The sequence below is a fragment of the Herpailurus yagouaroundi genome, unplaced genomic scaffold, assembly GCF_014898765.1.
Source record: "Herpailurus yagouaroundi ecotype Mexico unplaced genomic scaffold, PumYag 166, whole genome shotgun sequence".
Taxonomy (NCBI): Eukaryota; Metazoa; Chordata; class Mammalia; order Carnivora; family Felidae; genus Herpailurus; species Herpailurus yagouaroundi.
In genome coordinates this window covers 25,264,456-25,336,544 of record NW_024412407.1, presented here as the reverse complement: position 1 = coordinate 25,336,544, position 72,089 = coordinate 25,264,456, and positions in this window count along the sequence as shown.

Below are 72,089 nucleotides of genomic sequence, written 5' to 3'. Positions count from 1 at the left end.
TTAGAGGGACGCAGAAGGGAAGCAGGCATCAATGATGAGGCCAATTCAGTAGTCCAGGTGACTTGGACTAAGGTATTGTTTGAGTAGAGAGAGTGGACAGATTAAGGATATGCTTTGGAGGCAGATTAACACACTGTACCTGGGTGAGACAGGGAGGGAGATCGAGAATATGCTTTAGTTTATGACTTGGTCACCTGGACAAATGAGAATTCCCATTTGTTGAGATAGAGCAGATTGGTCATACTCACTTTGAGATACATATTACCTGTCTAAGTGGAAATGATAAACAGTTGGATATATAAGTCTATCACTCGGGACTAAAAATGTAATAATCAGTGTCACCTGAATATAGGTAGTATTCAAAACCATAGTCTGAATAAGATCACCTCAAAAGAATATGTAGATATAGAATAAAAAAAAAAGGACAAAGTAGTAAGCCTTAGGAAATCATAATATTTAGAGATCAAGCAGTATAGAGGTCAGCAAAGGGAAAAGAAGAGAAACAGCCAGTGAGATAGAAAGAAACCTGGAGAGGGATGTGTCACAGTATTAGAAAAGAGAATGCCTCAAGAGGGAGGAAGTTGAATACTGCTGAGAGTCCAAGTCAGGTTGGGGCATAACATTTATTTGGCAAGACTGAGCTCACTGGTGACTGGAACAAGAGGACTGTCATTGGAGTAGTGGGGATAGAAGTCTACTTGCAAATGTTTTTCTCATGTCTAAAATATTTCTGCCTAAAAAACCAGAGTGGATCAAGTAAATGTCAAGAGAATCTCCTTCCACTAAAAACAGAGGAAACATTCTTAATATCAAAGTATCCATTTTATTTGTCTTCCAAAGCAGTGTTCATTCACACCAAGGGTGTTATAAATTGTTATACGGATTGTGGCTTTCTTGACTTTAGAATTTAATTATGTCTTTGTGACATGGTCATCCTGATGAGTTATGGATGGTACTCTGGAACCTTAACAATTGGAAATGGGGAATTCCCTGTTCTCATCAACAATATATTCAAGATGAGTTACTTCTGCAGACGGCCAAGCTTATCCTTTTTTATGTTGATTCTTATTTGCCTCAATTTCAGATGGTGACATTTGCTGAATTTATTCCCGAATTCTGATGAGCCTTCTATTTGTAGCATGTAGCCTGATTACAATGAAAATAAAGAATTCTTGATTTTTTGGGGGGCCCTATTTTGGACAGAAAAGACATTGAGTATTTTTTGAAACTTGCTTGGTATCACCTCTACTCCTGTCACCTTTCTCTCACGCTGTCTTTATATATGAAACAACAACCATAAGTTACCTCCCTCTCTGCAGCCCACATGTTCCTCAAAGCTGTTCCAGTGAGCTGTGTGTTCTTTCTCTGCCAAGTTTTCTGTCCCTTCCCGTGCTCCTGACATAATTCCTTTCTTCAGGATATTTTTAAAAAGGCATTAGAGGAAACAATAAATACTAGGTATTATGAAGCAAGTCTTTAGCTATTGATGAAGACAACTTCTGGTTAAATTTTCCAGAAATAGTGACTGTCTTTAACAAAGGAATTTTAAAGAACATTCACTTTTTTAATTGACTAATTTGTGCTTCTAACTACTGCATGCCTTAAGTTTAAAGTATAAGCAGTTATCAGAAATTCAGATGTAAATATTCTTTATATACTTAGTTTTCAACTTCTACCAATTTCTCCTAAGAGGGAGTGAGGAACAAGAAAGGTGATAGGTTTAGATGTTAAAGAAAAGAATCTTTAGAAACATCGTATTATAATAATTGAGTTATTTTAGTCTTCATTCAATAATATTTTTAGATGATGCATACACAGTTTTACTCAATGTGCATATTTTAAAAATTTACTTTGCAATACTGTATGGGAGACAATAAAAATATTCAAAGCAAGCAATCCACATTTCTGTTTAAAACATAAATTTTGGAAAGCATTCTATATGCTGTGCTCAGTAATGGTAGATTCAATTAAAATCGTTTTGCAGAAATCCAGTGGCAAGATAAAATTGAGCTATGAGTATGCAAACTTGTTCGTCTGAATAAGTGTTTTCAATACTTATTTTAAATGAGAGAGGTAGGAGGTATATGACCTAAGTTATGCCACTTTGAAGCTTTTTGAGGCAGGGTCAGTTTATGTCTACATCATTATATACATTCCCTGACATAACAGCATATGTTATAAGCTCTTAATTTATAAGTACAGCAACGCTGTGTGAGTAGTAGACTGAGTCAGCATGAGATATATCAGAGCATCCTCCAGAGCCTTGCTATGAGCTGTTTCCTTCTGTCCTATGTTTACATTCCTTCAGTGTCAGAATTGTAGTGCCTTACTCACTGTGGAGGTCTCATTAATACATCCTGAATTAAATGATAGAGTGTATGTTTAAAGAAGGCTTGTATAATATTCAGTAAGTCATAGGGTATCTTTTATGCTTAGATAAATTGGGCAACCATTTAATTTTTCTTGTGTTTTTATATGATTAAGTCACACAGAGAGGTGGTGATTTCTTTCCCACTACTCTAAAAGACTAGACATTAGAAACTCTACAGCTCAGAAGCTGAGGGTATGAACTTTGCTGGGTCTAGTCCTACTTTTGTTCCTGTTTCCTCATTGATTAAATGAGGGTAAGAATTCTTTCCACATGGGCATTACAAAATAAATAAAGGCCCCTGTACAGCTGGGGTGAACAGGGCCTATAGGGTTGTTTCTGGTCATACAAGTGACTGTAGGCTCTCCTTCATGCCTAGAAGATTTTTCTCAACTTTAATCTTAGTTCCTCTAATAGATTGATGACACCCAGCCCAAAGTGTCGAGAAACTTTTAGTTTAGCTGGGTTTCAGAGCAGACTCCTGATTCATGGTGGAAACCATAACCTCATTACTGTTCTCACCAAGTTCATCTCTCTTTAAAATTTATTGTCACTGAGAAATAATAGAATCTTGTAGTTAAAATGCCAGCCTCAAGACTCAGGTTCACATCTTGCTCATTTTTCTGGGTGTTTGGCCTCTGACAAATCTCCAGACCTCTTTGAGCCTCTTTGAAATTGAGGGAAAAATTATATCCACTACAAAGACTTACTCTCAGGATTAAATGAGATAATGCACGTAGAGCACTTAGTGTGATTTTGAGCACATGAGCAATAGTCAGTGAATATTAGCCATTGGCATTATTGTGGATTTACTTGATAGTATGAAATAAACTCTTAGCAATTTTGGCCACCATATTTAAGTAGAAAAATAATAAGTCAGGTTCTTTCTTTGATACTACCTGCTTCTCAGTCTTTTAACAAGATTTACCACGGAGAATATCTGAGCCATGGTATCGAGGGCAGGAAGGTGGTGAGCTTTTTATAAAAAAAGAAAATAAGTGGAGGGACGCCTACGGCAACAACCACGAAGCTACAGTTTGTCCTGACCCTACAGTCCATGATGAAAGCATGGCAATATAGTTTGGGAAGATGCTGTGGGAAGTGGGATATAAGAGCTTGTAAGAAGTATATGATCTAATTTAAGGTAAAATGGAGATGAAATGCAGAGCCACAGAGAAGATTCAAAATGAAAGAGCATGAAGGGTGTGTGAGAGCCCAGAACCAGGGGCAGAACAACATCAAAATGAGGCAGTGTGATCAAAACATATTATTAAGTAAGCTTGACTGTATAGAGGTCACTCAGGAAAAAGCATTAAAAAATAATCCTATTCCCCTTACAGGTCCCATGCTCTGGACTTGTTTTTGTTTTTCCACCTTTTGTCAAAATCTTGGGCAGCCTCAGTAGCCTTTCTATCCTCTTTGAGTTGTAAAAACCCATTTCAGTAATTAAAAATTTCCATCCAGCGCACACCTCCATCTTTTATCCAAGTTAAATGTTCTTCCTCTCACAGTTCTTGCCTATCTCAGGCAAGAAGATCTGTAGTAAGGGGACATGGTAGGTTTCTTTCCTTCCTTTTCTTCTCAGTCTCTCCTTTACCCAGTGCTTATTGTTTAATTCCACTCAAAGTTGGAATGAAAAAGAGGTGAAGAAATGTCCCACTAGATAGATAGAGTTGTAATCTGGCTGTGTAACCTGAATGTACATAAACTGGTCCATTCTCTTTATCTCTCCAGACTTGCTCTGGGGAAGGATGTCTCTCTCAGAGTTCTTTCTGATGGTAGTTTGTGATTTTTTCCCTCTGCTTACTAGCTTCCCAGGGACCACTCCAGGCTGGATTCACCAGCCACCCCCCCCCACCCCCCCCGCCAAAGATACTTCTAGGAAGAGTTCCTTTCAAGACAGCACAATTCCAGTCTCTTTCCATAGAGTCTATATCTGGTCCCTGGGAGATTATCTTCCTTTCCCTGTCTTAAGTGGTAGAGCAGTCCATTCTCCAGGTCACTCTCCTTCTCTTTGATCTGCCACCAAAGAGGGACTGCTTCATCATAGCGTCTCATCTTCAGAATAAGCTGGCATGAGTGAGTCAGAGGCTACTTCCCAAGCCTTTCCTACTCTATGTGTCACATTTCAAGTGCCTCTCACCTGGCTTGAGGTGGGAGGGGGGGCACCACCTCTCCTCTTCCATGTTGTGGGAGTATGGGGTGGGATGTAACAGAACACTGAACAATTCTACAAAGAAATTCTCGCTCTCAATTATTTTACCTCTTCCAGTGAATTATTTTCATTCTCCTATTTAGTTTGAAAATGGCTGGGGGCTAGCTTTGGCAGAACTAATTTCATAATCCCTTACCATAGGCAAAGGTGGTCTAGCACCTTGCTTTGAAATGTAAGGCTATTTGGCTCCTGTTTTTTTGTTTGTTTGTTTGTTCTCAGCAGCACCACACACCTCTTATACACCTCACATCCTCTCAGCCTTACCCATTTCTATACCAGTGCATGGCAGCAACCAGGGCTGCAATAGTTCCAAGGACCTTCATGCATTAACAGGTTACCATTACCTCAGCACACACTGAAGCCAGGTTCTGGCTCATTGATGTAGAGGCATGAGAAACCAAGGGACCCCATTACCACTCATGCATGTGCAACCTAGAAGTGTAGGGGATTTGTTGCCCTACAAAGCAGAACTCAGTGGGAAATGGTAGATAAATTCTTTCTTTTTTTTAAGTTTACTTATTTATTTTGAGACAGAGAAAGAGAGCAGGGGAGAAACAGAGAGAGAAAGCAGGGGATAAGTGGGGGGGGGGGGGGCCGGAGAGAGAATTCCAAGCAGGCTCCATGCTCTCAGGACAGAGCCCAGTGCAGGGCTAGAACTCATGAAATGCGAGATTGTGACCTGAGCTAAAATCGAGTCTGACACTTAACCGACTGAGCCACCCAGGCGCCCTGATAGGAGATAAATTCTTTCCCCATTCTTCATTTTTTCCCACTTGAGACAGACTGCCCTGAGCTGCAGTTTATCTAACTTAGAGGACAATTTGGAAAGTAAAGCAATCAGTTGCATTTAGCAATGGCCAGCTCCATCACGCATCCTTGTAAGGGCTCTTTCTCCTTCCCTGCTTCACTTTTCCTCACTTCAGCACCCTAATAAAGAAATACCACCTAAGTCCTAAGTCTGTGGTTCTGCTTTCTGGGGAACCTGGACTTGGGCGTTGGCCTTCAAAACCTCTGCTGAAATCCTGAGAAGCGGAAGAATTGCATTTAACATCCAGTGCACATGCTTTCTGGGTTAGGTGGAGACATGACTATTTCTTAAAGAAGGATAGACACGTACCAATTGTAGGAGAAGATTTAAGTAAAAGTACAGGGGCTTACTTAGGATGAACAAGTTCTTCTCTGGTATTGGCTGAAGTGATGGGAAGTCCTGAGAGATGAGGTTGAAGAAATTAAAGGAAGGTAAATGGTATTTTGATGGTAAGTGTGGATTTGATCTTTGGTCAGATCTCATTTTCTCTGTAACTGTGATCCAAAAAGGTGCCAGAAACTTAGAGTTAGAAGGGACTTTGGCACTCAAGTTCAGCTCCAGGGAGCCTCAGGATGGGAAAGAAAGTTGTTGAGTTCATGCTATTTGTTAGTGACATCACTGCTATGTCCTTACACAGTCCAGGGTCCCTTTCATGGTCTGGTCATTACTGTACACTCTTAAATATTTCAGGAAATATATAATTAAATTATTATTATTTAAATGATTCCCAATATCCAGCCATACCTAGAAAGATTGCAACATTTGCAAAAGGCTTAATTTATGTTTGAAAGTTTTCATATTGTTCTTTCCGCATTCTTTTTTTTAAAAGCTCCTGACTTCTAAGTGACATGGGACAAGTACGAGATAAACATATAAACAAAACAGTGTGTTTAACAAAGTGAATGAAAAATTAAAGCCTAAATGCAGTACTTTAGAGATGACTGGCTCTATCAGGGAACTATATTTTTTTAACATCAACATTTAATTATTTGTATGTCTCAGTAGCAAATCTTAGGTAAACTGTTACCTATTCAGACTATTGAATTATTAGACTGTATTTTGCACTTAAACAATCTGGTTTTTTTTCTGGTAGATTTAAATATATTCTTACAAATACACACACTCTCACACACACGACTTACCATTTACTTCTTGGAAGTAAGATTGAGGCATATATGTTTTGTAAAGGCTTATGCTATTATTCAGGGTTGAGCCTGTGCTTCCCTTAAAATTAATTTTAGTTCTTTAATGAGATATTTCTGCCCAAACCTACTACTTAAAGTCTTGTTCTCCTTAGATTAGGAAGAATGGAAACACATTTTTACCTTCATATGGCCTTTAAATATGTGACTTTGATTTTCAAGACTGACGCAGCATTCCCTGAAAGGTGTTCAATTAGAAAATACTGATGTGAAAATAGCTGTTCTTAGGACAGGCAACAATTATAAGGAAGTACTATTGTATATCAGGAACTGTAGAGAATACTTTGCCAATTCAGGCTTTGAGGAAAACGATTATCACGTTTTACGAACAAAAATGCCTCAATTTACAGTGGGCATAATTTTTTATTTTCTAGCAAACATTCAGAAATTCGGCTGTTTTCAAAGAACCTATTTTCTCACTAAACATTTTTCTAATTTGTGAAAAAGAGTTACTAACTGAGAATTGCCTGACTATATAGTGGTAATCACAGACCACCCAAGTATAGTTTTTACAAGCCAAATTCACAAAAGAACGCTGTTGCCCAAGGTTATCAGAAGAAAAATAAGTGGCTATTTATTGAGTTATAATGATGACAAATAAAAGTGGCCAGTTGTTCTGGATTTCATTAGAATAACTACATTTATCTATGACTCATGATCTTTTTTTACCGAAATGTTTAACAAAACTCTCAGTGTTATAAATTAAGACCTAGATGGGTGAAAACAAACCAGCTCTGCCTTGACGACAACCCCATGTGCTATAGGCAGACAGAATTGTTCATTTCCACTGAAATGCACATAAGCTCAACTATAAATCTAACACACATTGCATGTCTTTATAGGTGCAAATTGCTAATCGGACATCAAAACAATGAAGTTATCCCATAACAGAGGTGCAAATTAGCAGTCAGATTACAGATGCGAACAAGGGACAAGACAAAGGGAAAGGAGCACATGATAGAAACTTCTATTGTTGCTGTGTGCCAAACAGCCTACATTTCAAAAAAGAGACACTGTAGGAAAAAACAGAAGACATTCTAAGGATTGCATTTTCTATGACTGCTCCTTATGGGAAGTATGTTTTTTGGGTTGTGTGTGTGTGTGTGTGTGTGTGTGTGTGTGTGTGTTTTGTCTTCACTGTATGAATTGAAACTATATCTCAACTTTCCATTTTAAATGACCCCAAATAACTACAAAAAATAAAAATGAAAAGGATAGTGTAATGATAATATTGCATAAGCTCTTCTACTAAACCCTTCACAATGAATGAGATTTAAGCATTAGCTTTGATAATTGCTGTGAGAATGGATGCCTGTTTTGGATGTAAGTTTTAAAAGTTGTGATGCCCTCATGCAGTGTTTTTACATTACAAGGATGCATTCAGCAAGAGTGCTTTGGTAGCTGCAGACTGATGTGCTAAAAATTCCACCAGAGGCTTAGAAGACTTGTGGTCCAGTTCATTATGACAGAATTGGTCTTTTTATTAAATTATATATACAAGTAAAACATGAAGATATGGAAAAAAGGAAAAATATATTGGATCCATCTGAAAAAAGAAAAAAGATGACTAACCCTTATACCAACAGGAAGAGTCTGAGCATTACCAGAAAAACAACTATAAAGACACTGTAAATCAAACAGCATAGAGTTTAGAACATCAAAAAGTCAGAAATTTTCATCTATTATTAATTATGATAAAAAATTCTATCTCAGAATATTTTACACAGCAACTGTTGCAAAGAAAATCTACATCTTCCTGAGCTGAGGAAAGTTAGAAATAAGAACTAAGGCTCTAAACTTCCAATGAAATTGGATGGCCATTAATAAAATATTTCAATGTCTTTGTACATTTTTCTTTCAATTAAAAAGCCACATTTTAAAGGGAAGACAATTTATTATTTCAATGACATTTAAATATTTAATGCCACTACAATTAGAATAGCCACATATAATGTGGGAATTTAGTGTGAGGTTTTAAAAAATTATTTTTGCAGTTAAATCCTATTTTTCTTACCTATGTTATATGTAAGTGTACCTATGATAGAAATTCTCAACAAACTTTAGAAAAAAATATTATAAGCTTCATTCTCACTTGAAGATGAAAGACCTTTATTAACTCTCTATTAACCTTTTTATTAACCTTTTAAGTAAGCTTCTTATTAGCCAACATAGGCAAAGGCAGAGTAGGCTTCCTCATGCTACCTTCAATGGTCTTGGAGGAGCTAATTAGTAGATAGAGTGCAGCACAGCCAGACTTTTCCTTATCTGTATCCCTTCCACATCAACAGACTTTCTATACACTGAACAGCTGTATTCTAATTAACATCATAGCTTCATCTTTCCTGGATCCATATCTGTAACTGAGATTTTTCTGGTGATGGAATGATGAGGGAGCGTATATCAGGGCTAATCTCAAAAATCCAGGAAAATCCTTCAATCTTTGCTTTGGCCACAAAGCCCTATGTGGAGTGAAGTTTTCTTATGTGATGTAGATTTGAGATTAGAAGGGGAATATATATACATGTATATGTATGTATATGCGTATATATATATATATATATACATGTATACAACACACACACATAGTGTATGTGTATTCTCTTTTTTCTATAGGAATATAGATCTGTTACAATATAAGTAGTTTTGGGACGCCTGGGTGGCGCAGTCGGTTAAGCATCCGACTTCAGCCAGGTCACGATCTCGCGGTCCATGAGTTCGAGCCCTGCGTCAGGCTCTGGGCTGATGGCTCAGAGCCTGGAGCCTGTTTCCGATTCTGTGTGTCTCTCTCTCTCTCTGCCCCTCCCCCGTTCATGCTCTGTCTCTCTCTGTCCCAAAAATAAATAAATGTTGAAAAAGAAAAAAAAATTAAAAAAAAAAATAAGTAGTTTTGCCAAGAATTCAATGAATGTGATTCTTTGGGTACAAAATCAGTAGCACCAGGGATTAGTACCCCTACTCAAAGCATAAACAACTTGGAAATCTATGAAACTAGAACCATCCTGGGCTGAACGCACTATGTTGTGAAAATCCCTAAGCTTCCTGAGTTCACAATTTCCTCATCTATAAAGTGTGATACTTATTATATTAATAACTACTTAGCTTGACTTTTCAGTTTCAACGAAACTTACATGTAAAACTGGGATAAGATTTACTTCATAGGGTTGCTGAATGAATTAATGAATAGTGTCTAATATAATGTAGAAAAGTATTAGACATTCAATAGACATTCAATAAATTATAACTTTATTAAAATTCCTACAAATGGTTAAAAACTACTCAAGTTGTTAACACCACACTTATATATTTCCTATACTTGGCAAAATTGCTATACTTTTAAATATTGCTGTCTACAAATTTTATCTTGGAAGAATAATGATACCCAAGAGACTATTGTCTTCCTAATAAATTAATGGATTTAAATTTAAAACCAAACTTTACTAAGCAAAAAATGATTGTGGAATATAGGTGGTCCTGTCTAACCATTTAATAATAACATAAAGAATAATTTAACAATGTATTATCAGTCCTAATAAAAATCCATGTCAGCATGTCAAAATTTCATTATAATGATTTATCCATATTGTGGAAGTTATAACAAAAAGCTAGAGAAACTTGTTTTAACTCTACCATATTGGCTATGTAAACTGTTCAATAGTAAGTTTAATGTTATCAGCAAAATGTGAAAAAATATGATATAAAATAATTTGTTAAAATGGAAAGGAGGGAAATAAAGACAATAGTAAAAATATACACAAAATGAATGATGTTCTGGAAATATTTTTTTAGTTGTATCACCATTTAATATCTAAGCCTCATAAAAATACTGGATTTAGGTCTTGGCTTCACATGATCTCAATGGGCACAGTAAAAAGGAACACAGATAAATAGGGGCTTTTGTGAAAGTCCTGGTGAATGGTGTTTCATCCTTCTGAATTTGATGAGTAATACATACCCACAAGTACGTGTGTATATTCCACAATAAGAGTAGCCACATACAATGTGAGGATTTACATATATATATAATCGGTGGTTGGAAAAAAATTTAAGTTTACCTCAACACAATTTGCAGATAAAAATCTAGCCTGTTTGGGGGAAATTTATTACTCTCAGGTGTCATCTTAGTTAAGGGCTTAGCAGTGAATAGACTCTCCTCAAAGTTGTTCTAACATGATCCCTAAGGCAACAGAAGTTACTCTCATGGACTGGTTTTAGGTGTTAACTAACTCAGATGTAATGAGCAGCCACTTCTGGCAATCCACCGGCCCATAGCTTGAGGAATTTTACTTTTTTAGATGACTTTTTGAATGATGTTGTGCCCTCATATATAATGATAATGCCTTGTCACATAAAACACTTCCGATGTTCAATATGTACTTATGTCCATTATCTTATTTAGCCCTTGTAACAATCCAGTGTGTAGGAAACATAAGTATCATCAATTTCACTTTACAGATGAGGAAATCAATGTATCCACAGATTAAGGGACTCATTAAGAATAAGAGACCCAGGGGGCACCTGGGTGGCTCTGTCAGTAAAGCATTCAACTCAGCTCAGGTCATGATCTCATGGTTTGTGGGTTGGGGCCCATGTCTGACTCTGTGCCAACAGCTCAGAGCCTGGAGCCTGCTTTGGATTCTGTGTCTCCTTCTCTCTCTGCCCCTCCCCTGCTTGCACTCTGTCTCTGTCTCTCTGTCTCTCAAAAATAAATAAATGTTAAAAAAAATTTTTTTTAAAGAATAAGAGACCCAGAATTTGAGGTAGAGCTTAGTCTTCTTTCTAGGCAGCTCCTAATTTGATAGACACTGACCAAACTTGCTTTAATCTCAGCATTTGTACATCTGTTACATGTAGGTTTTTATTTCTGTAAATTGGTGTGATTCAGTTTATTAAATTACTAAAATACAAGATTTGCAATTTATTTTGTTCAGCTTTTCATTTGTCTGTCTTAGGATATAAAATTTCAATACCACCACTTTACCTCAATTTATTTTTTATTCAATTTACTCCTTAATCATTTTTTCACCCAATTCTTTCTTTTCTTTCATAGCTACAACATTTATTTCACCCTATTGTTAACATATTATGTCTCTGGTGAGATGGCATCCTCCTCAAGGGCAGGGGTTATATTTAGGCCTGTTTGTGCATATTAAACAGATGTGTGGAACAAGCCAGTAGCTAGTCCTTACTATGGGCCAGTCACTGTACTTAGAACTTCTAAATATGTTCTTTTACTTGGTCATCAAAACAACCTGTTGAGGTAGCTACAATGGTTAAATCCATTTATAGCTAAGGCAACTGACACATCAAAAACTATCTTCCTTGACCAAGGTCAGTTTTAGACCAAGCTATAACACAAACCGCAGTCTGACTCTGGGTCCTTTTATGGTTGAGTCAAGGGTAATAATCCGAATAGCTAATGCTTTTGTAATGCTATGATGCTGGGTGCTCTTCTAAGCACTTTACATATATCAACTCATTTTTTTTTCCAAAAATGTCCATGTTGAAGAGGTCCACATCTTCAAGTGTTATTGAGGCATCATTTTCTCTGATGAGATTAATATGCTTGCAATTTCTGTAGCATCTTTATCCACAATATTGAGTGAGCAGCACTGTCATTGGGCTCTCAGCAGTATTCCTGGACCATTCCCAGATCAGGGTGACTAGCAGTGACTTAGATATACATGAAAGTACTTGGGAATGCCATACAAACATAATCTCCTATGTCCAACTCAACTTCCCCTTAGTCAGATCCTCAAAACTTCTGAAACCGCTCCAAAGCAACTCAAAGGATTAGAAACATGTGTGAAGGATGTGATTGGAATAGAAAAAGATAGCAGCTTTAATCAATTGCTGCTAAAAAAAAATCATAACTGCAAATTTTACATATGATAAAGTGAACACATTTCTAGGGTCCCTCTTTTAAGGTCCTGAAGGGTCCAATGCAAGTGAGAGGTCTTGAAGCTTAAGATTCATCAGATTCATGAATAATTTTACGTCCATACTTTTAGTTAGATAGATTTTTCTGTCTTACATTCCTTCCTTACGTTCTCTTATGTATCTCATACAACAAGTAACAATTTTTAAACATATTTTACCTATTTATCTGTGGTTGGAGCTACACCCTGCATTCTGTTTTTATCTTAGAGCATTTAACATATTAATTAATTGAGGTATAATTAATTAATTGATTAATTTGATGATTATTTCATTGAGGTATAATTAGATAATCAGAGTGGGGGTTCTTCATATTCTCCCTGCTTGCTATGTAGACATAAATCTTGGGGATGTCTTAACTTTGATGGTGATAATGGATATTAAAAGGACATGCAGGGGCACCTGGGTGGCGCAGTCGGTTAAGCGTCCGACTTCAGCCAGGTCACGATCTCACGGTCCGTGAGTTCGAGCCCCGCGTCAGGCTCTGGGCTGATGGCTCGGAGCCTGGAGCCTGTTTCCGATTCTGTGGCTCCCTCTCTCTCTGTCCCTCCCCCGCTCATGCTCTGTCTCTCTCTGTCCCAAAAATAAATAAACGTTGAAAAAAAATTAAAAAAAAAATAAAAGGACATGCAGTGTTGTATGGAAACAAATTTGACAATAAGTCATATATATATATACATATATATATACACACACACATATATATGTGTGTGTGTATATATATATAAAAGAAGGACGTGAAATTGTCTAATGTAGTATCTCTTGTGCCTGGTGGCAGGATCATACACTACCAGATGAGGGGTTTTGGTTTTTTTTTTTATAGTTTGGTGCTATAAAACACCAGATACCAAGAGATGCATCAGCACTGTTTCATGAATTGCAGGTAGTTATTGTAATGAGACTGGAACAGACAACTTGGGAGTAGACAGGCATCATAGTGTGGGGAAGGGCTTTACTGCAAATGTCTCCAAAGCTTACCACTTGGAGCTGTGCTGGAGATTCTTAGCTATGGATGAATATCTGGCAGCCAATATTTTACCTTAAAAATTTATAAGCTATATTGATGCAGAGCCTGACATGGGACTGGATCTCATAAACCGTGAGATATGACCTGAGCCAAAATCAATGGTCTGACACTCAACTGACTAACTCACCCAGGCATCCCATATGCTGATCTTTTTAACTTGAGAGGACCAGAACCAATGAAAGGTATCGTAGATTTGGAAAAATTTACTAATTATTCATTTATAGCACTGCCACATTTCTCTGCATCTCAGACTAAGCTGTGAACTCTTTGAGGGTAGGAAAGGTGCCTTGTTGATCTTTGAATTATCCTCCATCCCTGCTATCACCTCTACATTCTACACTATCCCAGTGCTTAAAACTTTGACTTATATAGTTTATCCATGTTGGAATTTGTGTCTAATAGTTGGTAACCAGGAAGAATAATGCTGGAGCAGTGAATAGAAGAAGTGGGAGCTGCAATGAGATGTAAGACCCAAAGCACAGGGGCAAATGGGGAGAAAACAGAAGACTAAAAAGAGAAAGTCAAAGTTAGGCCTGAAGCAGGAGAGTAGCTTATATATATATATATAAAGTGAGCTTCAAAGTACCATTTGGATGAAAAAGAAATTATAGCAGACAACATACATATTAATGAAGCTGAAACAATATTGGAAAACAACCCATTATCATTACCTAGATTAAAAGAAAAGATTAACACCTCAGACATCACTAGGAGGGAATAAGAATCAGGTTTATCAACAAGCTCTCACCTTCCTCCTACTTTCTACATCTTTCTGAGAAAAACTGAGGAAAAAGATGTTCAAGAAAATTAGCTCTGAATAACTGTAGCTGTAGTTATAAATTTTGGTAACTGCAGTGAAATGAGTAAGAGCAATAGCTTAGGGTAAGGGATGAAATGTGTGTAAAATCTCAAGAAAATACTTAAACACTTGTAGAAAAACCAGATAGCAGTACCGTAAATGGGTAAATGGTGAGGAGGAGTGAAGGAATTGGAGAGAAAAAGGGCTGTGATCTTGATTTATTCCTGTTCTATAGGAAAGAGAAAAGGGCTAAATATTAAACCTTCTTTTACTGAAATTGGAATGCTTAATCTTCATTCCTTTTTCTGCCTTTTCTACAAAATTTTAAAATATTTTGTAGTAAGTCTAAAGAGCAGAGATTATACTTTGTGCAAATAACTATATTCAGGCAACTCTAATTGCTATTTGCTTATACTGCAGTCAAATTTAAATCTTCTCTTACTACAGATCTCACTGGACAAAAATAAGTTCCAGAGGGAAAGACAGTAGCCCTAAAGGAGGAGACTCAGTAGAACCAGTGCCCAGCCAGATGAACTGTCTCAACTAAGCCCCAACCAGGTCAACTGATTCCTAACTCTTCTGCAGACAAGGAATGCATGGATCCCATCGCACCAACCCAGTAGAGAGAGGCCAGCCTAGATCTGTTGAGCCCAGCCACCATGAAGAGGAATGAGCTACACTGGTGCTTTTTGGTATGTCCTACTGATTTTGTTGTTGTTTGATACATAGTAATGTTATGACTTAACAGTACTAAATTATTTCCAAAGTGTTTATATCAGTTTAAACTCTCACCATGCATTGCTGATGCATGAATGAATGCCCTTATTACTCTAAATTCTTGACAACATGTCACTGTCAGTCTGTTTAATTTGAGGCACTTTGGTTTGTAATATGTTTTATTTTGGTTTTAAGTAGGCTCCATGCCCAATATGGGACTTGAACTCATGGCCCTGAGATCAAGAGTCACATGTTGTACCAAATGAGCCAGTGAGGTGCCCCTATTTTGGTTTTAGTTTCAATCTTCCTGACAACAAAAGAACACCTTTTTATACATCTATGGTCATTTTGACATCCTTTTTTGTGAAGCATTGGTCAAGCCTATTGCCCATTTTTCTACTGGATTGCTTGTCTTCTTATTGATTTGTTGAAATTCTTCATATATTCTAGACCTAAACCTATTTTATGTTGTATGTGTTATAAATATCTTCCATTCTGTGGCTTGCTTTTTCACTCTTTATTTGCGTCTTTTTGTGACCAAAAGTTCTGCTCTTACTATAATCTACTTCAATTATATTTTCATTTATCATTAGTATTTTTTAGAATTATTTTACCACAGGGAGGGAAAAATGGCACTTTTCTGTATTATCTTCAAGAAACGGATTTCCTTTTATATTTAGGGCTCTAATGCACCTGGATTGAATTTTTGTATGTAACTTGAGTAGGAGTTGATGCTCAGTATTTTTGTCCATTTTCCATGCTATTATCTTAGCCACATTTTCTAATTTCTCCCACTGCTCTGCCCTTTTGTACCCTTTTAATAAGTCAATTGTTCCTACATGCGTAGGTCTGTAATCCATTTCATTGATCTGCCTATTCTTGCACTAATATCCTATTGTCTTAATTTAACTTTAAATTGATATGGAGCAGAAGTTTGTTGAGAATAAACTTGAGAATTTGAGAATAAACTTGTCAAATCACACACACACACACAAAACCATCTTGAGAATTTTTTTGTTTATTTATTTTTGAGAGAGAGAAAGAGAGAGTGCAAGTGGGGGAGGGGCAGAAAAAGAGAGAGGGGGTGGGGGAAGGACAAAGAATCCCAAGCAGGCCCCTGATGCAGGGCTCCAAACCAAAATCTGCGAGATCACATCTTAACTCACTGAACCACCCAGGTGCCCATCTTGAGATTTTTTACTGGAATTGCATGAAATCTACAGACCAATTGAATCTTCTGGTCCATAAATACTTATTTAGGTTTTCTTAGATTTGTCTCAATAGTATTTTCAAAGTTCCACAGAAGAGTTTTATTTTTTTATTTAAAAAAATTTTTTTAATGTTTACTTATTTTTGAGAGAGAGACAGAGTGTGAGTGGGGGAGGAGCAGAGAGAGAGGGAGACACAATATCCAAAGTGGGCTCCAGGCTCTGAGCTGTCAGCACAGAACCTGACGTGGGGCTCGAACTCACCAACAGTGAGATCATGACCTGAGCCAAAGTCAGATACTTACCGACTGAGACACTCAGGCGCCCCACATAGTAGTTTTCTACACCTTTTGTTAGATGCATTCCTAGATATATTTTGCTTTGTGGACATTATTGTAAATGGATTTTTTTAAAAACATTATTTTCTAACTATGTGTAGTTCAGCCACCTTATTAAGCTAACATTATTTAAAACATCTGTAGGTTTTACTGAATTTTCTTTGATCATTCAATCTGAAAAATAATCAAGCAATTTTTTCCCATTATTTCTATATATCTTTTCATGTCTTCCTATATATCTTTTCATGTCATGCATGGCCTATGGATCACCAAAAATACTGAATAAAAAGGGGGGTAAGTAGACACTCTTATCCTGTTCTAATTTCAGAGGGAAATCTTAGCTCTCAAAATGGCAATCATATGAATCACTCAAGCCCAGAGGAAGCTTCTCAGAAAATATCAAGTGTTAACATTTGCTCTAAGCTTTTTGTAGGTATATTTATCTGGTTAAGAAAGATTTCTTTTATTTTGCAAGTTTTTTCCATGAATGAAATTGTATCTCTTTAATTGTTTAATATGGTAAAATATGTTGATTCAATTTCAAATGTTGCACCAAATTCTCCTTTCTGAAATAAATTCTTTGTCAAGTGTTATTTTTCTTTTCTCCCCTTTGCATATTGTTACTGCCTTTGTCAAAGATTAATTGACTGTATAATTGTGGTTTTATTTCTGGACTTTCTATTCTGTTCCATTGATCTATGTGTCTGTTTTTGTTACAGTACCATACTGTTTTGATTACTACAGTTTTGTAATGTAACTTGAAGTCTGGAATTGTGATGCCTCCAGTTTTGTTTTTCTTTTTCAAAATTGCATTAGCTATTTAAGGTCTTTTGTGGTTCCATACAAATTTTAAGACTGTTTGCTTTTGTTCTGTGAAAATGCTGTTGGTATTTTGATAGGGATTGCATTAAATCTGTAGATTGCTTTGGGTAGTATAGACATTTTAATAATATCTGTTCTTCCAATCCATGAGCAAGGAATGTCTTTCTATTTCTTTATGTCATCTTCCAGTCCTTTCATCAATGTTTTATAGTTTGCAGAGCACAAGTCTTTCACCTCTTTGTTTAAGTTTATTCCTAGGTATTTTATAATTTTTGGTGCAAGTGTAAATGGGATTGTTTTCTTAATTTCTCTTTCTATGGCTTCACTACTAATGTATAGGAATGCAGTGGATTTCTGTACATTGATTTTGTATCCTGAAACTTTACTGAATTCATGTATCAATTTTTTAGTAGTGTTTTCGTGGTCTTTAGGATTTTCTAACAGAGTATCATGTCATCTGCAAGTGAAAGTTTTACTTCTTCCTTACCAATTTGGATGCCTTTTATTTCTTTTTGTTGTTTGATGGCTGTGGCTAGGATTTCCAGTACTATGTTGAATAAAGGTGGTGAGAGTGGACATCCTTTTCTTGTTCCTGAACTTAGGGGGAAAAAAAAACACCTCTCAGTTTTTCTCCATTAAGTATGGTGTTAACTGTGGGTTTTTCAAATAAGGGCTTTATTGTGTTGAGGCATGTCCCCTCTAAAACTACTTTGTTGAGCATTTTTAGATTGAATTGATGTTGTACTTTGTCAAATCCTTTTTCTGCATCTATTGAAATGATTATATGGTTTTAATCCTTTCTCTTATTGATGTGATGTATCATGTTGATTGATTTGTGAATATTGAATCACCCTTGTATCCCTGGAATGAGTCCCATTTGACCATGGTGAATGTTTTTAATGTACTGTTGGATTCAGTTTGCTAATATTCTCTTGAGGATTTTTGCATCTATGTTCATCAGAGATATTGGCCTGTAGTACATTTTTGTGTGGTGTCTTTATCTGGTTTTGGTATCAGGCTAATGCTGGCCTCAGAATGAATTTGGAAGTTTTCTTTCCTCTCTTATTTTTTTTTTTTTTTAAGTTTGAGAAGAGTAGGTCTTAACTCTTCTTTAAATATTTGGGAGAATTCAGTTGTGAAGCTCTCTGGTCCTGGACCAGAGAGCTCCTGGTTGGTAGTTTCTCGATTACTGGTTCAACTTCATTGCTGGTAATTGGTCTGTACAAATTTTTTGTTTCTTCTTGCTTCAGTTTTGGTGGGTTATATGTTTCTAGGAACTTATCCATTTCTTCTAGGTTGCCCAGTTTGTTGGTATATAATTTTTCATAATAGTCTCTTGCAATCATTTATATTTTTGTGGTGTTGGCTGTTATTTCTCCTCTTTCATGTTATTTTTGTGTTTATACACTGCTATATTTATTTGCTAGTTATTTTGTTTAGTGTTGCTTCATTTATGTTCATGAATGAGCTTGGACTACAATTTTTCCTTTTTTATATTGTCCTCATTAGATTTTGATATGAAGTTTATATTGGTCTCATAAAACAAATTGAGAATAGTTCCACTTTTCCTATCCACTGAAAGATTTTGTGTCTTTGACATTATTTCTACTTTAGACATTTGATAGAATTCACAGGTGATCCTATTATGTCTGGAATTTTTCTTGTGATCAATTTTACATTACAGATTCAGTTTCACTAATAGTTATGAGAATGTTCATGTTTTCTGCTTCCAACTGTATATTTATATTTTGGATATGTTTCTTTCCAACTGCGTTTTAAAATATTCAGTCTGAAAAATTTGCTAAATTTTAATTGAAATATTTAGTTCATTTCCATTGAATTTGAATACCAAGTTTTTGCTTCATTTGTGTCAACTTTTATTTCTTTTTCCTCACTCTCCTTGCTTTCCTGTTTTTAGAATGATTATAAAATTTATTTCATATCTCCTTCTCTTGGAAGTTATGTGCTCTTTTACCTTATTTTCATGGTTACCCTGTTGCAAAGTGCATCTCTCTTTTTTTCATTTTTTTTTCATTTTTTTTTTTCCAACGTTTATTTATTTTTGGGACAGAGAGAGACAGAGCATGAATGGGGGAGGGGCAGAGAGAGAGGGAGACACAGAATCGGAAACAGGCTCCAGGCTCTGAGCCATCAGCCCAGAGCCCGACGCGGGGCTCGAACTCACGGACCGCGAGATCGTGACCTGGCTGAAGTCGGACGCTTAACCGACTGCGCCACCCAGGCGCCCCTCTTTTTTTCAAAATCTATTGTTGTTTGATACTTTTAACCTCTTCATAGACAACACAGTAATTTAAAATACCTTACTTCAATTTCTTTTTTTCTGACTCATGTGATATTTTTGTCACTTATTTTAATTCTTATGTATTTAAACTGCATAGAAAAGAGTTGTGTTTTTTTTTATAAGGAAAGTGTTGCTATTTTATAGTAAATATTTACTTTATTTAACCTTCACCCATTGTGTTTCTCTTTAGTTCCAGCTTTACCTTCAGACTTCCTTCTGAGATCATTGTCTTTTTTGTCCAAAGACAACCTCTAGGGCAGTTCCACTGATGGCAAGTTCTCTTAGATTTATTTTTTGAGAACATGTTTATTTTGCCTTTACTCTTAAAGGATATTTTTGTTCAGCATATAATGTTAGGATGGGAGGAATATTTTTTTCTGGATTTTAAAGATATGATTACATTCCTTTCTACCTTTGTTACTATTAAGAAGGTAGTAGTCAATTTAGTTTTTGAAAAAAAAATCATTTTTAATACTTTTTTAAAACTTTTTTTTAAATTTACTTTTGAGAGAGAGAAAGATAGAGTGTGAGCGGGGGGAGAGGCAGAAAGCTGGAGACACAGATCCAAAAAAGGCTCCAGGCTCTGAATTGTCAGCACAGAGCCCGACGCGGGGTTCAAACCCACAAACTGTGAGATCGTGACCTGAGCCAAAGTCAGGTGCTTAATCGACTGAGCCACCCAGGCACTGCTCTTTTTACCTACTTTTAAGATTTTCTTCTAACTGTGATGTACCTGGAAGTGATTTTCTTGGAGTATGTCTTGCTTGAGGTTCACCACCATGCTTCTTGAATCTGTGGCTTTAGGTCACTCATCAGTTTTGTATCAGCCACTAAGTGTTCAAATTATCCTTCTTTTTTTTTTAATTTATTTATGAAATTTATTGTCAAATTGGTTTCCATACAACACCCAGTGCTCATCCCAAAAGGTGCCCTCCTCAATACCCATCACCCACCCTCTCCTCCCTCCCACCCCCCATCAACCCTTAGTTTGTTCTCAGTTCTCAACAGTCTCTTATGCTTTGGCTCTCTCCCACTCTAACCTCTTTTTTTTTTTTTTCCTTCCCCTCCCCCATGGGTTCCTGTTAACTTTCTCAGGATCCACATAAGAGTGAAACCATATGGTATCTGTCTTTCTCTGTATGGCTTATTTCACTTAGCATCACACTCTCTAGTTCCATCCACGTTGCTACAAAAGGCCATATTTCATTTTTTCTCATTGCCACGTAGTATTCCATTGTGTATATAAACCACAATTTCTTTATCCATTCATCAGTTGATGGACATTTAGGCTCTTTCCATAATTTGGCTATTGTTGAGAGTGCTGCTATAAACATTGGGGTACAAGTGCCCCTATGCATCAGTACTCCTGTGTCCCTTGGATAAATTCCTAGCAGTGCTACTGCTGGGTCATAGGGTAGGTCTATTTTTAATTTTCTGAGGAACCTCCACACTGCTTTCCAGAGCGGCTGCACCAATTTGCATTCCCACCAACAGTGCAAGAGGGTTCCCGTTTCTCCACATCCTCGCCAGCATCTATAGTCTCCTGATTTGTTCATTTTGGCCACTCTGACTGGCGTGAGGTGATACCTGAGTGTGGTTTTGATTTGTATTTCCCTGATAAGGAGAGACGCTGAACATCTTTTCATGTGCCTGTTGGCCATCCGGATGTCTTCTTTAGAGAAGTGTCTATTCATGTTTTCTGCCCATTTCTTCACTGGGTTATTTGCTTTTCGGGTGTGGAGTTTGGTGAGCTCTTTATACATTTTGGATACTAGCCCTTTGTCCGATATGTCATTTGCAAATATCTTTTCCCATTCCGTTGGTTGCCTTTTAGTTTTGTTGGTTGTTTCCTTTGCTGTGCAGAAGCTTTTTATCTTCATAAGGTCCCAGTAATTCACTTTTGCTTTTAATTCCCTTGCCTTTGGGGATGTGTCGAGTAAGAGATTGCTACGGCTGAGGTCAGAGAGGTCTTTTCCTGCTTTCTCCTCTAAGGTTTTGATGGTTTCCTGTCTCACATTCAGGTCCTTTATCCATTTTGAGTTTATTTTTGTGAATGGTGTGAGAAAGTGGTCTAGTTTCAATCTTCTGCATGTTGCTGTCCAGGTCTCCCAGCACCATTTGTTAAAGAGACTGTCTTTTTTCCATTGGATGTTCTTTCCTGCTTTGTCAAAGATGAGTTGGCCATACGTTTGTGGGTCTAGTTCTGGGGTTTCTATTCTATTCCATTGGTCTATGTGTCTGTTTTTGTGCCAATACCATGCTGTCTTGATGATGACAGCTTTGTAGTAGAGGCTAAAGTCTGGGATTGTGATGCCTCCTGCTTTGGTCTTCTTCTTCAAAGTTACTTTGGCTATTCGGGGCCTTTTGTGGTTCCATATGAATTTTAGGATTGCTTGTTCTAGTTTCGAGAAGAATGCTGGTGCAATTTTGATTGGGATTGCATTGAATGTGTACATAACTTTGGGTAGCATTGACATTTTGACAATATTTATTCTTCCAATCCATGAGCAGGGAATGTCTTTCCATTTCTTTAAATCTTCTTCAATTACCTTCATAAGCTTTCTATAGTGTTCAGCATATAGATCCTTTACATCTTTGGTTAGATTTATTCCTAGGTATTTTATGCTTCTTGGTGCAATTGTGAATGGGATCAGTTTCTTTACTTGTCTTTCTGTTGCTTCATTGTTAGTGTATAAGAATGCAACTGATTTCTGTACATTGATTTTGTATCCTGCAACTTTGCTGAATTCATGTATCAGTTCTAGCAGACTTTTGGTGGAGTCTGTCGGATTTTCCATGTATAATATCATGTCATCTGCAAAAAGCGAAAGCTTGACTTCATCTTTGCCAATTTTGATGCCTTTGATTTCCTTTTGTTGTCTGATTGCTGATGCTAGAACTTCCAGCACTATGTTAAACAACAGCGGTGAGAGTGGGCATCCCTGTCATGTTCCTGATCTCAGGGAAAAAGCTCTCAGTTTTTCCCCGTTGAGGATGATGTTAGCTGTGGGCTTTTCATAAATGGCTTTTATGATCTTTAAGTATGTTCCTTCTATCCCGACTTTCTCAAGGGTTTTTATTAAGAAAGGGTGCTGGATTTTGTCAAAGGCCTTTTCTGCATCAATTGACAGGATCATATGGTTTTTCTCTTTTTTTTTGTTAATGTGATGTATCACGTTGATTGATTTGCGAGTGTTGAACCAGCCCTGCATCCCAGGAATGAATCCCACTTGATCATGGTGAATAATTCTTTTTATATGCCGTTGAATTCGATTTGCTAGTATCTTATTGAGAATTTTGGCATCCATATTCATCAGGGATATTGGCCTGTAGTTCTCTTTTTTTACTGGGTCTCTGTCTGGTTTAGGAATCAAAGTAATACTGGCTTCATAGAATGAGTCTGGAAGTTTTCCTTCCCTTTCTATTTCTTGGAATAGCTTGAGAAGGATAGGTATTATCTCTGCTTTAAACGTCTGGTAGAACTCCCCTGGGAAGCCATCTGGTCCTGGACTCTTATTTGTTGGGAGATTTTTGATAACCGATTCAATTTCTTTGCTGGTGATGGGTCTGTTCAAGCTTTCTATTTCCTCCTGATTGAGTTTTGGAAGAGTGTGGGTGTTCAGGAATTTGTCCATTTCTTCCAGGTTGTCCAATTTGTTGCCATATAATTTTTCATAGTATTCCCTGATAATTGTTTGTATCTCTGAGGGATTGGTTGTCATAATTCCATTTTCCTTCATGGTTTTATCTATTTGGGTCATCTCCCGTTTCTTTTTGAGAAGTCTGGCTAGAGGTTTGTCAATTTTGTTTATTTCTTCAAAAAACCAACTCTTGGTTTCGTTGATCTGCTCTACAGTTTTTTTAGATTCTATATTGTTTATTTCTGCTCTGATCTTTATTATTTCTCTTCTTCTGCTGGGTTTAGGCTGCCTTTGCTGTTCTGCTTCTATTTCCTTTAGGTGTGCTGTTAGATTTTGTATTTGGGCTTTTTCTTGTTTCTTGAGATAGGCCTGGATTGCAATGTATTTTCCTCTCAGGACTGCCTTCGCTGCGTCCCAAAGCGTTTGGATTGTTGTATTTTCATTTTCGTTTGTTTCCATATATTTTTTAATTTCTTCTCGAATTGCCTGGTTGACCCACTCATTCGTTAGTAGGGTGTTCTTTAACCTCCATGCTTTTGGAGGTTTTCCAGACTTTTTTCTGTGGTTGATTTCAAGCTTCATAGCATTGTGGTCTGAAAGTATGCATGGTATGATTTCAATTCTTGTAAACTTATGAAGGGCTGTTTTGTGACCCAGTATATGATCTATCTTGGAGAATGTTCCATGTGCACTCGAGAAGAAAGTATATTCTGTTGCTTTGGGATGCAGAGTTCTAAATATATCTGTCAAGTCCATCTGATCCAATGTCTCATTCAGGGCCCTTGTTTCTTTATTGACCGTGTGTCTAGATGATCTGTCCATTTCTGTAAGTGGGGTGTTAAAGTCCCCTGCAATTACCACATTCTTATCAATAAGGTTGCTTATGTTTATGAGTAATTGTTTTATATATTTGGGCGCTCCGGTATTCGGTGCATAGACATTTATAATTGTTAGCTCTTCCTGATGGATAGACCCTGTCACTATTATATATTGTCCTTCTTCATCTCTTGTTACAGCCTTTAATTTAAAGTCTAGTTTGTCTGATATAAGTATGGCTACTCCAGCTTTCTTTTGGCTTCCAGTAGCATGATAAATAGTTCTCCATCCCCTCACTCTCAATCTAAAGGTGTCCTCAGGTCTAAAATGAGTCTCTTGTAGACAGCGAATAGATGGGTCTTGTTTTTTTATCCATTCTGATACCCTATGTCTTTTGGTTGGCGCATTTAATCCATTTACATTCAGTGTTATTATAGAAAGATGTGGGTTTAGAGTCATTGTGATGTCTGTATGTTTTATGCTTGTAGTGATGTCTCTGGTACTTTGTCTCACAGGGTCCCCCTTAGGATCTCTTGTAGGGCTGGTTTAGTGGTGACAAATTCCTTCAGTTTTTGTTTGTTTGGGAAGACCTTTATCTCTCCTTCTATTCTAAATGACAGGCTTGCTGGATAAAGGATTCTCGGCTGCATATTTTTTCTGTCTAGCACCCTGAAAATCTCGTGCCAATTCTTTCTGGCCTGCCAAGTTTCAAAAGAGAGATCAGTCACGAGTCTTATAGGTCTCCCTTTATATGTGAGGGCACGTTTACCCCTTGCTGCTTTCAGAATTTTCTCTTTATCCTTGTATTTTGCCAGTTTCACTATGATATGTCGTGCCGAAGATCGATTCAAGTTACGTCTGAAGGGAGTTCTCTGTGCCTCTTGGATTTCAATGCCTTTTTCCTTCCCCAGTTCAGGGAAGTTCTCAGCTATTATTTCTTCAGGTACCCCTTCCACACCTTTCCCTCTCTCTTCCTCCTCTGGGATACCAATTACGCGTATATTATTTCTTTTTAGTGTATCACTCAGTTCTCTAATTTTCCCCTCATACTCCTGGATTTTTTTATCTCTCTTTTTCTCAGCTTCCTCTTTTTCCATAACTTTATCTTCTAGTTCACCTATTCTCTCCTCTGCCTCTTCAATCCGAGCCGTGGTGGTTTCCATTTTGTTATGCATTTCGTTTAAAGCGTTTTTCCGCTCCTCGTGACTGTTCCTTAGTCCCTTGATCTCTGTAGCAAGAGATTCTCTGCTGTCAGCTATACTGTTTTCAAGCCCAGCGATTAATTTTATGACTATTATTCTAAATCCACTTTCTGTTATATTATTTAAATCCTTTTTGATCAGCTCATTAGCTGTTGTTATTTCCTGGAGATTCTTCTGAGGGGAATTCTTCCGCTTGGTCATTTTGGATAGTCCCTGGCATGGTGAGGACCTGCAGGGCACTTCCCCTGTGCTGTGGTGTATAACTGGAGTTGGTGGGCGGAGCCGCAGTCAGACCTGATGTCTGCCCCCAGCCCACCGCTGTGTCCACAGTCAGACTGGTGTGTGCCTTCTCTTCCCCTCTCCTAGGGGCGGGATTCACTGTGGGGTGGGGTGGCCTGTCTGGGCTACTTGCACACTGCCAGGCTTGTGATGCTGGGGATCTGGCGTCTTAGCTGGGGTGGGTAGGCAAGGTGCACAGGGGCAGGAGGGGCAGGCTTAGCTTGCTTCTCCTTAGGTGATCCACTTCAGGAGGGGCCCTGTGGCAGCAGCAGGGAGTCAGATCCGCTGCCGGAGGTTTGGCTCCGCAGAAGCGCAGAGTTGGGTGTTTGCGCGGAGCGAGCAAGTTCCCTGGCAGGAACTGGTTCTCTTTGGGATTTTGGCTGGGGGATGGGCGGGGGAGATGGCGCTGGCGAGCGCCTTTGTTCCCCACCAAACTGAGCTCTGTCGTCAGGGGGCTCAGCAGCTCTCCTTCCCTTTGTCCTCCAGTCTTCCCGCTTTCTGAGCAGAGCTGTTAACTTATGACCTCCCAGACGCTAAGTCGCGCTTGCTGTCGGAACACAGTCCATCAGGCCCCTCCGCTTTTTGCAAGCCAGACTCGGGGGCTCTGCTTGGCCGGCGAGCCGCCCCTCCGCCCCGGCTCCCTCCCGCCAGTCCGTGGAGCGCGCACCGCCCTCGCCGCCTTTCCTACCCTCTTCCGTGGGCCTCTCGTCTGCGCTTGGCTCCAGCGACTCCGTTCTGCTAATCCTCTGGTGGTTTTCTGGGTTATTTAGGCAGGTGTAGGTGGAATCTAAGTGATCAGCAGGACGCACGGTGAGCCCAGCGTCCTCCTACGCCGTCATCTTCCCTCTCCATCTCAAATTATCCTTCTGCTGTCTTCCTAACCCTAAACCCTCCTCCTCCACCAGTGTTTCCCTCTGGAGTAGCATCACCATAATTTGTTCAGGTGCAGCTATCCTTGTTTGTTTGTTTGTTTTTTTTTTTCACCCACCATATCCAATCTATCAGAAGTCTTGTTAGTGCTATTTAAAAAATATACTTGGGACCAGATCACCTCTTGTCATTTACACCCCTGCCACCTTAATCCAAAATGCAGTTGTTTTCCCCTGGACAACAGCAGTGGCCTCACTAGTCTCTGCTTTCTTGCCCTCCAATATGTCAGTCCTTACACAGCAGCCCGAGTGAGGCTTTTAAAGTCCAAGCCATATTATATCACTCCTGTGTTCTGTCTTCCAATGACATCCTCTCACACTTAGAATGAAATCCAAGGTCCTTATAACAGTGGACCACTAGGCCCTTCATAATCTGCCTTCTGGCTGGCTTGCTTACCATCCTCCACCCAGTCACATTGCTCGAGACACATAGGACTTCTTGCTTTACCTGGAAAGTATCAAACATGTTCCTGCCTCAGGACTTTGTAGTGTGGTTCCCTCCACTGAAGCACTCTTTCCAAGACTTTGCATATTTTGTTGCTTTCATTCACTCCCATATCTGACCAAATTTCACTTCTTCAGAGATGCCATCACTATCACTTTCTATCCTCTTACCCTCCTCTATATTTCTTCTTTGTACTTTCATTATCTGATACCTATGTTTGTCACTGGATTATTTCTTTTCCTAAATATTTCCCTTAAAATGTAAGTTCTGTGTAGGCAATGATATTATCCGATTTTGTTCTTCCTATTTGCTTCATCCCTAAGTCTAGAACTATGCCTGGTACATAGAAGGCAAATAAAATACCTGTTAAATAAAACAATTAAGGAATATTGGCATTTTTCCTCAATAAACGCAATAGGAAAAAGTTATTGGAATGAAAAATTTGTTGCAGTGAAGATAGTTCAATAATTTGGATAGGATGGGGAAGGCTGTAATTGTGGAAATATTATTCAGAGATTTTAGTTTAGTTTTAAACACTTTACTTAATTTTTTAAATCCTATACTGACATTGAGGGCTTGAATAAATTGGGAACTTAAACATATTAAAGAAAGAACCTAATTTTATCATGACATAAAGTATTATTAAAATGTTCTGAAATTAAAATTCAATAAGGAATTTCCAATTGCAGAACTTTAATGACTATGTATGCCTTTCCTTCCAAATAATCAACTTATCAACACTTTGTCTTAGTGTGTATATGTACATCACTCATCATTTAAAATAGTTATGCCTGAAATGAAGATATGTGACAGTTGTTTAACAGCCACATTGCAAGTCAATACAATTGATTTAAGATGCTGTTGAAAAAAACAAGAGATCCCAGAGACATGTAAGATATTATTTTTAAGTGGGCATTTTCAAAGCTCTTGTTTTTTGAATTTTGTTCTAATATTTCATCTAGATTTTAATGAAAGAAATATGGGTCAAAATTTGCTTTAAAGTCATTAATCTACATGAGGCAGCCCCTGTTTATGCCTTGTCATCACAAGAAGTGACAATATGGAAAAAGGCATCTTCTTAAAAATTTTGAAAAGCTATTGGTTATAATTTATTTTGAAATTATTTATTTATAATAAACTTATCTGTAAAATTCATTGTATCTAATGATCATTATATGACAGGTAGATCCACATTTGTGTACTAAGACAAAAAAGAATTCTCTTTGGGGTTTCTCAGGGGTACTGCTTTCAACACTGAGTGAGAAGTTTTACTTCATAAGACTTTCCATTGGTATATTTTTTTCAGAATATAAACATGGCTAATATGAAAGTGTTTTTATTAATTACTGTAAGTCTATAGACGGCTTCCCTCAATATTGCGTGGAGGAGATATTTGAGAGACTGTTGCTGTTATTCATTCACTGTTTTATTATCCAACAAACACTGAGTGTCCACTCTTTGAGAAACACTGTATTAGAAATTAAGGGTACCAAGAATATAAAGTAGAGTACTGTCTTCAGTGAGTCCTTCTAGTAGAAGGAGAAAAAAAGTCAGTTTTATCAGCGATATTGGATCATTGATCTGGTAATATGCGCTGATTGGCACTTTTTTGCCTAGATTGGGAGTTCATTCTACTGGTATACCACACAAAGACTGTGAGTTCCTCAACACTGTGATCGTCTCAGGAATCAATATTTATTGTCTGCTGTTTACAGATAGTAAAATAAAATATAAATGGAATCTTAAGAGGTTAAGAAATATGTAGACGTGTGCAAAGAAACATGAACCTCCACTGAAAAGAAGAATCAAACATGTAAGGAAAATGAAAGAAAATAGAATAGTTTCATACAAAGTGGCATTAGACAGATACAACATTTAGATCTTTTTTTTTTTTAATTTTTTTTCAACATTTATTTATTTTTGGGACAGAGAGAGACAGAGCATGAACGGGGGAGGGGCAGAGAGAGAGGGAGACACAGAATCGGAAACAGGCTCCAGGCTCTGAGCCATCAGCCCAGAGCCTGATGCGGGGCTCGAACTCACGGACCGCGAGATCGTGACCTGGCTGAAGTCGGACGCTTAACCAACTGCGCCACCCAGGTGCCCCAACAACATTTAGATCTTAACAAAGAAGAAATAGGCAAGCCTGTTGTGTCTCTGCCTAGCTTGGACACTATGCATCCAGTTAGTGTCATTACATGTACAGGCTCTAGGACTGGTCAGCAACATTTATCTTCTTTTGCTTTTAATTTTTTTTTAATGTTTGAGAGAGAGAGAGAGAGAAGGGGAGGAGCAGAGAGAGAGGGAGACACAGAATCTGAAGCAGCCTCCAAGCTCTGAACTGTCAACAGAGCCTGACATGGGGCTCAAACTCATGAACCACGAGATCATGACTTGAGCTGAAGTTGGATCCCCAACCGACTGAGCCACCCAGGTGCCCTGTGACATTTATCTTCTTATTGGAGTTTATAAACTGGAGTAGATGGTATCTTGACTGTTCTTCTTGTCATAATTCCAAGGACAAATGAGACCACTTGCAAGAGTGGAGAGAGCCATGTCAACAACTGTATGCTATGTGCTATGTAACTTGCTGGGAATACAAAGGCAAATCAGGCACATGGTCCTTTTATGAAGACTAACATCAACTAAGAGAGACAGACACATAAATAAGAAATCATTATAAAGTTTTCTAAATACAAAAATATGTGTTTTCACGGGATATTAAGATACTGCACTAGAACCAAACCTAACCCACACTAGGGAATTTAGCAATACTTCCCAGACTTCCCTGAGATCTATATAACTAATGAGCTGTGTCCTGAAATGTGACCAGAAGTTACTCAAAGAAAGTAAAAGATGAAAGAATATACTTAGAAAGAAGACATTCAATGGTAAGGGAACAGAGAGAGCAGGAAGGGGTATGACTGTGGGAGTGGAGGAGAATGCCATTGGACATGACATAGTGTAGGAACTGAAAGACCAGGACTTGGGATGTGTTCATAAAAATGCTTAAGTTACCAGACATGGTGAGCCAGGAGACAACACCTTCAGTGAGTGAAGAGGTATTATCAGGGAGGCGCTATACATGACAGAAGTAAAGACAAGAAGAGAACATATAGACAAATAACTTTAGAATAAAAGAGAGAGAGTTGGGGTAGCTGGGTGGCTCAGTTGGTTGGGCTTCCGACTTCAGCCCAGGTCATGATCTCTCGGCTTGTGTGTTCGAGCCCTGAATTGGGCTCTGTGCTGACAGCTCAGAGCCTGGAGCCTGCTTCAGATTCTATGTCTCCTTCTCTCTCTGCTCTTCCCGTGCTCATGCTCATTCTCTGTCTCTCTCAAAAATAAATAAATGTTTAATTTAAAAAAAGAGTAAAAGAGAGAGAGAAAAAGCAGCACTATGAACCAGATCATGGAGGTGAAATGCTTTGGAGATGGGTGGCATCAGGAGTTAGAGGGGAACAACATTTCTACCTCCCAATCTTGAGTTTTATAAAGTATGGGAGAATAAACAAACTGAAAGACTAACCAGAGGTGTGTTCTCCTCACAGACTACTTAGGATTCAGATAATTTGGGGAGTTGGAGGGGTCCTCAAGGTCGGAATAGATGGAAAACAGATTGAAAACATGAAGGCATCAGTGACTATGTCAATTAATAGGCAGTATGGGTGGGGATAGAGGTGGGATTGATCCATGATAAAAAGAAAGAAAAAGAAATGCCATGAAGGCCAGAAGCTATCAAGAAGCAGCTTCCTGAAAGGTTACTGGAGGACAAACTTTAAGAATAGCAAACTTCATTGCGTTCAATTAATATCTGTAGAATAAATGAGGTAGTGAATCTTCACCTGATTCTATTATGCATTTGAATGACTTTACAACTCCTCGCAAATGACTTCAAGCTTATGGAACAAACATTTGGTTATAATTTGACTTCTTGTGTGAGTTTTTCTATAGGGAGAGCATGTCCTAGTCACACTGATGGGAATAATAGAAATGCATTTTATTGAAATAACCTGGTTTACAAGTTTTATACATCAGTTTGATGATAATGAGTCATTGTGAGGCAGCTCCTGATGAAATAAGCCTTCTGAACCTGTAAGACTGAAAGGTAGAGTTTGGGCTTAGGGAAATTTATAAAGCATTACTTTGCTGCTATCCTTCTCCAGATATCACCACCTCTCTCTTGTTTCTTATTTAATTTTTAAAAAAATTTTAATGAAAAAATTTAAATTTATTTATTTTTTTAGTAATCTCTACACCTAACTCATGACCCTGGGCTCAAACTCATGACCCTGAGGTCAAGAATCACACACTCCATGGACTGAGTCAGCCAGGTACCCCTCTCACTTATTTTTTTATTTTTAGTGTTTACAATGTTCACTATAGAGGATGCAGGAAAAAAAAAGAGTTGGGATGGTGATGGGTTGAGATTCAGTAATGAAAGATTTGACATTCAGCACAAAAGATGTAACATGCAATTGAAATATGGGTCTAGAAGTTGCTCGGGGCTGGAGACATGGATTTGGAAGTCACCATGGATTTAAAAGTCACCAACACATTGAAGGAAGCAATAAGATTAGGCAGGATACCTCAGAAAGGGTGAGTAAAGTGAGAAGACAAGGGTCAAGCCCCCAGGATAGCCAATATTTAAAAGAAAAGGGTGGGCGCCCCCGAGAAAGAGTGAGCCAAGAGGCAGAAGTGTATCTCAGCAGCATAAAATAGGAAGGAGAATGTTCCAAAAGTGAAGTAGTCCAGAGGATGGAAAAGAAGTTAAGTAACATGAAGTTAAAAGAGTTCATTGGATTTAACCAAACAGGTTGTTGATCTTGGAAAGGATGATTTCAGTAAAGTTGTGGAGGAGAAGCCAAAGTTTAGGGATTGAGAAGTGAATAAAATTTGAATAAATGGAAGGATGAACGTGTGGAAGTGGATGAAGAAAGTATTAACACCCTGTGAATCTAGAAAGTTCCAGTCCAGTAAATTAATTAGTGGAAGTTTCAAGAATAGAAATGACTAAGATGTGCTGTCAAGGTGTGAAAGGTATTGAGTGATTTTTATACTTCAGTTTCCACTCAGACAAAGCAGGCTTTCTCAACTTAGATTTTGTAAGAATTCTGCCTAATGTGCTAAGGATTCCATTGTATGTGTCGAACTTCTCTCCTATGCATTTAGAATGGTCCTAGTTGTATACTAGCCTTGGAAGAATGTAGACAACATTCATTCAAATAACTTCCTGTTTCTACATTCTGATGCATTCATATCACCTGGCAGTGTGTTAGAAATGCAAAATCTCAGGGGCCATCCAGACCTATTGGATCAGAATCTGCATTTTTACTATAGCCTCTTATGATTTCTACCCACATTACAGTTGGAAAGACACTGGTTCTGAACCTTGGCTGCACTTTAGGATCACCTACGGAGCTGAGAAAGAATACTGATGTTCAGCCCCTGCCCATCAGAGATTGGGATTCAATTGGTCTGAGATGTGATGTGGGCATGGCTATTTTTCAGTTCACCAGGTGATTCTTGAGTGAGGCCAGGGTTGAGAACAGCTGGACCTGGCAAATAAGAGCCCAAGGAACATGGAGCATTTGAGACAAGTAGATTGACCACTGATCAGTAAAATGAGGGCGATGGTGCTTTCTGATTCCTTGATTCAGTGGGGTGGGAGGAAGATGATAAATTACACAAAAACCATTAACTGCTTTGAGTTCCATACAGGAAAGTAAAACTTATAAATATTATATAATATAATTATATGGTAATGAAGACAAATATGCAAACACCTAATTGAAACATAGAGAATAAGACACAAAATGAAATAGACCTTGAGAAAGCTTCTTAGGAATTGAAGAGCAATAAAAAATAATAAAGTGCTTGTCTGGGAAAATACTTTTAAACTATAACTTCCAGATGAGTTTTAGCAATATATTTAATAACTATCCTCCCGGGGCGCCTGGGTGGCGCAGTCGGTTAAGCGTCCGACTTCAGCCAGGTCACGATCTCGTGGTCCGTGAGTTCGAGCCCCGCGTCAGGCTCTGGGCTGATGGCTCAGAGCCTGGAGCCTGTTTCCGATTCTGTGTCTCCCTCTCTCTCTGCCCCTCCCCTGTTCATGCTCTGTCTCTCTCTGTCCCAAAAATAAATAAACGTTGAAAAAAAAATTAAAAAAAAATATTTAATAACTATCCTCCCAATATTTCCTCAAAAGCATAGATACTAAAACTTCCACTGTACAAATTTTTAAATCTTATAATGGTTATGGTAATTGGTGGTGGCTGTTATTCCTCATTTTGTTTGGAGTTAGTCTGTAGTCCCCATTCCTTGGGGTTTGCTGGTTCAGTCCTTTCCCTGGTCCAGTCAGTGTTCCATTGGAATTGTTGGTGGTGCACACAGGGTCTTCTCTTGGCCAGAGCACAGTACCATCTGTTGGTTACTGCTAATATTTTAAGGTGCACAGGTTTCTTTGCCTTGTTTTCTGTAGATAATAGTTATTGTTAATAGGGATCTTGGAGGCCAAAAAGCTAAAAAAAATCAGTGGGCATGGGATGAGTACTTAAGTGTTTGTGTTTGTTACTTAACCCAAAGACTCTTGTGTTATGATAAAGTTGGCTATGGAATGGGTTAGTCTGATACGAGGTCACTTGCCAATTTAAAGGAAATTTTGTGCAAAAAGGTACACTGTAAAAACACACAATCTTCTACCCCATGGTACATTCCTCTTAGGTATTAGTTTGGCTCTGAGACCTCCAGTGGCTTATTTAAATAAATAAATAGATAGGTATATAGATACAATCCTTAAAAATCCAGAGAATGAAGCCCACCACTTTCTAGTACACCTGCTTGTTTTATGTCTAAAAATTATGGTCCCAGAAGCTTTAATATCAACCAAAGTGGCAAAATCTTACTAAGACAATCTAAAATTACAGTGGCCAGTACGGCAAACATTCCAGTTACATAAGGCCATTGATTTAAGACGTGCACTTGAAAGTAAGGGTTTCTGAATTAAACAAACAATGTGATACCTATTTTAATTGGTATGCAAAAGCTTACAAAAGGCTTTAAGATTCCAAAATAGTTTCATCAAAAGACTCCTTACAGGGGTGCCTGAGTGGCCCAGTCAGTTGAACCTCGACTTCGTCTCAGGTCATGATCTCGCGGTGTGTGAGTTCAATCCCTGTGCGGGGCTCTGTGCTGACAGCTCAGAGCCTGGAGCCTGCTTCAGATTCTGTGTCTCCCTCTCTCTCTGCCCCTCCCTTGCTCATGCTCTGTCTCTCTCTCTGTCAAAAATAGGTAAACATTAAAAAAAAATTAAAAACAAAAAGACTCCTTATAAAACGTTAATGAAAAATTAAAGAGACTGGGGGTCCTAGGTGGCTCAGTCGGTTAAACCTCCAACTTCGGCTCAGGTCATGATGTCGCAGTTCGTGGGTTCCAGACCCGTGTCGGGCTTTGTGCTGACAGCTTGGAGCCTGGAGCCTGCTTTGGATTCTGTCTGTCTGACTCTCTATCTCTTACTTGCTTACACACACTCTCTCTCTCTCTCTCAAAAATAAACATAAAAAAAAATTAAAGAGACAAGAGGTACCTAAGCAAAAAGTAGGACAGACATAACTTACTCCTCTCCTCTATCCTTCTTTACCTGAGTACCTATGTTTTACTAATTCTCTGTCTCTGAATAGCCTCTCCATTCTGAAGGTAACTATTTATCCTTTAAAATAAATCACCAGAGATTGTAGCAATCTTCTTCAGATAGTTTTTACTCCTTGGTCAAAGATAGAAGTAAAGGTATAATTAAAAATTTTTCTAATCTCAGTGAGGATCCTCAAAAATTTTTGAACAGTTTAGAAACCTTATTGGGGCCTATGACCCCAGACTACCAGATATTTATCAGTTTGTTCATACATTTGTAGGACCTGGGGAAGCCCAAAATAGATTCAGGAAGCAGAATGGCATAATCCCAAGGACAATATTTGAGATCTTTAATCTCCAACACACTCCTTTAATGGGCCAGAAAAAAGTTTGCAATATAGCAAGTTACCTCTTAAAAGCCATTCCTAGAGAGTCTTTCCTGCCTTCACTACTCAGTCTATTATTCAAACATGCAAACAAAAGAAAGATCAATCTGTGGCCAACTTCAAACCTTGTTTGGAAGCTCTCTTCCTATGGTATATTACAGAGGCCAAACAGTAAACAAGGCCACCGAATCTGCTTTAGCTCCTCTATTTGTAAATGGATTGTCTCCTGAGATTAGTGGGTGAATAAAAAGACAAACACATGGAGAGGAAGTCACCAGTCTTGCTGAACTCATGACCATAGCTAAGCATTTTGAAAGAACTTTAGAACAAGATCTTAAACAAAGGTCCACTAAAATACGATGGCTCTAAGGCTAAAGACCTAAAAGAAAATAACACCTGGACCTCCCATATAACATCTTCCTAGGGGTCCAACATCAAAATGATGGCCCAAAGATCAGTATTTCACTTGTAATCAACTGGGACATTGGGAAAAAATGGTCCTCAAAAATCCTATGCAGAGTCCTCCAGGGATGACCCTTACACTGACCCTTCCCCATACTAATGGGACTCCCAGGGACCCTCCTTTAAGCTGCTACCAGAAATAACCTTAAATAGCCAAGGATAAACTAAAATTAAAATTAATGGAAAAAATCTTGTCATTCTGGTAGATACTGGGGCTACCCTTTCTACTTTAAACCCTACCTTCATAGAACAACAAATTCTTCAGTGGTATCTGATAAAGTTTAGAGAGAATTTCTGTCTCACCCAATACAAATGACTCTGGGAACTTTTACTGAAAAACGTTCCTGGGGCACCTGGGTGGCTCAGTTGGTTAAGTGGCTGACTTTGGCTCAGGTCATGATCTCGCAGTTCATGAGTCCGAGCCCGGCTTCAGGTTCAGAGCCTGAAGCTGCTTCGGTTTCTGTGTCTCCCACTCTCTGCCTCTCCCCCTCCTCTCAAAAATAAACAAACATTAAAAAAACAGAAAAACATTCCTTTTTGCTATGTAGTATAGCTCCAGTCAACCTATTAGGTAGATAATTCCTTTCTAGAAAAATTTTAAAAGACTAATGTGTTTTGCTCCAATGGAAACCTCACCTTAAGGTTTTCAGACCATCTCAAACCTGACCTTTTATGTTCTTTAAAATCTGTCCTTGACATAGAAGCAGAAGAAATTCCAACAAAAATCCCCTACTTTAATTGAGGTGCCCCCAAATCTTGAGCTACTTCTAATACTGACATTGGGAGAATAACAAGTGCAGATCCCATAAAAATTCAAATAGATATAACTAAATCTGTTCCTAAATTGCCTCAATATCCATGAAAGCCTGAGGACATAACTCACACCAATAATAAAAGACCTAATTGCCCAGGGGTTAATCATTCCCTGCACCAGCCCCTGTAACACACTGATCTTACAGGTCCAAAAGCCTAATTGATGGGGATGAGGATATGTCCAGGACTTAAGAGCTGTTAACAAGATATTATTCCCCACTTCCCAGTCTTTCCAAATCCAAATATCCTTCTGTTACACATTCCACAAGACTCAAAATGGTCCACTGCTGTAGACCTTGGTTCAGCCTTTTTCAGCAATCTACAGACCCCAACAACCAATATCTATTTGTTTTTACTTGGAACAATCAATAATATGCTAGGGCAGTTGTGCCTCCAGGGTTCACTGAGGCCCCTTCCTGTTTTTACCAACTACTCCACCAAGATTTAAACACCTCCAGTTTCCCTGGAAATTGACCCTTTTACAATACCCTCTTGCTATGTTCAGTTTCCAAAGAGATGCCCATAAAAGATTCCATTTATTTACAGCAACAATGAACTGGAAAAGGACGTAGAGTCTCTAAGGAAAAATTACAATTATATCTGGATACTCTTTATTACCTGGGTCATAATTTAAGTGCTGAAGGAATCCAGTTGTCTCCAAGAAGAATTAAGTTAGTCCAAGAATTTCCCAGGCCCGTAACTAAGCTACAGCTTTATAGATCCTAGTCCTGGCTGGTTATTATAGTCTGTGGGTTCCTAACTTTTCACTCTTGGCTTCCCCACTCTATGAACTTAACTAAAATCTCAGTCCTTGAACCCCTTTCTTGGGAACTTAAACATGAGAAGGCCTTTGTAAGACTAAAGCAAAAGCTGTAAGAACCACATTCCCTAGGCTGCCTAACTATTCAAAACCTTTTATCTTATTTGTGCACAAAAGAGATAATGAAGCCCTGGGAATGCTGATGCAAGAACACAGTAATAAACACAGGTCTACTGCCTATTACAGCATCCATCTTGACTCAGTTGCTCCTGCCTGTCCCAGCTGTCTTCAGGCTATAGCTGCAGCTGCAAAGTTAGTAGAAGCCTCCGAGGGTTTAATCTTAGGAAATGGCATTTATTTACAAACTCCACACACTATTCAAAGTCTTCTTACCCCAGATTGACTCAACATTTCTCTGCAAGCATACTAACCTCCTACGATACACTTTTGCTTTCACCACCTAGTCTGCACCTTAAACGTTACAATGTTCTTAATCCCGTACATTACTACCACTGCCTGATGAAGGCAAGCCCCATTACTGTAAAGTAATAACATCCTATGTCATGATACCACGTCCTGATTTATGAGACACTCTTTTGACTAATTCTGATCTAATTTTGTTTGTTGATGGGTCATACTGTAAAAATGAGAAAGGGAATTTTCAAGCTGGCTATGCCATTACCACCCAATATGAACTACTTGAGAGGGGAAATCTCCTGAAAGCTAAATCAGACCAACAAGCAGAGCCCCATGCCTTTACTAGAGCATGCCAGTTATCAAAAGGACAAATTGTTCATGTTTATACTGATAGCTGATATGCTTTTGTGGTTGTCCCTGATTTTAGGATATTATGGAAACAAAGAGGTTTTCTTAAGTCCACTGGGATCCCAGTAACAAATGGGCCAGAAGTAAATGAATTTCTTACTGCTATTCTCCTTCTGAACTTGCTGTTGCCAAAATTGAGACTCACTCTAAATAGACAACCTGAGTATCAAGTAAATGTTCTAGCTGACTTCCATGCAAAAGCAGCAAAACAGAATCTATAACGATTATGACACATGTAGATGCAGTTCATCCTGCTTCTATAAAAAATGACCTCTTGTAGTCAGACTTTTGCCATCCTGATGTTCTGACTTTTGCCATGCCTTCTGACATGGCAATGGTGTTGAGTCAGAAAAACTAAGATGGTCGGGGCGCCTGGGTGGCGCAGTCGGTTAAGCGTCCGACTTCAGCCAGGTCACGATCTTGCGGTCCGTGAGTTCGAGCCCCGCGTCGGGCTCTGGGCTGATGGCTCAGAGCCTGGAGCCTGTTTCCGATTCTGTGTCTCCCTCTCTCTCTGCCCCTTCCCCGTTCATGCTCTGTCTCTCTCTGTCCCAAAAATAAATAAACGTTGAAAAAAAAAAAAAGAAAAACTAAGATGGTCAAACAATGGTTGTAAACTCATGAACAGTTGGGGCTATGAGAAAATCAAGATGGCCATTTTGGCTCTTCCTTGGCTCCCTGGAAAACCACATTTTCAGTTTTTGCATTCCTTCACCCACCATGGTACATTTAAGATGATTCAAATTAAGAGCACCTGGCTGATTCAGTTGGAAGAGCGTGTGACTCTTGATCTTGGGGTTGTGAGTTCAAGCCCCACACTGGATGTAGAGATTACTACAAGCAAACAAACAAAAACAAACAAACTTAAAAATAAGATGACTCGGGGCGCCTGGGTGGCTTAGTCGGTTAAGCGGCCGTCTTCGGCTCAGGTCATGATCTCGTGGTCAGTGAGTTCAAGCCCCGTGTCGGGCTCTGTGCTGACAGCTCAGAGCCCAGAGCCTGTTTCAGATTCTGTGTCTCCCTCTCTCTGACCCTCCCCTGTTCATGCTCTGTCTCTCTCTGTCTCAAAAATAAGTAAACGTTAAAAAAAATAAAAAAAAAATAAGATGACTCAAATTACAAATAAGCATCGGTGAGGAGACTTCTACAAAACTGCAAAAATAGTGTATCTTCAATGTCTGACTTGTCAGATCCATAATTCTGAAAAATTTATTGTTGTTCCCAGAGGCCTCAGACCTTCTCTCTCTGGACCCTTGAACACATGCAGCTCAACTTCACTCAATTGCCACCTAGCTTGGGTTATCAATATGTTCTTATTATTGTATGTATGTTTTCTGTGTGGGTTGAAGCCTTCCTCTGCTGCAAAGCTGATGTAATACAACAGCAAAGAAACTGTTAGAGAACATGTTTTCACTTGGGATATACATTCCATAATCTCCATAGGTGAAGGCACCCACTTCACTGGGAAAATCATACAGCCTTAATGAAAGATTTACAAATTTCTTGGAATTATAACTTTACTTATCACCCTTAAGCATCAGGCAAACTTGAAAAAAAAAAAAACTAATGGGATCCTCAAACTTAACTTCTCTACACTCATTGAAACTATGGACTTTCTTGGCCTAAGGTGTTGTTTCTGGGCTTAATGATTCACAGTTCCCACTGAGGGAAACAAAAACCCACTTCACACAAGATAGTCACTGGTAGGCCAGTGTCCCCTGGTATATAACTCTGTGCTAATCCCTTGTTATCCCACACTAATGTGACCAGTTACTATACATCTTTAATGTCTTATGCTGAAGCCTAGTATCAACAGCTTAAAGAAGCTTTTCAGGACCCCAGTTCAAAGGATCCTATTAGTCACAACCTGGAGCCTGATGAGTGGGTACTCTGGAAATGTTAACAGGGGAAAACAACCCTTGAACGTTGTTGCAAAGGATCCCACCAGGTGCTTCTGACCACTGACACTGCTGTGAAATTAAAAGGCATTGACCCTTGGGTACACATCTCAGAGCTGAAGAAAACTCCACCTGACAGCTTATCCTGTGCAGATGGAAACCTCCAGATCAAATTGATGAAGAAAAATCACTGAAATGGAGGTAGACCGCTTCCACCCAAGATGCCAGATCAAGACTTCATACTTTAAACACGAAACACTTTATTATTCTCTTTTTTTTCTTTACTCTGGCACTGGCCTGAAATGATAACACTCTCATCTGTATCTTTCAGAACATTACTGAGGAGGGTAACATTTTAGGGTGCTAGATTTCTCATCAAAGATTCTGATCTGTCCATAATGCTAGAGAGCCCCTTTCTGCCTGTGATCAATACCTCTTTTATTCCCAATGTCAGTATAAGTCACAATTCACCCCTCCTTACAAGTTTCTTACTGAGTTCAACACTTATGGCCCATACATCCTACACCTTATCTTTCCCTAATTATATCTGTGCATAACTAGTTTGACACAAATACCTATGTAAATCTTAGTACATTTGTACTCTCATGTTTCCATCATTATTTATATTAGGTCTGCCCCCACTCACTATGAGATCTCAACAGCAGCACCCATCTCTATAAGACATTTAGAACAACTTTTTATTTTAAGCTAGGAGATTTTCTTCTGGTATGTGCCAAACACCTAAGTGACTTGTGTCTTGAACAGGTAAATGCAGCAATCCCTGTGAATGAGTCTATTAATGGCACCACCTTAACAGGAATGGTTTGTGCCCCAACAGGGTTTGTCTTTGTCTGTGGTGGTTATCATTACCTTTGGGCCTATGAATATCTTGATACTAGTGCACAGACAGATAATGTATGTTAGGTTATATCTTTGTGTCCCTAACTTTCTACAAGCAACCTAAGACACTTCACTGGTCAACTGACTTGGATTTACACTGTTGAGTTAGGAAGGAATTTTGAGGGGGCATTAATGACTCTGGATTTACCTCCTTTGTCAAAGCCATACATCCCTGGTTAGGAGTAAATGTAAATGAGACTATCATCAGAAATTTCTTCTTAATTCTTGAAGATATTGTAGAACCCATTGCTAAGACAATAACTGCCTCTTAGATGTTCTGACCAAAGTTATTCTTGATAGTAGAAAGACCCTTGATTATCTTTGAGCTGAGCAAGGAGATGTCTGTGTTATGGCCAACACCACTTGCTGCACCTCAACTAACTCTTCTGGGGAAGTTGAAACTCAAGTACATAAGATCACTTGGCTTAAAAAGGTGACTCCCTCAGTAGGGTCTTTCTTTGACTTATTTTATTTTGATCGGTTTGGATCTTAGGGACCATGGCTCCAAAGTGCATTCCAAAAAAATGGAAATTATTCTGCTTGTAACTATAATATCATAATAATCTCCTTGGCACATCGTATTCTCTCAAAAGCTTTAAGTACATTTTCATAGCTGCTAACCCCCAAGCAAATCATCTCCCTAAGACTGAAATGTTGGAAGAGGAATGAAAAGGATGACTGACTTAAAATTGTGAACCTGAAGTTTGTCTGTGACTATGGCAGAAATTAAAATGAAAAACATCATGACTTGTGAATACCACACAAAGGATCAATAAAATTTTGCAAAAACTATGGGAACTACAGAGTGGTATCTGAGAGTGGTACTAATGTCTTACATTTTTATCACGTCTCTCAATTAAGCTGAGAGTCTAACCAAAAGATGAAGGGTTGTTAAAAAGGAGCCACCAGGCCCCAAATAGAGTCACTTATGCTAAGCCCCACATCAGCAAACCTTAAACCTTATAAGCAAGACTTAATACCTAACATAACTGCAGTCTTAGCCCTGTTAGGAATGTGACCTTTAAGTAGCCAACCTGGAATTACCTGGTCAGCACTAGGAACTATTCTGCTGCTGATAGGCCCCTTCTTTTCCCCTTAGGTGCCTGACCTTGCCTGAAACAATGTAGTCCTTACTGATTAGGTCCTTTTCTCTGTCTCCTCTCTGCCTCTCAAAATCGTCCATTTTGTACATATCCTTGGAGCTCCTTCCTATTTGCTAGATGGAATGCTACTCGATTCATGAACTGTTAATGAAGCCAATTAAAGCTTCAAATTTATTCAATTAAATTTTTGTTATTTAACATATCTTACTAAACATAACTACTCTGTGCTCTTTGAGTTCTGGTTTCTTTCCCCAGTAGAAGTGAAAATCAGGTATTTTATCACAGTGACAGTGTGGTATTCATTTTTCATATTTCTAGTTCTTGGAAGGGTTCCTTCAAAAGCCACAAAGTTCTTTAATTGTCCAGAGCACCTGCTTCAAAATACCTCAGTGTTAAACTATTTGTTTTTTCCCTTTAGAAGACCATAGTACAAGTTCTGTTAACACTTTGACATCATGCCAAAATATACAACATTCATTTAAGATTGAGTATTAAAGGCCCTATTCACCATTTTTTTAAGAGGAAGGGAAAAAAGGAATAAGGGTCTTTCACACGTTCCTCTGTAATTATAAATGTAAAACTATTCTGGATTCATCTACCTAGCAGATGGAAATATTGTGAGAGTTTACTGTATAGTTCACTCGTATTTTCCAGCAAAAAATATTGATTTTATTCATTTATTTTGGATTTCTTTTGCCCTTTTTTTTCTCCTGCTACTCAAGGTGCAAAAATAAGAACTTTTTATATTAGTTAAATCAGTCATGCATATAGGAAGGTGCCTCCATGCCCAGAATAAATGCCACTGGGCATCTAACCACAGCTCTGGCCAACTACACATAGCTGCCCTTGTTCTACCAGGCCTTACCCCTCTTCTCCTCAATGCTCTCACAGTTCCTGGAGCCTGGACACATTTGAAAGGTGTGCTTGCTTTGTGTACTTGCTGACTGGTAATTCCTATGCCTTGCAGCTTCAGAGTCCCCTGCCACTCTTTCCCCTGGCTTTTCCAGTGGAAAGATATTGGTGAGCAGTTTTGGCAAGAAGTTAAAAGGTATTTTCAATGAATTTTACTTTGTTGAATTAAGGTAGATATACATGAGTGTACATGGAGAAATGGCATGAGATATAATCACACACACACACACACACACACACACACACACACACACACACACACTGTTAGAAGGTGGAGGAGGGAGAGTGAAGTATCCTTCAGCCTGTGAAGGCACTTTGAGACCAAAAAAACGAAGCAAGCCACTTCATATTGTTTACACAGAGTTTTATTCAGGGTAACTGTGACAGGAGATTGGGCAGACAAATGATCCCAGCACTAAGCAGCTATTCTCCACCTCTGTCCTGACCATAATCCACAGCTTTTGTAGAGCAAGGGACATTATGGTGAGGCCAAAGGATAGTTTTCTAAAGCAGCACCATCTGTGAGCCAGAGAATCACTACTATTTAGCTAAATTGGTACCTTGTGTGTGCCACTTTAGGGGCTATCCCAGCGTGTTCTGGTCAGGGCATGTATTAACTTCCATAGGGTCTGGAACACATAGCTCTGAGGTAGGTCATTATGTGGGCATGAACAAGATGGAGGGCCAAAGATGGAGTCAGCATCATCAGCACTCTTATACATGCACAATGCTTATTGTTTTTGCTCCTTGCACAACTTCCTTCTGAGGACCTCATACAGTTCACATTTTCCATAGTCTAGAATGGACAAACCAGGCAAGGCTAACTCAAAGACCACCTCTGTAGACTAGCCAGTGACCTAAGTGATGAATGACTCAGAATCCCAAGAGGGAACCTCAAACTGAATAACTGACTGAACCAGATTCTCTTAAAAAATATGAAACTCAGAAAATGTGTTGAACTAGAAACTGAGATGTAAGGAAGGGACATGTAATCTCCACAGTAAGAAAATAATGAAGCCCTGTCTTTGACTAATATGATTGAATGACCCCTGTGATCCAATAGCCCTGGAAACCTCTGCACTTCCAATCTCCATGAGTTTTTCTTCTACCATACTTTAGTTATCCCTTCATTTGGCCCATATCACTAATTCATGTCATTGCATAACATTCTATGGCATCGTATGATATATAGATTCCCTTATACATCATTAATAAAGAATATTCCCTCCAGCTCTTACTTGCCCCTCTTTTTGTCACATGCATCCAGAAAATCCTTAAAAAAAGGATAGCCTCCCTTTCTTTGAGTCTGCACCCTCCTGTAGGAATTCACACAATAGGACAGATTGTTTTCTCTAGAAATTCATGATCATCAAGAAGGAAACCCCTTTGCTTGGCAGCTTTTTGATATTTCTTTAGTCATCTCACACTTACTCCCTGAAATTATTTTTTCAAACATTTGCTATTGTCTTCAAACTAACTTTCCTTATTTCTGGCCACTTCTTGAATGCAGGAATTCCCTCATCATTCTAAAATCAAATAAATATCCTACCCAAATATGCCTGATCAGTGTTTCTCCCTTCTTCTAAGATGAAGAATTCTACTTTTTTTTTTTTTTTCTGGATCATGCCTTTTTTGCTTTTGAGAAAAATCTGCATTTAGTTTTTCTCACTTCGGTTGATTCAGTGTCTCACTCTTTCAACTGGTTCTTCCCACTGACTTTTTTTGTTTCTTTGTGTACTTAAAAAATCTAAAGTATTCAAGAGAATAACATTACAAATGCTTATCTACCCACTTCCCAGAAATAATAAATGGTTTATGTTTTACAATGTATGCCTTAAACTTATACTTTATGTGACAAAATAGACAGAAATTATAAAACAAATATACTTTGCTGTCTTTCTCAATCCCAATTCCTCTCTTTCTTTTCTTAACCAAAAGCAACCACTCTCACAAAAGCCTTTCTCACCCATCTTTATATGTTTGCAATAAATCTGAGTATTCATAAACAATATGTGGGACTACTTTGAGTTTAAAATATCATCTTAAATAATATCATGTTAAATAAAATATCTGATATTTTATTTAATATTATATAGTGAAATCTATTCATGTTGATACATACACTTTTAGTCCATTCTAGTTTTCTTCTACATATTATTTCATCATATGTACTTATACTTATGTGACCCTGCATTTTTTTTCTCTTACAAATGATGCTGCAATGAGCATCATTTCACTTGTTTCCTACATTGGCTTCTTAAACCGAGTCTGGCCCTATTCCTCACCAGATACCACTTTATTTCTCTGATTTCAGAATCTGTTTGTCAGAGTTATCTAGACATGATGCCATTTTTTTCTCATCCCTCACTTACTCATCAAATTGCTTCATCTTCTGGTTGCTCCATAATTCCATCAAAACAGCTCTTGCTTAATAAGCAAGCAATGAGGAAGCTGAACACAATAAATGTGATTTACAGCACATAAACTCTATCGTTACTATCTCTTGTTCTAAAACACTAGATCCAACATTCATTTGCACTGAGGTCACAAAGTCAAGTGCAAGGTGACAGTGGATCTAACAGCGACAATGAGATGTTTCTAGGGTTCTATTTTTAAAGTTTAAAGCATTATGACATCTCACAGAAGGAGAGAGGATAAGCATTCAGAAGCATCCTAAACCAAAGAGGTGATTTAGTGAATTGCCCCAAGTTTCATGTAATAGCCAATGTGCAGGAAGAATCGTCTAGTTCTCATTCATATATTTAATTATTCCCTGAATAAAAAATATTGAACCATGTACTCAGTAAAGTTGTACCAAGTTCAATTAATGACAGGAAGAAGAAAGCATCGTTGTTGCTCTCCTGGAATTCACAGATGAGGACATTAGATATGATAAACTTTGTACTAAGAGGAGGGGGAGGTCTGACTGCCTAAAAAAGAGTTTGGAAAGCCATTACAAAGGGGAACCGTTAGGTGATACTTGAAGTCTGAGGATAAATTCACTTGAGAAAGAAGAATGTGGAAGGATTATTTCAGACAGAGAGGAACAATACAAGCCTAACAGCACATGGAGTTTGACACAGCAGGCACTCCATAGATATTTGGTAATGGTGTAATAAATGAATGAAAGGAGGAAATGGATCCTTGCTGCCGAGGGGGGCGATAAGAAAGCCAAGGAATTTTTCTCTCATGGTTGCACTGTTCTGATCCATACTGAAAGAAGTAAAAAAGAGGAATAAAGGGTTATTTCTGTGTCTTCCATGTCCCTTTACATAACATGATCTAAAAGCTGTTACAATAATTCATTTACTGTTAAGACTCCTCATAAATGCTTTTAGATGGGTGAGTTTGATAGTGATTGAGCATATGTCTGATTTTTTTGGCAACCCCATAGATGGTTGTCAAAGTATGGTGGTGAGGTGATTGATACAAAAGGCACTGACAAAGCAAAGGATAAGCTTGTTTTATTTATTTATTTTTTAAATTTAAATCCAAGGTAGTTAACATATAGTGTAATAATGGTTTCAGGAATAGAATTTAGTGATTCATCACTTACATATAACACTCAGTGCTCATCCCAACAAGTGTCCTCCTTAATACCCCTTGCCCGTTTAGCCCATCCCCCCACCTGAAATAGCTCCAGCAACCCTCAGTTTGTTCTCTGTATTTAAGAGTCTTTTATGGTTTGTCTTCCTCTCTGTTTTTATATTATTTTTGCTATGCTTCACTTATGTTCATCTGTTTTGATTCTTAAATTCCACATATGAGTGAAATCATATGATATTTGTTTTTCTCTGACTGACTTACTTTGCTTAGCAGAATACACTCTAGTTCCATCCACTTGTTGTAAATGGCAAGATTTCATTCTTTTCATTGCTGAGTAATACTCCATTGTGTATATATACCACATCTTCTTTCTCCATTCTTCAGTCGATGGATATTTGGGCTCTTTCCATACTTTGGCGATTGTCGATAGTGCTGCTATAAACATTTGGGGTGCATGTGCTCCTTGAAACAGCATTTCTGTAGGATGAACTTGTGTTAAAGTAGGTAACAACTTTCTCACAAGGATGGCTACACAGCACAAGGTCTCCAGGTCAGACGGGCAACCTTCTATAGTCTTCAGATTCCCCCAGAGGTGTTCACCTGTCAATGATGCCACCTGATTCGAAGAGTATACTTCCACGTTCTGTAAGAAGCTCTTATTTTCTGATCTCTTTAAATTATTTATAATTGTCTGGCCCTCCCAAATGTTCTGAAGACTCAGATTATATTCATGTGTGATCATCAAGCAGAAGAAGCTAAAAAGAGTCTCAATAACTTCTCAGGTACTTTCTATAAATTTGGGTAAATTGGAAGTATACCACCACCCAACATGTGTAGATCCAAACCTTCAGTCTGCTTCAGTTTTATACTGGCATTCCCTAAAATAAATTTACTCTTCAAGACATAATGGTTTTTCAACATGAATACATCAAGTGGAACAAGTTTCCTGAAATGTTCTTTAATGCAACCCACTGTTTTTCTGTCCATTAGTTTAAATAAGACAAACTAAAATTGGTGAGAACCTTTTTGACATAATCATAGAAAAACTTCCAAGAAGTGAATGTTATTGCAGTTATTTCAATTAACAAATATTTGGACCATACGTAATAATATTTTGGGCTAGATTCTGACTTCTTGAATGTATGTCCAGTGTGACACAGTCTGTGTTAAGTATGTTTTTCTGTAAAATGCTTTATGCCTACAAATATAATAATAGTATTTATTTTATTATTATTAACCAGTATCTATTTCTACATTATTTGAAGAAGACTAATATGGGATAGAGAAAGAATGGGGAAAGTATACAGAATGGAAATGTTCCTGTAGTTTGAAGCCTAGAGATTATCCTTATTATTTACTATCTTTTAAGATTACAAAGGTCCTGGAACTCATTTCTGTCCATACTTTTGGTTTCTGCTGGGAGATAGAGAATAAATGGAAAATAGTTGCCCTCCATCTCTGCTACAATACTAGCCAGAGTCAATTTTATAAATTTTGTGACTTAAGACTGTAATACACTGGAGAGAATCTTTGAAATCTTTACCTAACTCCTTTGAATAAAGGGTGTAAACTGAGAGTTGACACCATAAAAAGCTATGGACTAGTGGCTAGATTCATAGGGAACTAGTGTACTGAGTACATTTATAAGTTCTCCCTGCCTTTTTTTGGTAATTCCTATTTTCTTCATCAGTGAAAGTGGTGAAATATCAGTGAAATAGGTAATTCCTATTTTCTTCATCATTTATTAGTTAACTTGCTTCTGTAAAATAACTTGTTTTCCTACATTAGGAATTGAGCTGAGGATTAAATTTAAAAATTAAGTTTATGTAGTCACATGGTACAAGCTCCCCAAAATGCAGGCTATCGTCATCATTATCATCATCATCATCATCATCATCATCAAGTATTAACATTAAACCTGGTGTTATAAAGTATTTGAAGTGGCTTTCAGCAAAAGACACAAATACACAAATGCTATTAAAATAGAAATAATGATTGTTTTAAGTATTACATTTTATTCTGAGATTTTAGGCAGCCTAGGCAAAAATTTATGCATAATTACTTATATAATAATTATTAACTGATAAAAGGAAACATACAAGTTATTCAAAAAGATGGATTTATTTCTTGATATTGAAGTATAAATGTCATTTCTTATAAGATAGTTTATCAACAACACTAAATCATGCAGTTGACAATGTAACTCATTAATTATTTTATAGTAAATCCAAGGCTTTCTTTGTTAATTTAATAAAAAATAAAGGGCATATCATTATGCTATCACTTAGTCAAAATATTTACAAGTGAATTGCTTAACTTCTAGTTATAGAACCAAAAACTAGGATGTAAGTTAGATTTTCTAGAAAAAGTATCTCAAGTCAATAGCTCCCCAAACTGATTATATACCAAAATTATTCAAGAGACTTTAAAAAAATTCTGGGACCTTACCCCGGATCTACTGAAACTGAAACTGGTTTTCTTTGGGTAGGATTCAGGCATATATTAAAAAAAAATTAGTTCTGATGATCATCCAGATATAGGAATCACCACCTTAAGCTGTCTTCTTATCCACCACTTATTCTAAGTGATTAAAATAAATAGAAATTTCAATAAACATTATTTAAAAAATTTTTTAGTGTTTATTTTTGAGAGAGAGAGACATAGTGTGAGTGGTGGAATGACAGAGAGAGATGGAGACAGAATCCAAAGCAGGTTCCAGGCTCTGAGCTGTCAGCACAGAGCCCAACGTGGTGCTCGAACTCACGAACTGAGATCATGAGCTGAGTTGAAGTTGGATGCTTAACTGACAGCCACCCAGGCACACCAAAATAAAGAGAAATTTTAAATTATGAATCATTTCAAACAAAATATAAGACACCTATTACCATGAAATATAATAATAATCAACAGTTTTGACATACTTGCTTAGACTATTTTTAAAATTTTCTTTTAAGAAATAGGTGTTTTAAAAACAGCCTAACCCTGGAGTGCTGGGGTGGCTCAGTTGGTTAAGTGTCTGACTACAGCTCAGGTCATGGTCTCATAGTTCGGGAGTTGGAGCCCCACATCAGGCTCTGTGCTGACAGCTCAGAGTCTGGAGCCTGCTTCAGCTTCTGTGTCTCACTTTCTCTCTGCCCTTCCCCTCTTGTGCTCTGTCTCTGTCTCTCTCTCTCAAAAATAAATAGACATTAAAAAAAAAAAAAAACAGCTTAACCCTGATTCTATCCCTTCCTTTTCAGAAATAAACATGATTCTGAAGTTTGTATGCATTGTTTCACGCACATTTTTGTGATATTATTACACATGAAGATACTATAAATAATACATCATTATTTAGTATTAGTTTAGTATTGGGGTTTAAAAACATAAACATGGATATAGATATAGGTAGATACAGATAAATTTACTGTATATAAATATTGCAAATTGGTTTTTTACTCAATATTGTTTTTAGATTTGTCCATAATAATGGACAAATAATATGGACAATAATGCAAGTAAATCCAGTTTATTCATGTTAATGGCTGAATGTTTTATTGATAATTAAACCATTTATTTATCCATTTGGCATTATTTCCCAAGAAATGAATAATTAACCTATTTCCATTTTTTTCAAAATTGCAAATAGTAACAACACAGACATCCTTCTATATGGTTAAACTTGGCTTCTTCAGTTAAGTTTCTTTCTGTCCTAAGAAACAGAATTTTGGGGGGCCTTACCCACCATCCCCTCATGTTCATACGCTCATATGATGTAGCGTATTCCTACAGCTTTGCACACACCAGAGGTTTCCTCTTCCAAGCTTCTGCATCTCTCTGCCTGGGGGCTTTTTTTGGTCCCTAGAGAAGCTCTGCAGTGCCATAAACTGGCTAATAGTGCCGAGAAATTTACATGCCCAGGAGTAACTTTCAATAAACATGAAATGGGAATTGGTAGAAAACACCTGGTAGGACATTTCTGAGATGTGTTCTAACAATTCTCTCAGAGGACTCCCACGCAGCAGGATGCTCCTCTCAGGGACCTTGAGAATCCTTTGTCTGCTAGTAAAGGCGACCCAAGCATTGTTGAGAAGATAAAGATGACTGTTCTTGGTAGGCCAGGGTTAAGAGGAGCAGATGCTGCTCTAGAACTCCATTCCTGATTTCAAAGAGATGACAGCAGTCTGTAACTGGAGGCCAAGTGGTGGCACTGAACTGTTAGAGGCAAGCAGGCATAATTACTGTAACAGGCAGTGAAGCTAAAGAGGCAACTAAGATGCTTAGACCCTCTGGGATTTGTTGGCAATGGCTAACACGTTGTTCCCAGGGGCAAGATAGATGGCCACACACGATGAGAGGATAGCTTAATTTATATAAGCTAAAAAATAAAAAAATAAAAAATAAAAAGATGATGGGTAGAAAGTTAATGTCAGTCACTATAATGGGAAATTATGATCTTTCATATAGCATCTAACCTGATACTGATACCATGGGACCCAAAATGTCATCATGGTGTTGCTGATAGAATAGGGCTGATACAGAAACTAGGTGATAAATGGAATCCTGGCCCAAGTCCACTTCATGTTGGTCCACTGGGTCCATGGACACATCCTGTGATCATTTTCTTAGTCACCAAGTGCATTATAGGGACATAAGATTATATCTATATCAGAACCCTCACATAATTCCCTCACTAATCTTTCTCCACTGCTATTAGTCAAGATGATAAACTAGAAAATAAATTAGAAGTAATATCACATCCTGTGTGTAATAGCAGAGCTTAATACAATCCTAAAAAAACATAAATGATGTAGGGGGTGATTTCCACAATTTCCTCATTTTCTTCATCAGTATGGCTCCTGCAAAAACCCAATGAATCACTGTAGATTAAAATATACTGCCATGAACTTAATGAAGAATAGCCACAATCATAGCTGCTGTGCCAGAGATGGTATCCCTATTAGTGGATCAGTCCAGGCTCTGAAACTTTGTATAACACTAGTGATCTGGTAAATTGGTCATTTTTAAAGCCCATCAAAAAGGAGGATCAAAAGTAGTTTTCTTTCTTCTGGGAAAGACAACAATACATATCCATAATCTTGACTAAGCATTACATTAACTATGTTGCTCATTCACAATGTAGTCCTAAGGGACCTTAGTCATCTTGACATTACATAGAATATCACACTGGTCCACTGCATTGATGGCATGATGCTAATCGAACCTGTTTTCAATTTCCAGAGAAGAACCTGAGACAGTTTCAAGTACTATTAGTTCCTTTGGGGAGTGTTCCTAGAAAGATCATAGTAGAAATGAGAAATGAGACAGAAGAGGAAAAGCAAACAATAAGCATTGTGGGTAGAGTTTAATCTCTTTGGGAGATATTGCATTATAGCATCTCAGAATTATCTCACCCAATGAATGAAAGTGCTGGGGGCTTATAAATAAACTCCCATCAGTCACCAGTCTGGGTTCAAATCCTAAATGTATTTTATCACAGATTGTTGCTGTCCCTGCCTGATATTATGTCTTTGTGGATCTGGCAACGGCCAGCTCATTATGGACAGCTACAGTTGCATACAGTTGGTATCAGTATCTACTGGGGCCCAGTAATTTACCAGGAAAAGCTTTACAAAGAGTGACTAGTTCTGTGCACTAAGGCTTTCTTATTGAGGCTTTCTGGAAACTGAACAAAGCATCCTTATCTATCACAGATATGGCTAACATCTTAGGATGTCCTGGCATTATGGCCTGAGTGCCAAGGCAGTTTATACCATAGTTTGCACCTGCTGCAAAGTATTGTCCTGGGCTCTCCTCAAAACTAGGAGCCTTTTGAGTCAACTAAAAACTTGGTGAGAGCAGTATTCTCAAGTATAAGATTTACTGTCTCCAAAATTCAAATAGGCTTACTAAGTATTATGCTTTTTTTTTCTTTCTTTCCTTTTTTAGTGGTCAGAGATAAAAATACAATGCCTAGTATTTAATTGTAGAAAGTGTGCCCTAACATGCTTAAGACCACTGGCTCCCTAAAAGTAGTACTGCAAAACAAGCCCCTAAGTCTTTGTAGAGCTTATCTTTTGCCCCCTGGAATATGTGTCTTTGTAGGACATCCAAAGAACTGGCCACTTCTTGGTTACCAGGTATAGCAGACAGAGTTGGTATACTACACATATCTTTTTGGGTTACTGTTGACTCTTGTTGCATATACCCTTTGAATTCCAACTGTCATAATCTGCATGTTTTTGGCTATCTCATTTATCTGTAGTGGCTGCTTTACCCACATGCATGGCAAATCAGAAATGTCAGTGAATTATTACCCCCACCCCAGGGCTACTCAATCAATGAGCAGCATTGAGATATAGCAAGGAGGCACTCAGCAAAATTTAAGAAGGTGCTCACTATCAGGTACCTACCCTGTATGATCCTGAGAGCTACTGCCTCTTTAGGTATAAAATGTACACCAGATTTCAAAGACTTGGCACAAAAAAGAGTGTAAAATATCTTATTATTTATATATTGATTACATTTTGAAATAATGGTATCTTGGATATATTAAGTTAAATAAAATATTAAATTTAATTTCACCCATTTCTTTTATATTTTAATATAGGTGTCATAATGTTTAAGAGTATATATATATATATATGACTTGTACTCCAATGTTTATAGGAGTGCCATCAACAATAGCCAAAGTATGGAAAGAGTCCAAATATCCATCAACTGATGAATGGATAAAAAAAATGTGGTTTATATATACAATGGAATACTACTTGGCAATGAGAAAGAATGAAATCTTGTCATTTGCAACAATGTGGATGGAGCTGGAGGGCATTATGCTAAGTGAAACAAGTCAGAGAAAGACAGATATCATAGGTTTTCACTCATATGTGGATCTTGAGAAACGTAACAGAAGTCCATGGGGGAAGGAAGGAAAAAATAGTTTCAAACAGAGAGGGAGGGAGGAAAACCACAAGAGACTCTTAAATACAGAGAACAAACTGAGGGTTGATGGGGGTGGGGGTTGGAGGGTAGGGAAAGTGGGTGATGGGCATTGAGGAAGGCACTTGTTCGAATGAGCACTTGTTGTATGTAAGTGATGAATCATGGGAATCTACTCCTGAAGCCAAGAGCACATTGTATTCACTGTATGTTAGCTAACTTGACAATAAATTATATTAAAAAAATAAATGAAAGTGTTAATTTTAGTTCCATAAAAAGGAATGAATGAATAAATGGAATTGTACGATAAAAGAAAAAAAAGATTGTATATATGACTCACACTTGTGGTCCAATAGTATTTCTGTTGAACAGTACTCAGATCAGGTATTGTCAAACTATGGCCCATTGGCTAACTGCTTATTTTTGTTAAAAAAATATTGGAAAACAACCATAATCATTAATTTCTATATTGTCTATGACTGTTTTCAGGCAACAATCACAGAGTTGAGTAGTTGATGGAGATTCTATGGCTTGCAAAACCTATTTACTCTTAGGTCTTAAAAGAAAATGTTTGCTGACCCCTGGTTTATGCCATTTAAAATTATTAATTTTATTTTTTTAATTTACATCCAAATTAGTTAGCATATAGTGCAACAATGATTTCAGGAATAGATTCCTTAATGCCCCTTACCCACTTAGCCTATCCCCCCCCTCCCTCAACCCCTCCAGTAACCCTCTATTTGTTCTCCATATTTAAGAGTCTCTGATATTTTGTCCCCCTCCCTGTTTTTATATTATATAACATTTAAAATTAATATTCTTATGAATAAAATAATTTTAAATCTGCACTTTTGCTATTTGTTTTGTTGTTGTTGTTGTTCCATATGATCTGTGTTCCTTTTCTTTCCTTCTCCTTACTTGCTCAGTTGAGTATAGTTTCAGTATTCCATTCTATCTCCACTATTGTCATATTGACAATGGCTCTGCTTTCCTCCCACCACAGTAGCTGTTCTTTGGTTGTTCTTTAACTTGCCACAATCTATCTTCAACTACTCTTATGCCACTGTAAGTTAAGAACCCTAAAACAGTGAAGGTTTATTTCCTCTTTTTGATATTCTGTACTGTTGTCATACATTTTACTTCTCTATATATTATAAACCCCATAATAAATTGCTATTTTTTGTGCTTTAATGATTATCTTTTAAGGAATATAGAAAAAAGTATTGTATATAACTTTATATTAACCATTTTCAGTGATTTTTATTACTATGTGTAATTTTGAGTTTCCAGTGACTATTATTCTTCAGGCTCAGTGCAAGTCTGATAGCAATGAATTCTATCAGATTTTGTTTGCCTAAAAAAAGTGTTTTACCTTCATTTTAATTAAGATAGTTTGTTGGAGATAGAATTTTGATTTGAAAGATTTTTACTTCCTTTCACTCCTTTAAAGGCATCATTGGATTATCCCTCAGCTTGCCTTGTTTCTGACATGAAGTCACTGGTATTTCTTATCTTTAATATCCGACATTTTACTATGTTTTTTTCTCTGACTGCTTTTAAGACTTTTTTAAAGTTGTACCTTAGGTGGTTTTTTGGGAAGGGTTATCCTGCTTGGTGTTTTCTGAGCTTCTTAGATGTGCCTCTGCCCCTTTTCTCAACTCCAATTGCACATATGTTAAATCAACAATTACTGACCTATAGGGTAAATATCTACTTTTTTTTATTCTTACAGCAGTTTCTGAATTTTAATTTATACACTTGATTTAGAAAGTCTGAGGTTAATCAATAGCTTTATCCTCCTCCCAATCAATACAAGAATCTTAGGATGCTTTAGCTCCATCACAGCCATAATGTATAATAATCCCATTTTTGGAATCTTAGACTACATTATCCACCAGGAATTTAGCTCTGAGTGACATCAGCAAGATGGCCAAATAAAATGTCCCTCACTCATATCTCTTTCTCAACAACAGTCTCTTAAATAAATGATATTAGGAAAAGTGAATAATCACATACAGAAAAATGAAATTGGACCCCTCTCTTACATCACTTATATAAAAATTAACTTGAAATGGATTAATGACTTAAACATTAGACTTGAAACAAAAAAAAAAAAAACTCTTAGAACTTAGAAGAAAACAGAGGGAAAGTTCCTTGGCATTAGTCTTGGCAATGATTTTTGGATATGACACAAAAATCACAAGAAACAAAAGCAAAAATAAAGCTACATCAAACTGAAGGGCTTTTTAACAGCAAAAGAAACAATGAACAATACAGCATCCATTCTTGATTAAAAAAATACCTCAACAAAGTAGGGATAGATAGAACATACATTGATATTATAAAGGCCATATATAAAAGACCCATAGCCCATAGCTAATATCATCATCAATGGGGAAAAGTTGAGCACTTTTCCTCTATGACCAGGAACAACACAGAGATGTCCATTCTCACCATTGTTATTTAGCATAGTATTGGAAAACTTAGCCTCAGTAATCAGGCAACAAAGATAAATAAGAGGCATACAAATTGGCAAGGAAGAAGTCAAACTTTCACTATTTGCAGACAACATAATACTCTATGTAGAAAACCTGAAAGACTACACCAAAAAATTACTAGAACTCATACATGAATTCAACAAAGTCACAGTTATAAAATCAACATACAGAATTCTGTTGCATTTCTATATATCAATAATGAAGCAGCCAAAAGAGAAATCAAGGAACCTATCCCATTTACAATTACAGCAAAACCCATAAGATACCTAGGAATAAATCTAACCAAAGAAGGAAAGCATCTGTACTCTGAAATCTATAGAACACTTACGAAAAAAATTTAAGAAGATACCGAGAAATGGAACAACAATCCATGCTCATGGCTTGGAAGAATAAACATTGATAAAATGTCTATACTGCCCAAAGAAAATTATACATTTAATGCAATCCCTATCAAAATACCAGCATTTTTCACAGAACTATAACAAACAATCCTAAAAATTGTATGGAATCACAAAAGACCCTGAATATCCAAAGCACTCCTGAAAAATGAAAGCAAACCTGGAGGCATCACAATTCCAGACTTCAAACTATATTACAAAGCTGTAGACATCAAGACAGTATGGTACTGGCACAAAAACAGACACATAGATCAGTGGAACAGAATAGAAAGCAAGAATTGGACCAATAACTCTATGGTCAACAAGTCTTTGACAGAGCAGGAAAGAATACCCAATGGAAGAAAGTGTATTCAACAAATGGTGTTAGGAAAACTGGACAGCAACATGCAGAAGAATGAAACTGGACCACTTTCTTGCATCATACACAAAAATAACTTCAAAATGGAAGAAAGACCTAAAAGTGAGACAGGAAACCATCAAATTTCTAAAGGAGAACATAGACAACAACCTCTTTGACCTCAGCTGCAGCAATTTCTTACTAGACACATTACTGGAGGCAAGGGAAACAAAAGCAAAAATGAACTATTAGGACTTCATCAAAATAAAAAGTTTCTACACAGAGAAGGAAATAATTAACAAAACTAAAAGGAAACCTATGGAATAAACTTGTAAATGACATATCTGATAAATGGTTAGTATCCAAAATCTATAAAGAACTTATCAAACTCAACACCCAAAAAACAAATAATCCAGTTAAGAAATGAGCAGAAGACATGAACAGGCACTTTTCCAAAGAAGACATCCAGATGACTAACAGACACATGAAAAGATGCTTAACATCACTCATAATCAGGGAAATATAAATCAAAACCACAATGAGATACCTTACCTGTCAGAATGGCTAAAATTAACAACACAAGAAATAACAAGTGTTGGCGAAGATGCAGAGAAAGAGGAACCTTCTTGCACTGTTGGTGGGAATGAAAACTGGCGCAACCACTCTGGAAAACAGTATTGTTTCCTCAAAAAGTTAAAAATAGAACTACTCAGGGGCGCCTGGGTGGCGCAGTCGGTTAAGGGTCCGACTTCAGCCAGGTCACGATCTCGCGGTCCGAGAGTTCGAGCCCCGCGTCGGGCTCTGGGCTGATGGCTCAGAGCCTGGAGCCTGTTTCCGATTCTGTGTCTCCCTCTCTCTCTGCCCCTCCCCCGTTCATGCTCTGTCTCTCTCTGTCCCCCAAAAAATAAAAATTAAAAAAAATAGAACTACTCTACAATCCATTGCACATTGCACTACTTGATATTTACCCAAAGGATACAGAAATACAGATTCAAAGGGGTACATGTACCCTAATATTTATAGTAGCATTATCACCAATAGCCAAACTATAGAAAGAGCCCAAATGTACATTGACTGATGAATGGATAAAGAAGTTGTGGTATATGTGTGTGTGTGTGTGTGTGTGTGTGTGTGTGTGTGTATGCCATTAAAAGGAATGAAATCTTGCCATTTACAATGATGTGGATGGAGCTAGAGTGTATTATGCTAAGCAAAAGAAGTCAGTCAGAGAGACAAATACCATATGATTTCACTCATATGTGAAATTTAAGAAACAAAGTGGGTGAACATATGGGAAGGAGAAAAAAAAAGAGAGGAAACAAACCATAAGAGACTCTTTATAGTAGAGAACAAACTGAAGGTTGATGGAGGGAGGGGGCGATGGGCTAAATGCTTGATGGGTATTAAGGAGGGTACTTGTGTTGAGCATTAGGTGTTATATGTAAGTGATAAGTCATTAAATTCTACTTCTGAAAACAATATTACCCTATATGTTGACACACTAGAATTTGAATAAAATTTTGAAGGAAAAAAGGAATCAATCACAAAGGGGAGATTTAATTGATCATGTTGATCAGGGTTTAGGCTCTCTGTGTTGTATGCCTCACCACCTTAAATCAAAAGAAAAGAAAAAAGAAACAATCAGCAAAAGAAAAGACAGCCTTTGGAATGAGAGAAAATATTTGCAAACCCTGTATCTGATAAGGTTTATTATCCAAAATACATAAGAAACTCAAATAACTCAGTAGCAAAAAAAAAATCAATTAAAAATGGCCAAAGAACCCGAATACACATTTTTCTCACAAAAAGACATACAAGTGGCCAATAGATACATAAGAAGATGGTCAACATCACATAAAAAGATGGTCAACATCACTAATCATCAGAGAAATGCAAATCAGTACTGTAATGAGGTATCACCCCATATCTGTTAGAATGGTTATTATGAAAAATGGCAAGAGATAAGAAATACTGATGAGAATGTGTAGTAAAGGGAACTCTTACCAAAATGATGCAGATGTTAGAGTTGGAAGTGAGGGCACACCTGGAGCCAATATTGGAAAGAAGGGAGAAGAAAGAGGTCAAGGGAGTATGGGCAGAGCATTGGCAGTGTCTTGGACAGAAGGGAATATTTGTTGTACTTCTTTTCTTTAGTCATCATGATCGCTGAATCTGAACTTTATATGGCATTTAGGGAAAGTCTCCATTATTTTTTTTTTCTTTTTCAAGTGTCCTGCTACCATTTTCTTTAATCTGTCTCAGTATTTCTATTAGGTACCTTTTATTTTACCTTAATTTATTCTTCATCTCTCTTAACATTTTGCAATTTCCACCTTTTATATATCTGTGCATATTTTGCATAAGATCTTCAGGTTTGTTTTTGATTTTAGTAATTTTTTGATGTAGCCAATCTACTTTGTAATATGCCCATTAAGTTTTTAATTTCAGTAACTATATATTCTTTCTTTTTTAAAAAATTTAAATGTTTATCTGAGAGAGAGAGAGAGAGCACAAGTGGGGGCAGAGAACAAGGGAGACACAGAATCTGAAGCAGGCTCCATGCTCTGAGCTGTCAGCACAGAGCCCGATGTAGGGCTTGAACCCACAAACTGTGAGATCATGACCTAAGCCAAAGTCAGGCACTTAACTCCTGAGCCGCCCAGGTTCCCCAATTATTTCTTGACGTTAGTGGTTCTTTTGCCTTTTTGATAGTGTCATTCTTGCCTTACGGTTTCTATTCTTTTTGTTTTCATGTTAAGCATATTAATTTTTATACATTTTTTTTCAGATTTTTTTGGAATCTCAAACTTGGCGATTATGTGTATTTAATCTTTCTAATAAGGGACTGTTTCTTTGTGTTTAAAAAACAACTTCTATTGTAAAGTCATCAGCATCAGGCATTGTGTGTGTATATGTGTGTCTGCGTGTGTGTGTGTGTGTGTGTGTGTGTGAGAGAGAGAGAGAGAGAGAGAGAGAGAGAGAGAGAGAGAGACCTAAATGGGCTTTAGTCATGGAAGTATTTCTCCAAAAGAGTTTTGAATTTGCATTTGCTTATGCAAGGTGCCTGGCATCAGTTTCTTTTCCTGCATATTTCTTGGTTTCATAATTCTTGCATCCCTTGCCAAAATGTGCAAATAAAACCCAATTTGCTCATGGCTCATGGTATCAATTTTCTATGGTGGTATAATTTTTTAGTTCTTGACCCATATCTTCAGGTAGAAGCAAGGTTCCCTGTCATTTTCCTGGCCCAATATGGTGTGTGTGTGTGTGTGTGTGTGTGTGTGTGTGTGTGTGTGTGTGTTTCCAGTATCTCTTTTCACTGAGGAAGAAGCCATTGATGGCTCTAAGTTATTGGGGTCTCATTTCTACTTTCCTACTCGAATATGCTCAAAGCTTCATTTCTTGCTTTCTAAGTTTCTAAAATTGTTGTTTTATTTTGAGAGAGAGAGTGCAAGCAGGGTAAGGGCAAAGAGAGAGAGGGACAAGGATCTGAAGCAACCTCTGTTCTGACAGCAGAGGGCCTGACGCAGGGCTTGAACTGATGAACTGTGAGATCATGACCTGAGCCAAAGTTGGAAACTTAACCAACTGAGCCACCCAGGTACCACAAAACTTCATTTCTTTTTGTGCTATTATATTTTGAATGCAAGCTTCTAGCTACTAGAGCTCATTTCCAGATCGCTACAATATCTTCTAAGACACGTGGGTGCTGGATTTCAGGTCCATTTTTACTTCAGTATCTGAGTATTTGTCTTTCTTTACTGTGAGTACATCATTCTATTTTCTTCCTTTAATGCCACAAGAAAATTCATTTATTTTCTTAGGTTAATAATATAGAATGCAGTGAAGTTCCCAAATATCATGGGAAGATTAAGAAGTACTCTGGAATAACTTAGTTCATCATGCAGCTAGGATGGGCTCATTTTGAAAGGAAATGGCAACTGGCAATCCAAAGTATTTTGTCTCAAAGAATGGGAGTGCTGTTTTGTTGTGTTACTAATCGAAAAATATCCCTAGGCTTAGGTAAGGAGGTATGTAAAAACTTTACTATTATCTTTTACCTAATCTTCTTGGACTGAGTCTTGGTCTCTTTATGTTTTCATGATGTTAAGCAAACATGCACATATATAACACATGGTACTCTTTACTCCCAATAATATATATAAATATTTATTTGATTTGACTTTCCAAAAATTTGAGTATAGCTACTTGGAAATATCAGGAGGTCTGTTTTCCTGTATAAAACTTGGTACTGGTATCTATAAGTAGTTGGTTTATTGGATCCAAATTAATACAGGCATATGCTTTTAAAGGAATATACAATATTGTCCCAGAGTCTTTTGTTTTCCTCACTAAATGTGATATTGGTTATATTAGTAGGAAATACTATCTCAAATCCTGAGTGTTCAAATTCTGAGAAGAATACTGACTTTTGTTGAATGCTTACATGAGTGTTCCAGGCTAACATTTATTATCTCATTTTATCCTTATCTCAACTATGCATTTAAGTATTATTGCTAATTTTATAAGATGAGGAAGCTAAGGTTTAGATAAGTTCATAAATTTATCTAAAGTGACATAACTAATAATGATTGTGTATGACTCTAACCCATTTGTTCTTTGCACTATGACACTGACTGTGAAGCAAGAAATTTTTAAAAAGTTGTAAAGACAAACTATCAATCAGGTTGAATTTGCAGTTCAAAAATTACTTTTTTCAAATCAGAACATGTTTTGATATAGGGAATGAGAAGCTTACAACTATTGGAAGTGCTAGAAGAGCAAGCTCTGGGTCAGAACCCCAAGAACAACTCCCAGAGGAATAACCTAGAACTGGCCCAGCAGGAGAAGCACAATTTAGAAAGATAAGAAACCAGGAAGCCACCTCTTATAAGCTCCCGGACCACACTTTTTAGGTGTGATTCACTTTAGGGCACTGCATCCACACTTGTTGACTTCGGTAGATCTTTCCTCAACAAACAATTACTATCCTTCACCCTGACATTTGACACACAGACATCTGCTAACACTACTACAGCAAACCTCAGTATTCCCAGGACTGTGCTTGCCCACAGTTAATAGAATGGTAAAATAGTGGCCTTTGCCTCACTTACACTTTCCAAATCTTTCACAGATATCTGCTGGCACAGATCTAAAGCACTTCTGGAACTGTAGCTGCAAGGGAGTCTAGGAAATGTGCTTTTTAACTTTGTGGCCTCTTCAGCAGAAAACGACACACTAGAAGAAGGATGGACTAAATATTGAGTACCTATTCACTGTATTCCCTTTTCTGGGAAAATCATGGAAAGATTCATGAGGATATTCCTTCAGAGATCTGGATCTAGAGACATTGGGAAAGTGAATCCACCTATGACAACAAGGAAAATATCCTAGGAAAGAGATTGAAAAAAATTATCTTCCTAAGAAATACATCATAGAGAATTTCACTGGGGTGCCTGTGTGATGTATCTACCCAGAACTATACCAGAAATACACATTTCAAACTACATTTTTCTCTGTGATTTGTGATCCTTAAAATGTTTATGATTTTTATGAGTTGAAGTCAAATTTACTTGATAATAGTTTTTCTAATTAAAAATAAAATACACTAAGCCTCTTTAAATAAGTGGCAATATTATTGTTAATAATATGAGTTAGTCTATGTATAATACCTGACAGAGAAAATACAAAAATTTTGTAAGACTCATAGTCAAAAAATGATTTTATTCCCACTGTTTAACTTACAATAGCATTCTCCCATATATTATGTTACCAAAATTTTATTCTCTTCAGGATTTCTACATCATTTCACTATATCCCATATTATTAGCCTAAGGAAATAAATGCATGTTCCTATAGGAGCAACTGAATTCTTTGCAGATATTTTCATGAGATCAAACCAAAATGGGAGGTAGGTTGTGAAGTTGTGTTAAGCCTGCTGCCTGATTCTCATTAGACTCATTCTACATTCTTTTAAGTCCTAGGCACATGTTCTTTAGTTATTTTCATGACTGCTGTAATGGAATTACCATTTCAAGTTTGTAGGATTTGCAGGAGAAACATGATAGGAATAGCAGGAAGGAATGGCTCACTCATAAACAATCTACCAAAATTTTGAATTGATTAGGTTTGAGTGGCTAAAAGAAGAGAGTGGGGAAATGTAGTCTTAGTTTTCTTTTCCTCCAGTTTCCTGTTGCATTATGTGGCTTCTTGAATGTTGCGTAATATAAATCATCTTATAAGCAGAAGACGAGTTTTAGCTTGCAAACTCAGCAGATTTACTTAATTTCATTTTTCCAGTTGGATATCTGCACCAATTCAGGCCAAGAGAGTATCTCATGTCACCTAATGCAACAAATAGGTCCTGGAGCATTTGTGGCAATATCCACAATGTTGGCAGACTAATGTTTCCTTTCCTCTGCCAAGCACCATCAACATTATTTTTGGGTGGATCTGAATCTGAACAGTCCAGAGTTTCCATTACATAGTCCTAATTGTTAAAAAGGGGACCTGCTATAATTCTTGAAAACTAGTCTGTTTAGTCGTAGTTGTTACCATAACATCAGATTGAAATATTGCTTCTCTCTGTTGGTTTGGCCACAGCATAGCAGCCAGCCTAGTAGCGTCAAGGCATTAGGAAGGCAAAGCAACCCACAGTCAACAGTATGAATGGAACAATTCACACTGTTGTACATAGATATAGAGGTTAAACCCAAACACATGAAAAAGTGATGCTGGAAGCACTTGGGAACAGCTGGGCCAGATGAATAACTCAATTGGATGCCATGAGGAACAAATTAAACAACTGACTGGAGACCGGGCTGCTCCTGTGACAGACACTTTAATCAGGAAGTCAAAAGCTGATTGACAAGATGAAAAGCTGGGTGACATGAAAAATGGAAACAGAAGGAACAACACAAGAAAAGGGCACCCCGGGTCAGCATGCTGACAAAAATAATCAAGTACGACAGGCCATAATCCAATCTTCGAATGTTTGGCATGGTGCTAGTTATGAGAATCTGCAGCCAAGAGGAAAGAAAACTATTATTAAGCAAAGAAATTATCTGGCTTTCTAGAACTCACTATTACATGTTCACTAGAGGATTTTCTTTTTCCTTTTTTTTGAACCAGTGTAATAGCTTTTGTTGAGTGTCAAAAGATCAATTAAAAGTGCTAATATATCTGGATATAAGGCCCGAAAAGACAATGTATAACAGTGTTTTAAATTCATACTTAAATAGGTAATATACACATCAATTGCCTCAAATCACAAAGTATAGGACTTTCTCATGCTCTTCTATTCAAGACATAGAGGAAGAAGAGGTAGCAATTATTCAGAGGAGGTTTTTGTGGCCCACTTAATAACTCTTATACTGGATTCTTACTGCTGAATTACTGTTGGAATCTGCAGCCCAGCTTCATGCCAGATAAGACATTTATCTGTGCTGCTTGAATTATTTCTGCTATGTCTCAGAATACCACCAAAGATACATTTGCAGATAAACTATCTGAAGATCGGGATAAGGATGGATTTTTTAAAAAAGACAGACAATATAAGAGTTTGTCATTCCTGGGATAAATATGTGCATTCAGGTTATGTGGCTTTGGCTCATGTAGTAGTTATTTCAATAGCATGTAGTTGAGCGGAAGAAGGCCCAGAAGTATAAGCATGTTTGTGGAGTGCAGACAGTATAACATCCTGCTTTTTCAATAAACCCATCAGCCCTTTGGAAAAGCAGAAAATTTGCAGTAACAGTTAAAGACCAGTCGACACTGTCTCCTTTGTATTCCAACAATGGAGTTAAACCTCCATCTCAAGAGAAAAGGAGATATTTTAATTCATTGTCTTAGTCCACTGGTTCTCAAGCTGTGTTTCAAATCTCTGCGGTTTTTTGAAAGAAAAGTATGGTCATGAAGGACATGTTTCATTTGTATCTACTCCATTACCTTGAGGCCCCACAGGCTTAGGAGTTCTGGGGCATAAAAAACACAGTGGAAAGGTTTTTTGGACTCAAAACTTTGTAAAAGAAGAAAAATATCACTTTGATGGTGCTACTCTTAGGTGAAGTCACTGTTATTTGACTACATTCAGCTCAAACTGGGGGACCAAGCTGGCATACTTCACATGGATAATGTAACGTATAGAAAGTCAAACCTAATGTCTTATATATGGAATTCTAGATGTGTCAGGGTCATCGTTGATGACATTCCATTTTATAGACTATTCTTGAGTGTGTCATTGCAAATCTTAAAACTTGAATCATACTTCTGCCATGTAGGTAAATTCACTTGAGTCACAGATCTCTAAGAGCCTAAGCGACTTCTTCCCACTGCCTTTATGGACATGTGTCTAAACTGTCAAATAAATACCTGAGAAGGCCTTTAATTTTGCTATGAGCTCAGGGCTGACCTTTGAGGGTTACTAATGTAAAGGTATCTTAAAGGATAACACAAAAATTTTAGTTAAGTCCTCAAAGCTTAAAGTCACACAACATCAAGCATGGCAGGGAAAAGTGTATCTAGTGAATTTCTATTCTGGTTCACGTTGATCTTTTTTGAAGGTCTTACTTATGCTCCACCTATCTTCCAAAAAAGGGAGCTGCATATATTAATCTAAAATAACCTGGGCTGACTTTGCTTCCTATACCTGCTTTTGCTTCCATCATGCTCCCACCTGCCTCTAAACTCCTAACTCTGTGATCTCAGTGTTCCCCTACCTGCAGATGTCAGAACCCGGGCATTATATGTGCTTTCCCCAGACGTTGTATTTTCCCCAGGTCTTTGGCTTCATTGTTTGTTCCCTGACTCAACTCTTGTCATCTCCGCACTCCAGGTCTTTCCTGATCCTGATCTTGTGGAACTAAATCGCTGCCCCCAGCTACTCGGTCTTTCCTGGCCTCATGGAGGGTTGGGGGCAGGTGGAGAAATGTGGAAGACTTAGATAATCGCTCATGGCAATACTTATTATTATTATTCTTAAGCATTTTCATCAAAGACCCCATGATAAAATAGGATACAATGTTTAAAATAGACTCAGTGCTAAAAATGTGAAGCATTCAGAGAAGATAAAACTTGACATGTAATGTATTGTAAGATAGAGCATGTAAAAATAAGTTTAAGTATTTAATTTATTTGACCTAGCATAGATGATTTGGGTGATGTGAAATATTTGTTTAATGGTAATTGCAGTGAGATCTTTGGCTTTTCCCTTGCCATCAATCTTTGCAATTTACCAGCAACCAAGATTTATCAGTTATTCTTCTTATGAAATGTGTTTCATATTTAGCCTCCATTTTATTTCTAGTAACACTATTCTAAGACTCAGATTTTATATGGTATGTGAAAGAAAGGCTGGATCAGAGACGTAAAATACTAAAAAGACTATAGTACCTTCTACACTATGAATTTTAAAATAAAACAACACAAAAAATTTAAAAATATATGTGTACGAAAGTCTGACAAAGTTTTGGGGTTTTACTTGTTACCTATTTCATAGCCCTTTTTAAAATCATCAGATATGAATATCACAATTTTCTAATTTTTGTTCAATGCCTTCATTTTTTAGGGTCTTAAACATATCTTTGGGGATTAATTGGATAATCCATTGCCGGATGGGGATTATAGTAATTTACCTCTTCACAAACTCTGAAGTTATATGTATAATGCAAAATATTATACAATATACTATAACACAAAAGTTATACATAGCTGAGATTTTAATTTTCTAACCCCTCATATTTTTGTAACTTCTAGGTTTACAAGTATCAACAGCTGACTGTTGTCTGTAAATCCACAGCAGGAAGAAAGGAAGAAAACTGTCATTCAGTAACTAGGAACAGTGCTAGGAACTTTAACTCATTGTCTCATGGAGTCCTACAAATCTGATGAACAGATATTTTAAATAATCTAAATAATCTGCACAAGGTCACATAATAAGTAAATGGTAAAGCCAAAATTCAAAACTAGATCTATTCATTTCTCCAGATCAGTCTAGAATATGACATAGAGAATAGCAGAGATAGGATATTTAAGGCTTGGTTATTGACAAGAATTAAGGAAGTGGGGGAAAAAAGAATAAACATTAATTTGGGAAATCTTATGTTGAGTCTGATATCAGAGCCCAGCAGTAACAATGCCATGGAGTTGGAGCCAGAGTCAAGAAGTAGAGATCAGGGTCTAAGGTCATGTTCATTCTCTTAATGAAAATTAAGTATTCACTCATTCAGTACATTTTAGTCTGGAGGATTTAGTTTTAATGGCCACAGATTCCTGCCATTCCAGAGTGCACATCCCTTTGCACTGTGACTGCCATTCTTCTGATTGAGAGATAGATCTGCTTCTTTACCTCCTTAAGTCTGTACCAACCCTGTGAATCTCTAATCTATGGAATATGACAGAAGTGACATTGTACAAGTTCCAGATCCTGGCCCTCATGATGTCGTAAAGTTTCTACACTTGCCCTCCTGGAATGAGGTCCTGAGATTTCATTTAAGAGAACCAGCCTGGCCTACTGTAAGATTAGAGACCACACAAAAAAGAACGAAGATTTCCCAACCATAGTTAATACCAATCATCAGATATATCAGTGCAGACCATTTTGAACCTCCAGCTCAGATAAAACTCTAGTGTGAACAAACACATGAAACGAGCAGAGGAACATTCCAGCAACCCACAGAACTATATGGGAAATAAGAAATCATTGTTTAAGCCACTAGGTTTTAGAGTGGTTACACAGGAAAAGTTAACTAAAACAGAAATTAATATGTAGAGGTGGGATGCTATCATATCAAAAATCTAAAACATGTGACATTGGCTTTGGTAAGGGAGAAGATTGGTGTGTAGGAATGCAGTGAGGAGATCATTAGTAGGTGCTAGCTTAATAAGGAAATGGCTAGTGGAGGGTGGAGACAGGACCATCCTTATTATATATATGGTGGATAAACAATTGGCAAAATGTTGCCTGCTATACTGGAAAGATAGGAAATTTTTCTAATGAACTCATGGATCTGGCTAGGAGATTTCCAGGCAAAATGTTGCAAGTACGAACTGGCTTTTTTTTTAGATAGCTGTGTATAATAAAATGCAGTAGAAAGAGATTTGAAAAGTACTGTTCAGTTTGGAAGTAGAATTTAGATAAAATATAGAAGACCCAGGATGTACTAGGTTGGAAGAGATTATCAGAGAATTAAAATGTGGGTGAAAAACTAATTCCAGGCTACCTCAGAATAATCTGAAGTGATGTCTCATAGACTTCTCACTTGAACAAAAGATCTTCTATGAATTTGAGCATATCACCTAAATTTGGCACATTTCTATAATTAGAGAAAAGGCTGCTTGTCTCGGTAGGAATAGTGAGCCTGGCTATGGTCTAACAGTAGATTTTAAGCTGATCCATAGAAATACCATGAAGAATTTTAAAGGAGCTGCATCAGGTTGGTAAAAGGGAAGGAGATGGTTTAAGCCTCTGGGCCATCATCTTCCTACAGGCACAGAGCAGATTGAAAGAGCTACTTAGATCAGGCATGGGCTATTTTTTATGGAAAGAAAAGAACTTCTCACAGGGTTGAGCAAACAGTTCAGGGTGTAGAGACAAAATGAAGTAGAGAATCACTCCAAAGTAGAGGAAATAGGCCCTAATCAGGGAATAATCCTTGTCCTTGGATATTTGCCTGTTTGGATCACACAGCTGCTGCAGACCAGTGACTGCTATGTGCTTTCTTTTTTTAAAAAAGGAGTATTAAGTGTGGCTATCTCTTCTTTGTTTCACCTTTGTATCATAGACATTTGGGTGGGAGAGGCAGTTTTTGTTCATGGGTCTCTGGAAAGCTGAGGGCTCCACAGAGAAATCCCATTTGTAGGTGGACCAGAAGTGAATAATAAGCTAGATAGTTTCAAGCCTGATACAATATCTGGGATAAAACTTTTACAGGTACTTTTCCAAGCTTATTTTACATATGGGAACTAGGGAGAAATTTGTGGGATGCCATGCATCCCAATATGCATGCCCCTTTTCTGGCCCTTTCATCCAGAGATAGGTTATATTTCTCTATTCCTTTCAATCTGGACTTTCCTGGTGACTTGCTTTGACCAATAGAAAGTGTCAGAAGTGGCAAGGTGTGAGCTCTAAAGCCTGTGCCTCAAAAGGGCCTGGAAGCTTCTATTTTTGCTCTGCTGAAACCCTGAGATCTCCACAGAAAGAAGCCAATCTAGTCAGCCTCCAGCACCAACTACCAGATGTCTCTGTGTGGCCATCCTGGACCTTCTAGCCCAGATGACAGCGTGAACAAGTGAGCTCAAGTGAAACCAGCTGAGATGCTGCCCATAATCCTACAGGATTGTGAAAATAATATTTTGTTTGCCTTCTTCAGCAATTAGATTTGGGGATAGTGTATTATTAAGTAGCAATAATTAACTGAAACCCATTATTATGAAGCAGAAACCATGGTGACTAAAGTAGATATGGTCTTCACCTCATGGGAGGTGGGCTGTATAGTGGAGAGAATAGCGGTAGATAAAGAAACAAAAATGCAATGACAAATGAGATCAGTGCTGTGAAGAGAAAGAACAAGGTGCTGTGAGGGGCTCAGGAATCCCACAGAGCCAGGTTGGACCCCCTAAAGGTGCTGTTAGAATTACTTGGCCATACTAGGGCAGAGGTCTAAGGAAGATTCACTGATGATGATCATCAGTAACCAAGGGGACCAAGCATGTGTGGTTGGTATTTGTAGTCTGGTGCCAGCGCCTAGGCCCAGCTACACGTTACTAAGAGAAAATAAATCTAAACCTTTTAGCACAGGGTCTAGCATATAATAAGCACTTGGTATTAGCTTTTATTATTACTGTGTTTTTATATTGTTGGAAGGCATGGAAATGTACAATTAAAAACCAGTTTAAGAACAGAAACACAACTCTATTTTTGGAAAAGGTTAGTAAAAATAATCACTATTAAATGCTTCTAAATCCAAAATAAGACTTTCAATGGGAGAAAAAGTAGAATATAGTAATACAATTCATTATGTGAAGCCCCCAAGGCCAGATAGGTGTCAGAATTTTAAAAGTTTAGGATTTTAATAATTTTTTTAAGTTTATTTATTTTTGAGAGAGACAGAGACAGCATGAGCGAGGAAGGGCAGAGAGAGGGAGAGAGAGAATCACAAGCAGGCTCCATGCTGTCAGCACAGAGCTCGATGTGGGGCTCGATCTCATGAAACAATGAGATCATGACCTGAGCTGAAACCCAAAGTCCAACACTTAATGTGAGATCATGACCTGAGCTGAAACCAAGATTCTGATGCTTATCCAACTGAGCCTCCCGGGCACCCCCCAAAAGTTTAGGAATTTAGAAAGGTAATTTGGTATATGTACCATACTTTAAGCAACACCTCCAACAGTGTCTGTGATGTCACCCCATCATTAAAGTTCAGCGGCAAAATGTGTGAATAATCACAATAAATGAGACAAAAACTGGAAGTAGCTTTATGCCTGTTCAGTTATCAGATTTATAAAAAATTAAAAATGTGGATCTCCAGAAGATTCTGGACTTCAGAATTATGAATAGAATTGTGGACTTAGAGAAACATGGTGCACATGATTGGTCATTGACATCTTAATGAGCTCAATGGATCCCTGCTTGTCCAATGCAGCTGCAGAAATCTGTCTCAGCTTTACAAGTTGACAGAAATAAATCACACACTATATTTTCCATACTATGGTTCGTTTCACTGGCTCTGTGTTGGTACAGCTGGAGTGTAGCAGATTCAGGTCCTTGTGAACGCATGTGTAACCCTTGTTTCCCTGAACCATGCCAGCAGTTTGAACAAATACCCGTGAGTATGAAGGATAATAATTTTCTCTGAGTCTTCACCTATTATTGCATTGTTATTCCTGGATTTCTACCTTCTCCTTCCTCATCTCCATATGCTCTCCCACCTTGGGGGTGCCAATGGCTCACAGTATACCTTGAAAATGTGTTATGTGATTGACTTCTGGCAAAGACCCTGCTGGTGCCATGCCTCCTGGGTGTCATCATTTCTGTATGTCACTAAGTCATTCCTTAAGTCACTGCTGTTTTCATTCCCAGCCATTTCTTCAGGTGCAGCCACTGCCACTGGTGCTGAGCAGGGTTCGAGGTAGAGTTGAGTTCCACTGTTCATCTCATTCCTTAGGTGTTTTAGTCTAAATAAAGTCTCTCTCTCTCTGTTTCTCTCTCTCTATCTCTCTATATATGTGTGTGTACACACACACACACATTCACACAGCCACACTTCTCTTAGGTTGCCATGTTTTGAGTATACTCTCTTCTGTAGAAAATTGAATATATTCCCCAGGAATTGAGCCAGAGGATATTTACATGTCAACACCCACTATTATAGGGTCATCCCCTCATTCAATAAATATTTATTGAATGCCTAAAGGTGTCAGGCATTAGTCTAGGCAATGAGGGCCAGTGGACCAGATAGACCAAATTTCTGTCATGGACTTTACATTCTAGTCTCTGTCGATACTGTTTCTTCTGATGGACAGTCAGTTGGGTCACAGGCTGAGCCATATGACCAGAGGGCTTTTAGTTTATAGAAAGCTGACTTTTTGAAATGTGCCTTAACCCCAAAAGGCTGGGAAGAGACTTGGCCTTACCCTCTTTGCTCAAAGTAGTAATTTTGTGAGCTAAAGCCTGGTTGTTAGACCTAAATATTCTTCTTTATCCCAACAGGAGGCCTCATCACAAAAATCAGTTCTGTGGTCCTGCTCTGATATCCCAGAGTCTCTGTGTCTCCAAATAATTCTTGCCATTCAGAATATGAGTTCTGTTTAACAAAATAACAGGAAGAGAACTCAAGTATGGCCCAGTTGAGAAATAGCTGGTCTTTACCCTCTCTTCTCTTGGCCATTGTAATAGCCTTTGAGGTTGGTTTCCCATCTCCAGTGAGTCCTGCTGCCACTGCCACTTTCCTGCCTAACATTTTCAGGGGCTCTCTACTACCTAGAATGCCTACTCTTTAGCTTGGTATACCAGTGATCACAGCCTTTCCCACCCCATGACAGGTATAGAAGATGATTATATTTTCAGAGTGCATTTTGACAAATGGAAGAGACCATTCTTGGCTAGAGGTAATGGCCCCGGGATCTCTGACCACCCAGACTCTGCTGGCCGACCAAAGGGGGGTTTAAGAGACCAATATCTCTGCACATCTGTAACCCATCTACTTACCACACAAGGAGTAAAAAAAAACTGATATGCAATAGTCTTTACAATGAAGCACAAACCACATTTTGCTATCATCTTTTAAATTGCTCTATACCAACTGGTTCCAAAGAAATTTAAGTGACTTTTCTAATTCCATGTCCTTTCCCTTTCACCTTGAATGTCCTTTGCTAATTTGTTCTCTACATTCAATCCTCTTTGAGTCTTCCATGATTCTGCTATTCTCTCTTCCTGAAATGTCCTTCCAACTTTCTATGGAAGCTCCTGCTCATACATACTATAGGTACCATTTCAAATGTCACTGAGGACATTCCCATCTCCTCCAGGCAAGTTTAGGTTGTTCTCTCCTCCGACTGTCAGAGCACCAATATATGTATTGCCATACTAACTACATTATTGCCTGCATTCATTGGGAGCAGAGGCTGTGTTTTCTATAATGTTGTACCCTTCCCTGGG